Genomic DNA, 72,089 nt, shown 5'->3' on the forward strand with positions numbered 1-72,089 from the left:
TCACCACTGACTTACAAAAGGCAATTTGTTACTCCATGTGCTTGGATGAAAGCACAGATATAAAGTAATCATACTATAGGGTCTCTTGCTTGAGCACAAAGTTGGACTAGAAGGTCCCTTCCAGCTCTATTCTGATTGATATCAGGGGATTATCCTAACGTTTACAATGTTTATAGTATTTTAAGGTGACTGAATGATATGTGTGATACATCAACATTATTTATACACATATGTGTATTTGCCTATTTTTGTGTAGATGATATCTAGATAGATAGATAGATAGATAGATAGATAGATAGATAGATAGATAGATAGATAGATAGATAGATACACAAACAGACAGACAGACAAGACAAACACATTAGAATACAGTGTAAAGGTATATAATAGTATTCCACACACAAAGGACTGAACTGTATCACTAAACTTTTCCAATATTCTATAAAATCCATTTTATCAAAATTTCTCAGCATTTCCTCTCTCCTTGGGTAGGTTATCATGTGCCAAAGCTTCACTGCAATTTTTCTTAAGATAGTTCAATTCACCTTGTTGAGATCCTTTAGTGACTAAAAATCAGAAAAGATTTATGTACATGCTCACAGGCCTTTTCTGGTTGTTGGAACTGCTAGTTCAGCAAGGCAATTTAGCCAGTTGATTGTGAGAAGTGAGGAAAGTTGGCTCACAAAATAGGGCTGAAACTACATTGTGCATGAACCTTCATCAAAATGGAACATCCCTTTGAAGTTCTCAGCTCCCAACAAATGCTACTATGGATCACTAGATGGCAGCACTCGTTTGACCTGGTCTAAAATTGAAAGCTAAACAAGGTTAGTCCTGATTGCACCCTGGATGAGATACATCAGGAATTCTAGGACTGTGAAGATGAAAGAAAAAAAAAGCATACTGCGAGAAGGCAACAGCAAACCACTTTAGTACAGCTGTCAAGAAAATTGCCTGCATGTGTCCATGAAGCTATCAAGAAATCTGTTTGCCTTGAGAGGCACAGTTGCCTTTTTACAACTGTAATAATGTCATGACATTTTTTAAAAACTTCAATCCAGGTTGAAAGGAACTTCCCTTTCTCTCCCACAATTATTAACAATACAACTCCTATCAACATGTGGTTAATAATTGCCAAGTTTAGTGCAACACAGCTTTGCAAGTAAAAAGTATTTTGCAACATTACAGTTATTTGAAATCTTTCTGTTCAGACTTGATTAATAGCTGGTTATGTCCCAAATGTATGAAACAATATCAAGTGTTGCATTACATTGACAATGGATATAATATCTTGTTATAATCTACATGAAAGAGATTTTCTGAGTATAAAATATTGCTGTTCATGCACTTTACCAGACTCTTCTTTTAAATGAGATTAAATTAATCTAGATAGAACATTTTTGCTTTCAAAATCATTTTCCTTCATTCTGTAGGGTGGGCAAAAACAAATCTCTCCTTTTTTAAAATAGTTTTTTTTATTATATAGATTTAAAAAATATTTGGTGAATATTCCTAATAGATCTATGTATTTTAGCTCTTGATACCTTTAATTCAAATAGTTTCTTGTCCAAATTGCTTTATTTTCTAAATAGCACTGGCTAAATACTCAGTTAAAAGTAAAAAGAAAAAGAAAATCTGAAACAAAGGAAATGTGTTCTATATTTTAATTAGAGAACATATCGATGCTTATCCCTTGGAAATTTCAATCAATATTAGTGCATAATATTGTCCATAATATAAAATCAAAGCAATACTGAGAATCCAATATTAAAGTTTCAATGCAGATTCTAAGTAGAACATGTTCAGGTATTAAGATGAATTGAAATTTGCTTTAAAAACATCTTTTTTATTTTCACTGAGTGATAGAAAAGATTAAGATTAATCACAGCTTTTCCCAATTTGATGCTGATCAAATCTGTTTGAGTTATAACTCACAGGATTGTTTCACAAATGAGCTAAATAATATGAATACTTTATCAATTGTAATCCCAACTCTTCTGAACATGCTGCTTTGGATTCTATTTTATGAATTCTACACATTCATGATATCCAATAATAATAATGTTAAAAATAGAGTATGCTAGAGGTTGCCAATGCCAACCTTATATTTATCCATCACCTGCACTAGAAAAGAACTGTATTTAGAAAATATTAGTTACTAGCTATGGTAACATTGCATTTATTGTCAAATTGTTTAGGTATATAGTATAACAAACTGTATTACCCTGGTAGACTATGTATTCTTTTGCAAGAAATATGAGATAGATTTTAACTAGTAGTCTGTATCTAGAGGACCATTACCATCAAAAGACCTGAGATGCTTATCTCCTCTTAACTTCTTAAGAAGGATTTGGAGGAACAAATGGAGTATTTGATTTCTCCCATTTTCATTACATTGATGAATGACTTTTAGTGACAGAAAAGCGCTGGTAATGTATTTGGTGCCAATTTAAAAGTGAATTATTTGAGATGCATATTTCCTAAGTTATTGACAACAAATATTGTATTATTCTCTATTGTCAGATATTGGAATCTGTTAACACAAGAGCAGTACCACTGACATTATACCCCTTTTGTTTCCTAGGCTAATATTTATTTCTGAAGCATTTTGAACTGACCTGAACCAGTTGCTGAATATGCAGCTATTTTCCCCAAAATCAACTGCAGCATCGCTGTTAATATTATCAACTCTCATTTTGAGAAGGACATATGTAAAAGTTGATATTGCTGCAGCTCTACCCTGATGATATCAAAAGTTCTGTTTGATACTAGCAGACTATTAAAAGAGCCAATTTTCATAATAATAATATAACTTAGAATCCACTGGTAGCCTGAAAAACAATGACTGTTACAGAAAAGATAAAAGTTGTTGCTCATAATTACAAGTTGAATAGTCATCATTAAACTATTCTTACAAAGTGACTTATGTTATTATATATGCATGATATCTATATGTTCTCTATTTATGTTATACACAAGTGCATGCCTACTTGGGGGTACTTGCACACAAACACAAAACTTCAAAAAGTTAGCAGAAGAGATGATTCATAATTCCACTTCAATCATATATATATATATATATATATATATATATATATATATATATATATATATACACACATACACATATATATATGAATAATAAGATATATTACTCACTGTGTAACTGTAATATGGAATCAAAATTCATGTTTTGAAGGGGATAAGTGACAGTGATTCTATTACTCAACTGGCAGTGATTTTCTTTAGATCTTAAACTACAGGTTTCATATATTTCCTATTTCCAAAATATTTGAAGTGGGGTTGTGCAGATTTCAGATTCAAAAGAGGAAAAATGATTTTAAGAGTGTGTATGGATACTCATGTAATCCCTTCAACAACTCCTTAAAACTTTCTGTGGATCATATAGCCAGGGTCTGTGCTTTGTTGAGGAAGTTGCCAAAAAAAAAATCTATTTGTGCTTCTAAGTGCCTGTCCCCCTCAATTGTACAAATTAGTCTCATTAATTCCATCTGCAAGCAGAGCTGCACATCTATGAATCTGGGCATTAATGTTAGTGTTTGTGTATATGAATACCCTGCTGAGTGACAATACTATGCTATTCTCTATGGATGAAAAATTGAAGTTATACAAATCAACCTAAACTCAAATATGCTTAACTAATAATATAGTTTCACTATAACTTCTAACTCAGACTTATATTAAATATTTTATGCTTCATCATTCATCCACATCTCAATGCCTGGAAAATTCTAATGTTTCTCATTATATTAATGCTATTGTAAAACTGTGGGTATGAAAGCTGCATTTTAATAACCGTTTGCATATTATCAGAACTGTAATCAAGAAAGAAAAAAGAATTGATCTCTAATTTGTCCAAATCACACCTGTGTGTTATTCTGTTGTATGGCAACATCATTTAAAGATTAAAGATGTATTGTGACATGTAATTAAAGAAACACTTGTTTATTGTATTAACAGTAATGACATTGCTGCATATGGAGAGGAAGAATAAATCTAAATAAATAAATTTTGTAAACAGAAGGTTGAGTTGCAGTTTCTTTGATTCCCCCACTAGAAGGGGATAAAAGCTATACAATATATTGCTATTTGCTAAAACAGCTAGAGTTGATGACTTGGGAGATAATTGTTGGAAAATATTGAGCAACATAACATTAAGGTAAGCTTCTGTATAAGACAGCCTTATTTATATAGTTTTATTATTGTATAGCTGAAAAGAGTCCTATTTGATTGCTGCTTAAAGAGTTTCTTGTAGCAGTCAGCCTACTCTAACTTGATAACTGCCAGAAGACTTGAGCAACTCTTCAGCCAGAAGATTAATTATAGAGAATACTGCATATATCATCTTTTCCCAACCTGGTGTCCACCAATTTGTGGTACTGCAATTCTCTATCACTGGTAATAGCAAAGTCCAGGAGACAGTTCATCAAAAGTGTTGTTTTGAGGAAAGGTAATACAGACTCCCCTGAGCTGGATAGAGTAGTAATCTAACTCAGGGTTAGAAAGGTTTGGGGTAAGGTGTCTTGAATGCCCTAGCTATTCATCAGTATTGCACTAATGCAGCTGCTGTATGTATTTTGTAATTGCAATACTAGTCTTTTTACTGTTGTTCTACTCTGCCCTTGTCTATTCATTTTCCAAAATAGTATCAAGACTCTTTTTTTCTTCTCTTTATTTATATCTATTCAGATTTTTATTCAAAAGTTTTTAATTTTTATATAAAAATAGGTATATACAAAGATGAAAAAGTATTCTTATTATCAGGAAAGATTAAGGGCAACATTTGCTATCTAGTATAAAAATGAGTATATTGTGGAGTGCCAGAAACCTGTCAAAAGTCTACTGCTACAGTTTACTGATTAATCAGGAAAGGACTGAAATCTTGATTGGCTTTATTTGTTGGCTGATTGAAACAGTGAGATAGGAAGTCCTGGACAGATTAATTAATTTGTGCTCAGGAGTCCACAGTTAATCTAAAGGATGCTGTCAGTTTGAGTGATGGCTGTGAAACAGAAGAAGTTTTTTTTTTAAAAAATCACTTTAGTGACACCTTAATGCAAAGCTTGTCTACTAACAAGTAATTTCTCTCCATTCTGTTGAAATAGTATGCCCACCTAGACTATATGTCAATTACTGCTGCATTAAAGAAGATTGTTAATGAGCAGACAGAATATTATGAATGAGTGTTCTGTTGGTGGTAGTCCTAGGCTTTCATAAGAAGCATTCCCAGGTCTGTATTACTTCATCACATGTAAATGTTTTCCTACAATTTAGTTGTTATTTTAAATAACTCCAAAGTTTAAGCAACTAACACACAAACACACACACACACCCCTTGTATGGCTTGTATGGTCCTTGATCCAATATGTGTTGTAATTTCATGGATTATAATCCATTTTCTAAAATAAACTGTAGCCCAATATCTCTGGAAAACATCAGGTAGACAAAAATTCAGATATTTTTGATACTGTGCTAATCTTCCAGTTTTCAACAACTGCCAGAAACTAGTAAATTAACATATGTGGTTTAAATATGGGATAAGAAGGGGAATAGCAAGGAGTCAATAGGGCTATAAAGAAAAAGATATATTCTTTCAGTTAATTACTTCCTGTCTAGTGAAAAGAAGGACTAGGAGTGACTATCATGGGAACAGGTTGCTTCTAAAAGTTATAAATGCTCCTTCAGTGGAGGTTTTTAAGAAGAGATTGGACAGCCATTTGGGGGATTGGACTGTGTCACTACCAACTCTGTTATTCTGTTCTGTTACTCTGTTATTCTTTCTATGATCACATGTATCTATCTCATTGAGGCCAGGGAAAATCTGAAATGGTATGGGATCTCCTGCCATGGATTAGAGGGGGTTGGACTAGAAGAACTTCAAGGTCCTTCCCAACCATATTATTTTCTGTTCTGTGCCTGACTACACCCTTTTCTCTCACCTGTGACACATTCTGCATGTTATGTACTGGGCTCATTAGTAATACCACATGGGTTGCTGGAGCAGCTAATGGCTCTCCAGCAACCCAGACTATAAGTCTCCAGTGCTGTTATTGGCTATCCCTAGGTGGCAATGGTTGCTTCAAACCTATTGGCTGCCACCTAGGGGCTAAACTATATATTGCGGCTAGTTGCAGCCATTTCCCAGTTCTGATTCTGCACGAAATAAACCATGTGTTTTCTTGTACTCATTTACCTCGTCTTCATTCCTGTGCCAAAGAACCCACTACACAACACTGGTGATGAAGGTGGGATCCTGCTTCCCTAAAAAAGAGCTGAAGTCTACTAGGGGAAGGCAGCGCACACCGGAGGGAAAAGGCATTTTCCCCTCCCCTCTCTCAAGGTCGGCTAGCAAGCTATGCTAGTGACCTCGTGCTCAGTGGACTCATTCCCTGAGCCTAGGAAGCAGGATTTGGAAGAAAATGGAGGAACCAGCAAAGACAGAATGCCGAAGGTCAGGAGACTTTGAGAATTCGATGTGAAGCACCTAGAGGAATGGCCATTCTACCTTTGTCACAGGTAGAAAACTACCTTCAGGCAAACCAGATCGTGGAAAAAGGACTGAAGGCCGCAATGCTACTCTGCCTGTGTGGTCCAGCAACCTTTGATTTGGCCGAGTACCTTTTCGCTCCAACACTGATAGAAGCAGTCTCCTACACAGACCTCAAAAAGAAGCTAACTGGACATTTCCAGCCCAAGATGTCTGAAATTGCTTGGTGGTTCAAGTTCGACCAGAGAGTGCAGCAACCTGGCAAATCAGCTTCAGAATTCATACCAGGCCTGAGGCAGACCACACGCCTTTGCAAATTTTCAAACTTAGAAGAGCGACTACAAGACTGGCTCGTCTGCAGCCTACGGGACCAAATGTTTCAGCAGAGACTATTTGCCAGACCAAACATAACGTTTTCAGAAGCACAAGATGAAGTGATGGCCGATGAAGCCACCGGGGGCACAGTTCAAACAGTACAGCCCACCAAAATGACAAAGCATGAAGAAACGGTCCACCATGACGACGCCAAATGCACCGAAGAATCTTCTGAGGAAGAAAAGCCTGAAATCAACAGACTTCAAAAGCAAACCAATGCACAACACCGCAACAGCCAGCAGCGAGAGAACACTTACAAGGCAGTTCTCTTACCTAGATGTAAAGGGTGCGGCGGCAACCATTTTTGCGCCAATTGCAGATTCCGATCAACCATGTGCAGAGCTTGCGGAAGGACAGGCCACATCGCAGTGGTTTGCAGAGTCCACCAGAGAGACCGGCCACCCAAACACCAGTTGGAAGATCCAACTAGGAGAGGTACTGGGGCCCAGGGTCTGGTTAGTGTGGGGTTTTTCAGAAGCTGTAGAAGTGTGTGCCGCACCGGGGCCTGACCCCGTCTCAAACCTAAACTCAGACTCTTGGTAGAGCTACAAGGAGTTCCATGTAAGATGGAATTGGACTCTGGCTCTGCAGTCTCCATTATTTCTTAAGACACTTTTAACTTTGTGTGTAGGCGCAGTAACAATTTGGCCAAACTAAGGCTCTCAGACATAATCCTAACTGACTTCCAAAATGCTCAAGTTAAAGTTAAGGGAGAAGCCACTTTGAGGGTAAAATTTAAGGGGTTTTATGGGCACCTGGATGTCATAGTAATAGGGGGCCAGAGAATGAGTCTCATAGGACTCGATTAGTTTGATGCCTTAGGTATTCAGATTACTGGTATCAACCGGACACAAACTGCAGACCTCGCGTCAGTATGTGAAGACTACACATATGTTTTTGATTCAACCCTAGGAACATACACAGGGCCGCCTATCTCATTTAAGCTAGATCCCAACATAGTTCCAATCAGGGTTAAGTCTCGTAGGGTACACTTTGCCTTAAAACATAAAATTGATTCAGAAATTGATAAGCTTGTAAAACAGGGCATTTTACAGCCTGTTGATGGTGGGGAGTGGGAAGCTCCTATAGTCACTCCACTTAAAGCCAATGGGGAAATTCACATTTGCACTGACTATAAATGCACACTAAATAAAGCCCTCAAGCAACATGCTTACCTGGTCCCAGTGGTCAACCACATTTTAGCCTCCTTGCAAGGGGGTACTATTTTTGCTAAACTTGATTTAGCACAGGCCTATCAGCAATTGCAGGTTGATGAGGCCACAGCTGTGGCTCAGATGATCGTGACTCACAGGGGGTGAGTGTACACTTAAGGGTATTCAGGGCATCTGCCTTATTTTGATGATGTTGTTATTTCAGGGGAATCCCCAGAAATGCTAGCCAGTAGGCTCAGGGCTGTTTTACAGAGGCTTCACAAAGCAGGCCTCAAATTAAAAAAGAGCAAGTGTAGTATTGGGGTTCCTTCAACAGAATTCCTGGGTTTCTGAATTGATGCTAACGGCATTCATCCTCCTGATTCTAAAGTGAAGGCTATTAAAATGGCTCCTAGGCCCAAATCAAAAGGAGAGCTACAAGCATTCATGGGCCTCCTAAACTTCTATCACACATTTCTACCTCATAAGGCTGCACTAGCAGAGCCCCTCCACAGGCTTCTAGATAAGAAAGCTCCATGGAAATGGACTAACTTACATGAAAAAGGTTTCCAGGACTTAAAACCACTATTGTCAGAAAAATCCACTGTAACTCACTACAAAGAGTCTAAACCAGTACGTCTTGCATGCGATGCATCTCCCTATGGGGTGGGGGCAGTTTTAAGTCATGTAGAGCAAAATGGAACACAGGTTCCTATAGCATTTTACTCAAGGACATTGTTGTCTGCTGAGCACAACTATGCTCAGATTGACAAAGAGGCCCTAGCCATCGTTGCTGGAATAAAAAAAAAATTCCATGACTATTTATATGGCAGGGACTTCACGGTCTTTACAGACCACAAACCTCTGTTGGGACTTTTCACAACAGACAAACAAGCCCCCCCACACTTTCTCCAAGAATGCTGAGATGGTCTATTTTTCTATCTGCATACACTTTTAAATTGATTCACAAACTGGGCAAAGAAATGGGCCATGCTGATGGCCTCAGCAGAATACCACTGCCACTAATGGAACCAGATCTAGCTCCAGCTGCTAGAATACTGTCCTTACAGGACCTACCTGAATTCCCCCTCCATGCGGGGGACATTGCTGCTGAAACTGCACAGATAGAACACTTAGTAGAGTATTATCATGGGTATACACGGGCTGGTTGGACAAAAGCCCAGGTTCTGAATTTCAGAACTATTTTGTCAGAAGGCATGAGTTATCTGCCCACAAGGGGTGCATTTTATGGGGAAACAGTCATAATTTTATAGTCATTACATGAATGCCATCCAGGCATTGTCAGAATGAAAGCTTTAGCTAGAAGCTACCTTTGGTGGCCTGGCCTTGATAAGGACATTGAGGCACAATCCATGGTTTTCATACATGCCAGCAATCGAGGCCTGAAATGCCACAGGCTCCAGTTCACAGGTGGGAGGAAATGCACAGTCCCTGGTCTAGGATTCACATAGACTACGCTGGGCCCTTTCAGGGACAGCTCTTCCTTATAGTAGTGGATAGCCACTCCAAATGGCTGGAAGGTGCTGAGAAAACTGTTTGCCACACATGGGCTGCCAGATGTCTTAGTTTCAGACAATGGGGCCCAATTCACTGCTGCTGAATTTCAAGACTTCCTTAGAGCTAATCTTATCAAACATGCAATGTCTGCGCCTTTTCATCCATCTTCTAATGTTCAAGCTGAACGCATGGTGAGGACAATGAAGGAATCACTCAAGCGCATTGTAACAGGTGACTGGCAACACAGATTGGCAGATTTTCTACTCTGCCAGCATTCTACGCCCTGCACTACTACAGGCAAAAGTCCGGCAGAACTACATTGGGGCAGGTGTTTGATCACTAAACTGGACAGGTTGCATCCAGATAGAGTGGCAGCAGAAGCCTCTCAACCTAAACCCCCTAGGGGGCTGCAAATGGGCGATTGGGTTTGGGCCAAGAACTATAGTCATGGGAATCTGTGGGTTCCTGGTCAAATTACCAAGGCATCCGGACCCCTATCTTATGAAGTGGGGTTGGAGGGAGAGCGAGTTTGTCAGATGCCACATTGATCAACTCAGAAAACAGTTTCCAGAACAGCCACTAAGTGAGGACTGTATCATAAGTCCCTCCCAAGGTCCTCAAACCTGCAGCCATGCCAGTTCTCACATGGACTCTCAGGACTTTTTCTTCATAACTGAAGAGGAACCATAGGGAGAAGTGGGGAGTCCTGGAATGCAACATGGATCCCATGAAGGAGCAAGCCAACTGGACTTCAGCAACCGCTGTGCCTACTCTGCTGATCAGTCTGAATCTGGGGTGGGCCAAGCTGGAGAGGCCAGCCAGAGAGGATCTAATCCCCTTGACTCAGGAGCACAAGGGACACAGGTCTACCCAGCCCACTGACTAAGCTGGTAGACCACAAAGTGACTGGAACTCCAAGATGTTCCACGAGGGCACACAAGCCTCCTTCTTATCTTGCTGATTACATTGTAAAATAAAGAGCTATAATATTGTTGCATTGCAGCTTGCCACTGTACTACAGAAACTAGCGTTATGATGTTAACTCTCTGGCGTACTGTCATTGAGGGCATATTCATTCAGGTGCTATGATGTAACTGTCTAGTGTGCTGTCAACGAAGCCTATTCATTCAGACTTTGTTTAATAGCATTGTAACCTATATGGGTTTTTTCTATTACTATTATTTAAGTTTGTTTTGATAATGAGCCTTGATAATTGCATTAAGACTAACTTGTGTTAATATTGTCTGATCTAAGAGGGGAGGGGTGTTATGTACTGGGCTCATTAGTAATACCACGTGGGTTGCTGGAGCAGCTAACGGCTCTCCAGCAACCCAGACTTTAAGTCTCCAGTGCTGCTATTGGCTATCCCTAGGTGGCAATGGTTGCTTCAAACCTATTGGCTGTCACCTAGGGGCTAAACTATATATTGAGGCTAGTTGCAGCCATTTCCCAGTTCTGATTCTGCACGAAATAAACCATGAGTTTCCCTATACTCATTTACCTCGTCTTCATTCCTGGCCAAAGAATCCGCTACACAACACTGCAAGAATCTCTAAGGCCTTCAGAAACAAGAGGGGGGGAGATATTATTAGGATCATGCAAACTTTCAAGGGTTGTTTAGCAAAAATTTTGGGAAAATACTCCCTCAAAGCTGTTTTGTGATGCAACATCTGTAAGTATTCCACAGTATTTAAAAAAAACAAAGAAAGACTTCAGTATATGCACAGCCACTTTGTACAAATCTCTTTGGGATTTTGTAAGTATTGGAGTCTCTGGGTCTTACAAGGACTTAAAGCAATGTTGTTTTGGAAATGCACAGAATTCATTTTTCAAAGTTCGGGTGCTAATAGACAATGAAAACATTTTTATGTGACACAGTGTTTTGTTGAGGCATATCACATCACCTTTTTGCTGCAAAGAAGAGAATTGTAGCTCCTCTGTAACATATATATCTTAGTAGAATTGAATCTAGGTTATTTCATAGTGGCTTAGCACATTTAGCCATTATAATCTATTGCAACCAAAAAACACAAAAATCTCATAATAAATGACTGGTTTGGGCTGGAATTCTGCTCAGACTCCATGAAGCAAAAACTCCATGGAAGACATTGGGGTTTTACAACTGAGTAGATATGAATAAATTAATTAAATAAGTAAAACATGAAAATTTCATACTGTATCTCCATTCCTTCACAAATGTTACATCCATCTTATAGGTTTGCTACAAAAATGGCATACTTAATTAACTTTCTTGATGCTATAGAATACCAGATAAATCAGCAGAAAATTGGTACATGGTCTCACAATTTATGGCAAATGGAACATGGTCAAGTCACAACATTCTCTTGTGAAATAATTAGATGCTGGAAGAAAGTTTACAATGGATCTATTATTGTTTGTAATAAACAGATTTCAAATTATAGATATGCTTTTAAATTACCTCCTTACTATTTTTTAAAATAATGTATATTGTTGCATATGTCCACATGAAAATTATAATCTTGTCTAAGGAGGCACCAATTCTCTATCACTTTCTCATTCTCCCACCTTACCAATTCTTATAAAACATTACAAAATAATTTCTTTATCCAAAAGCTCTGAAGCAGTTATTAAACCAGCTGTTTTCAAAAGTACACAAATCTGCTAAGTTGCAATTGGGTAACTGTTAAATGTTAAAGCAGTGAATGATCAGCATGTAGCAGATGGCCAGGGAATGGGTTAGAAAATGGCAAAGTTAATACCACCAGACTGAGATGTTCATTTATGCTGTGGTATGTGCAGACAGGGTGAATAATGAAGGTTCTGTAATAATTGTGTAAATCCCAACATTATTAAAACTGATTCAGCTGGGGTTTCTTAATATATGGGAAGCACTTGATGTACTTTGAGCAACACCTCCTCTTTTGCTAAAGCTGTTCTCATTAACTCATACTGCTTTATTTGCTATGACCTCAGTGTTCCTGTTTAGTAATGAGTGGAATAAGAATTAGAAATCTGTTTTCTATCCCAAGATTCAGAAAATGAGAAGCATTAAGAGTGAAAAACCCTAAAGATGGTACTGCAATAGCCCTCAAGGGGTAGTGCTTGAACACAAAATGAATTGTTAGAATTAAATCTGCAAAGGAGACATGAAGAAAGTGATCCCAAGGAATGATGTGATGTAACTTTACAATAGCCATGTCATATTGATGGCATCTAGAATGTTTGTGTGGATGAAGCACATAATACATTAAAATAATGTAGATTTTTGCTGAGGAAAAAAATATAATTTGTATCACAATTTTTTAAAAAATAAAATAAGCTGTACTGTTCCACCCTGATGTGTCAGTAATAGTGAAACCTTAAAAGCAAAATTGTTCATGACAATTACAGTTTTATTTTTTTCTTGAGGAAAAGCTAAAGTCTTATTGAAACATATTATTTAATTCAGAAACAAATTTTCAGTGTACTTAATAAGGGAGAGAAAAGCTCACACATCACAATATCATTTTCAATTATGGGGTTGTATTTTTAAAACAGAAACTGCAATTGATCCAATATGCACTGGCACAAGTAATTATGGACACACTTCTGTTCACCCAAGTAACACCTCTCTATAAGGAGCAATTTCAGTGGGACAAGTAATCCTTAGGAGAGAGAGATGTCTGGAGGGTCATAAAACATTTGATTAATCCCTGCTCTGTGGTGGTGGTAATACACATTAAAAGAGAGGGATTTCAATCACAAGCACCATCTTAACTTTTTTCACACACATTCCTAAAGGCAATTATGGCTTAAAGCTAAATCCTAGACTTTAAACAATTACTTCAGAATTGGATCCAAACAAGTCACTGAATTTTATTTCTTTTTAGACCAGAATATCTTTTTTTATGGGAACATTTTCTAATGTGAGGAGTTTGCTACTTTTCCTGATGAAATTAACATCTAGACCAGAACAGAAGTCATTTACTTTCTTAAGCTCCAAAGCTCTACATTATGAAGTTACTAGTTTGGATGCAAAACTTCATAAGATAGTCCCTCAGAACAGAGAATTGTGCTGCAGTCCTCAGCTGTTCACTATTGAAAGCAATACAGTTCCTTCCTTGCACACTTTTTGAATGGGCCTGAGGAAAATTACTACTGACTTCTCTAGCCACTTTTTCTACAATTCTTGGCAGTTTCATTTCCAAATAAGTTATAGTAGATTCTTGGCCACAGGTTGATAAGAAGCTTGCAACTTAATGTAAGAGTAGTGTGTGTTAAATTCACACACATACAAAATGAATGAACTCTATGAACTACAAAAGCAAATTATGTCCCCTCTCCACTATCAAGAGCACAACATGTTTGAAACTATTTTGAACATAGTTATTCACTTCTGTCAGAAAATCCAAACATTTGAAAGACTCCAGTGGCACTTAGACTCTACATTGATTGCTGCATCAGACCTTTCATAGACACTTTTTGAGAAAAGGGGCTAGTTGAAGCTTTTCCATAAATAGTTGATGGCTATGACTTATAGCCCTCTTGCAACACTGCAAAAGGCCCCTCTTTGACTGTATAAACCTTTTGTTGCAGCTGAGTAACCTCTATGTTTGACTCCTGTGTGTAAATAGAAATCTATTCATTTATTCTGTAATTCTCCATAAAAGAACCATCTGTGTGCATCTCAACTGGGAAAGATAAGAAGCTTCTAGGCTACATCTATATTCATCCTCCTTTACTATGTAATTTGAAAGAAAAAAAAGAGCAATACTTCTTGAAAGCAGTCAGCTAGATAGCCATAGAGGTTGGATCTTTGCTTATCTGGTGAAAAAAAATACATACAAGCGAGAGAAATTCAGGCTATTTTATACTCCCAATATGGCTTCAAGGCGATCTTGGGGAGCATGGAAGCAAATAATTGGTTAAAAGCCTCTATTATGGTGCTACAGTCTTTTTATTTCTAAATGTTATATTTTTCATCTCTCAAACATGGAAGGGAGGAAATTTAGATATATTTTCTAGCCATTCAGGATTTTAAAGAAAAACCTAATTAAAGAAATGATTAAACTAGCTGTGTATTAATCAGAAATGATCTCCAAGCACTAAATGAACTCCACGGTGACAAAAATTTACTGTTTCTAGCAACCTAGCCACATAATTTCTAAAAAGAGAAATAATACATATGGAAAAGTCAGAATTCATGGAGATTTCAGGTAGACACAACCCAAACTTAAGAAACAATTATTTTAATCACATGATTATTTTATTTATTTATTTATTTTGGTCTTGTGTTGAAATTAATCAGCCTTTCCCTATGCCATAGGGGACCAGATGGTTTTCAAAGAGTGTAATTTCTTGTGTTGAAATTAATCAGCCTTTCCCTATGCCATAGGGGACCAGATGGTTTTCAAAGAGTGTAATTTCTGGGATTTTAAACAATGCAACCATATTCTGTAATAGAAGGCATTTGATCCTTCATTTGATTTTGGTTCCTAGAAAATCCCTTCTTTAAAAAATTCATGAGAGGATTTGAGTGGTAATTTAAACAGCTGGTCATTTCACTGCTCAGCTTATTTCTTTCTAACAAAATCTACATACATACATAGATTGAGAGAACAACTGAGAAAAGAAAATGGGAAAGAAAGAATTAAATTTTTAATATGGGCCAAGTCCAAATAGCGACTAGACAGTATGAAATTTCATTTCTAAAATGTCTCTTAAATGTTTGTCTGAAATGGTATAGGGTTTCCTGCCTTAGCAGGGGGTTGGACTAGATGACCTCCAAGGTCCCTTCCAACTTATTATTATTATTATTATTATTATTATTATTATTATTATTATTATTATTATTATTATTATTATTTATTATTATTATTATTATTATTATTATTATTATTATTATTATTATTATTATTATTATTTATTTTAATTCCATTTATATCCCGCCCTTCTCCGAAGACTCAGGGCGGCTTACAAGCTTAGCAGTAGCCTTCATTCTATGTATATGCCTGCTTATTAGGGCTTTCACACACACCCCAAGCGGCATTATTACAAAGTCAGCTTATTGCCCCCAACAATCTGGGTCCTCATTTAATAATAATAATAATAATAATAATAATAATAATAATAATAATAATAATTATTATTATTATTATTATTATTATTATTATTATTATTATTATTATTATTATTATTATTATTATGTCAGAAACATGACTGTATCTCAAGATCTCAACCATTACTATGCCATTATTTGCTTCTCTGTTGATACTACAGAAACATTTTTGGTGGAAAAAAGGAAGGAACAATATATTAGAAAATGAATAGTATATTTTTCTCAAAGACTGTGACCTCTTTATCCAGAAGGAAAATATAGATCTTTATGCTAAGTAATATCAATGGTAGATGAGGAAAATGGTAGGTCTTGGAGATGGATCTGAATTTGTTCAAGTATATAACAATTGGAAATCATATTCATTTGATGGTTTTGATCACAAAAAGTATTTCTGTTTCTTTGTTCTTTCTTGCAGCAGAATTGTTGGGATTTGCACAAATGCAGACATGTGATATTATTCCTAAATTACTGAATAATCCAGTGACCAACTGTAGGTGTGAAAGAATTCCTGCCTTTTATTATGTTCATTATGTGATTATTAGAGCTAGTAAAAAGTTTTACATCTCAAAATGGCTTTACAGGTACTTAACTTATTTACTGATTTAAACTTTTTCTGGGTCTACATAATATCCTGAATAATAAAGTTATCCAAATAACAATGGTTTGCATTATACAATCATACATTAAGCCACAAGGAGAAAACAAGGTTATAACTAGGCAAATTCAGAGCTTTTTTCCTCATAGAACGCTCAGAACGGAGTTCTAGCACCTTTTTTGGATGGAACCTTGTAGGGTAGGCAAGGCGGGTTGTATGACATGTGTGAGTTCCGGCACCTTTTTCTTTTACAAAAAAAGCACTGGGCAAATTTATCATTATGCATGATTGCAGGCATCTTTTTTTTATTGAAAAGTTTTAAAATACAATTTTCCTTTAAGAATCCCCCCTTCCCCCTCCCTCCTCCCCCCTCCCTACCTCCCCCCCTCCCCCCCTCCCCCCCCGACTTCCCAGAGCTAAATACAAGGTATATATATAAAAAGCAATCATAAACAATCATATACTAACAATTATAAACTCTAAAATCCATCACTCTCTAGCTTATATAGGATAAAACAAACCTTAATAATATTGAATATCTCTCTAGCTTATATAGGATAAAACAAACCTTAGTAGTATTAAATATATATAAAATAATAATAATAATAATAATAATAATAATAATAATATAGAAAAAGAAACAAAGAAAGAAGACTTATTCAAATATGAAACTTCTTAACCCTATACTTATTCTGGATAAACTCAAGCCATTTTCTCCCTTCCATAATATAACGTTCTTGCAAGTAATCTTTCAAATAGGCCGAAATCTTCGCCATTTCAACCAGATCGGAAACCTTTAAAGTCCACTCTTCTATAGTCGGCAGTTCCTCTTTCCAGTACTAACCTACCAAAAGTCTTACTGCCGAAGCCTTAGCCTTTTTACAAGTCCACCATATATGAAAATATATTGCGTCTTCATCACTGCACCTCCAACTTTTAGGCTAATAATTCAGATACATACTTAACTTTTTAAAATCTAAATACCATCTATAAAACATTTTGTAAAAATTATCTTAAATTTCAAACTTGTGTAAATTTTACATTCCTCACCCAAATCTTTTCCCACCTCCCACTACTTGGCTGTAAGTACGTTGTGAAAGTTCCATAGACTTCTGCTGATCTTGTTCTTTTATCTTTTTTGATCGTTTTAAAGCAGCACGCATCACCCTCTGTTCTCTGGGATCATCCAAAGGTGTTATATCTTGATCTCCTCCAGCCCCATTCTCCTCTGTCTGTCCATCTTCAGCCTCTTGATGTTCTCCTTCTCCAGTTCCCTTTGCAGCTTCCAGAAGTGTTAATGGGGTTGCTTTTAAAATATTATTGTAAAAATCACGTGCTTGCATCACAGTAACCAGACGGTACCTTTTACCTTCATGCATCATCATCAACCCAGCTGGGATCTCCCATCTGAACCTTATATCTCGTTGCTTGAGCTCTTGCACAAGAAATGTAAAATCCTTCCTTCTCCTTAAAATCTTTGGAGGAATTTCTTTTAGAACCAGAACTTCTTGACCAGCAATCACGACTTTAGTATCATAGGCAGCTCGTATAACTTCATCTCTAATTTCCCTTTTTGCAAAATAAACCACCACATCTCTAGGCAACTTTCTCTGTCTAGCAATCCATGAGTTCACACAAAACACTTTATCCATGCCTCCTTTTATTTCAGATGCTGGCTGGTTCAATACCACTTCGAGAGCCTCAGAAACCAGCTGCTTTAGATCTTCCTTAATATTCTCCTTTAAACCTCTGATTCTAATGGCAAACTGCATCTGGAAATATTGAGCAAGACTCGATTCTCTATCCAATTTGTCTCTTAAATCTTCATTCTCCAATACTTTTGCTTCTAATATAGTATTCTTTTGAGTCAAGTCTTCCACTTTTTCCTCCAAAACTTCCACACATTCAGCCACTTTATACACTGAAGACAAAATGTCTGCCTTCATCACACTGAACTTCTGTTCCATTCTCTCCTCCATTCTCTCCTCCAACTTCTTCAATTTCTCCTCCATCTGTGCAAATTTATCACCCATTGCTTCCAAAATTACCTGGGCATGTTTTTCCAAAGCATCTCGTAAGTCCTTCGGTGTCAATACATCAGGAGGATGCAACGCCTGTAATGAAGATTGTTGCACCGGAGAAGTTCCAGCACTCTGAAGAGTTTTAGGGGGAGGTTTAGCCGCCATCTTTTACTTTCAATTGTGACGCACTTTCACTTTAAGTTTAAAAAAACCATTAAGCTCGAGAGTAAAATAAAATAATCCTCTTCACCTTTTCCTCTTGTACCGCTCTGCCTGCTCTTATTGCTCCATAGTCCTTCCTTCAGGCAGGGGTGGTCGCAGACGCCTGGCTCTGCTCCATAAAGTCAGGAGCAGAGGCGCTGGCCAGCTGGGAGCAACCCAGGCTACGGGGGAGTTCGATCCTTCGGCCGCCCAAGCTACAAGCTCAGGCGGCCCCGGAGAACCCGACCCCTACCTGGGGCCTCACCCCCTCCTCTTCTCCCGAGGAGGGGGCTTCAAATTCGCCCGAACAGCTGATCGGCACTGTTTCGGGCGAAAATCACACAGCTGAGCCGCGGGCAGCCCGGGAAGGCTGTCTCCGGCGCCGCGGAGCCACCGGAAGTCGATTGCAGGCATCTTCAACTGAGCTTTTTATGTATGTTCTATGAGTGAGCTAAACAGGAGCACAAGATGGAAGGCTACAGATCTATCAATAAAGAGCTATGAACACAGCAAAATAAGACCAATGGACAATTAAAGGAGAAGACTTTAAAGGGGTACAATTAAGATTGCCATTTTGATTTTTTTTCTTATTTCCCCCAATGGACAACTCTGTAGGAGAGCAATAAAAAAATTTAGACAGACTTTGAGGACTGGATTTAGGGCTTCTGATCACCACAGGAAATCCTGGAAATATGTCCTCAATTTCTTGCCCTTTTTCTGCATTATCCTCTTGCACCCCTCATTCCTTAAATGGCAAGGAGTGGAAAATTCCCTTCTTTGGATTGAAGCCTTCTTTAATTATATGGCTTTTATTTTTTCAAACATTTGCCCATTATTCTTAGCACATGTTAGGGCTAATACTGTTATTAAAGAGAAGGAGTGATTGCAAAAATATGTATAAATTTTATGGGCTTTTTGGTTACTAAAGGCCAATTAAAAACCATTTTGGTTGTGTTAAGAGGAAGATATGTCAACTAAGAAGCTACAAGGTAAATATTTCTATATTCTCCTTAATTCAAGAATTTTACTACCCATAAAGTGAAAGTGTTTTTAAAAATACCCTAGATATTCCCCTTCTAAACAAATATCTTTAGTCTGGATGCTGAATACTGGAATATGATTGCTTGAGGGTCCTTGGTGCTCTCTGAGCTTGTGACTATCATTGGTGATGTTACCTAATTTGGATAATGAAACATCCACAAGAAAATAGCCAAGCTCAGAGAACACTAAGGACCCCTCATTTCAACCCTAAGCTACTTTTTCTTTATTGATATGATTACAAAAACTATCTATAGTCTTCTCATGTTATGTAATGATTGCACTGTTCTAGAGCTAGTAGCCAGCATGGGTTTGTTAAAAACAGATCATGCTAAACCAATCCTATTTCCTTCTTTGATAAAGTGACCAAATTAGTAGATCAGTGAAATGCTGTGGACATGATATACTTAGATTTCAGTAAGGCATTCGACAAAGAAGACCACAATCCACAACTTGGTATGTTAGAAAAAGGTGGAATAGACAACATTACCATCAGATAATGTACAAACTGTGCTCAATGAGTAGTCCTCAATGGTATTACATCCACATGGGGAGAAATAAGCAGTGGGTACCACAAGGCTCTGTCTTAAGCCCAGTATCAATATCTTCATTAATGATTTAGATGAGGGAATAGAAGGGGAACTCATCAAATTTGTGGATGACACTAAACTGGCAGGAATAGCCAACACTCCAGAAGATAAGTTCAGGTTCCAAAAAGATCTTGACAAAGTTGAGCAATGGGCCCTATCCAACAAAATGAGTTTTAATGTGGAGAAAAGCAAAGTTTTACATTTAGGCAGGAAAAATCAAATATATAAGTACAGATTAGATGAGACCTGGCTCAAAAACAGTAACTGAGTCCTAGTGGACGATCACTTGACTATGAGCCAGCAGTGTGCAGCAGCAGCCAAAAAAGCTTACAATCTTGGGTTGTATAAACAGAGACATAGAATCAAGATCATGCAAAGTATTAGAACCACTTTATAAAATCCTAGTGAGATCACACCTGGAATACTGCAACCAATTTTGGTCACCATACTACAAAAAAGATGCTGAGACCTTGGAAAAAGTTCAGAGATGAGCAACTAAAATGACCAGAAGCCTGGAGACTAAAATATATGAAGAATGGGTGCAAGACTTGGGTTTGGCTAGTCTAAAGAAAAGAAGAAATAGAGGAGACATGATAGCAGTAATTCAGTATTTAAAGGGCTGCCACCAAGAAGAGGGGAATCACATTATTCTCCAAAGCAACAAGGGTCAGGACAAGAAATAATGGTTGGAAACTGACCAAAGAGAGAAGCAACCTGGAATTAAGGAGAATGTTCCTAACAGTGAGAACAATTAACCAGTGGAACAAGTTGACTTCAGAAATTATGGTCACTCCATCACTGGAGATTTTTAAGAAGAGACTGGACAGTCATTTGTCTGAGATGGTATAGGTTCTTCTGCTTGAGTGGGGAACTGGACTAGAAGACCTCCAAGGTCCCTTCCAGCTCTATTCTATTCTAACAGCTATAAATCTTTGTGTCTAATATGTGGACATGTTATATTATTTTTGCTGATCAAAGACAAGAAGAAATTTCTAATGAAATTAGAAGAAAAAGTATAGAGAGCACACTGTATGGTGATCTTGCTTAGAAGAAGATACTAGTTTTGAAAGCATCACAATTGGTATGGAGTTCAATTTGACCTTCAAGTAAGACAAAATGTCCATCCAAGAAAAATAGAAATATTTATGATTATATACCACATATTATTATTTTTATCTAAAGCTAGGATAAGAGAATTTAAACTAATTTTCAGGTCCATTATCTTTTTGTAGAAGTTCAATTTTGATTGTTTGTTTCTTATGAGAATACAAAATGTTAGATTTTTTAAAATAGAATCAAAGTAGTATTCAAGAAGATAGAACCTGCAAGGATGCTTGCATCAGTGATAGGTTCAAAGCACATAGCCTCAACTCTCTTCCATTTTTTAAAAGATATAGAGTTATAATTCTTGCATTAAGATTATGCATATGTGTTTATCTACCTATCTGTCATCAATCATATAATGTAGACACACACTTTCTTTATTATTCTATATATGTTATCTTCCCAGAGGAAATATATTACATGAAAGAAAAACATAGATAAAAGCCAAGTTCATATTTCCCAAATTAAGCTGATTCAGACAGTATATTTACAAAAATGAATCCCCTTTCTGATTTTAGGAGATTCCAACAGACTTGCCTTAGGCATCTGTTGCTTAGGGTTCCTTAAGGGTCAGGCAGCCCTGTAATGAAGAGTTTATGTAACTGTTCATCAGAAGTAGGAATCCCATGCATGAAGCCATTATGGTTTCTCAACTTCTGATGATAATTTAAGTACACTATACCATGGTGCTTAAAAATTTCTGATCACTTTTGAATTTTCCATATCTCTGCTTAAATGTGATCTATAATGTGTTCTATTCTCCTCCACACAATTAAAAAAACTAGGTAACTTAAACTAGATAGGTTAAATAAATGAACAAATAAAATGTTTTTGACTCATTTGTTATTGTTATCTAGTTTTAGGACTAGTATGGAAGAGATCAGAAACTTATAAGTACAACTATATCTACACTAGAGTTTGTTTGATAATTGGCACAATATTTTTTCTTGGTGGGGCATTCATTGTTATCCCTTTACAGAAACTTTCTACAAATTATAAGCAAAGATTTACAGTTAAAATGGTTGGTATCACTTTAGGACTATGCCTTGTTTACTTTACTCCAGATTTGATTTTTTTATATAAATGTGAATTTTATTGAATTTATAAATATGAACATGGAATGTGGAACTACTAAGAACTATTAATTATTCACTTCCATTATTTTACTCAATGCAAAAATATAAAATGGGCACTTTTAATACTAGACCTATGTGAAGCAGGAAAATCTGATTTCAATCAGTGATTGGATTTGGAAAATCAATTTTGTTCTGTTTGATGATTTAAATTTATTCATAAAATTGATTTGACTTAATGTGAAATTTTTTAATAAAATCTGATTGATTCCAGTTGTTCAAACTGATTTGGAAACAGCTGTTTTTGTACAGCAGAAAAAGCATCCAAACTTCAATAGATTGGGGGAATCCCATTCTGTTCAACAATTCAAGCTGACAGTTTGATTCAACTGTCTTATTCAATTCAGAAAGTTGATTCAATTCAGGATAAACACCTTTAAATCAAATCACCAAGCTGAATTTTTCACTGCCCTGTTAAGTAGTTTCATGATCCAAGCTAAAACGATAAAAACCTAAAGCTTGGAATGGCAAATATCCAGATACAAATTAACACTCTGAAAAAGGAAATAAAATTAATTGTGCAAACAGATAAATATTAGTAATGCATCCTTCATGAAACAGATTTCTTAAACCACTTTGAATTAAATATACCGCATGCGCAGAATCTTGTAATGCTATTTTTCCTAATCAATATTGTATAATTTTATTTAAAAACACAACTGATCCCAGAGAAAATCTAAATCTAAAATAGGATTAGTTTTTTGTCCTGATTAAAAAAAAATCTCCTACACTTTGTGAAGCCCACAAAAAAAAGAAAAACCACTATACTTTTGGAATAAAGACCACAAATGTAAATAGCTAATTTTCCAATAGACTAGAACAGGGGTGAGCCACCTGAAACACTGAAAGAGCCACTTGGACCTGTTTTCCTCACAAAAGAAAAAACTGGGAGCCACAAAATGTGTGCGTGCATGTGTGTGTGTGCGTGCACGCACGCGTATGCGCAACAGGGGGCTTGATTGAAGCGTGGAGCCTAAGGCGAGACATGCACCAGCCCTGCCTCATCCAGCTCTGGTATGGACGGCTCCACCATCCTGGCTTCTCCTCCCCTCAGAAAAGACTGTTCTCCCCTTGCCCTACGCTCTCCCTCTCTGGGACTGCTCCCCACTCTCAGAAATCACCACGGCGGGAGTGGAAAGAAGCAGGGAAGTGTCTCTCTCCCCAGTCCGCCAAGCAAATAAAAGAAAAGTCCTGTAAAAAGGTTAAAGCATTTTGGATTAAAATTTGGTGGAACATGCAGAAGATATTTAAGAAAAGGATAAAGTTTTGTCCGCAATTGTTTTTACTGGGCATTATTACTGATACTACTGTTGTGGACACTAAGTTGATGTTGAATTTAATCACGGCAGAAAGACTTTTAGTAGGGCAATATTGGAAGAAAGAAGAACTGCTGACTATAGAAGAATGGACTTTAAAAGTTTCCAACCTGGCGGAAATGGCAAAGATCTCAGCGTATTTGAAAGACCATTCGCAACAGAGATATATTGTGGAGTGGAAAAAATGGATTGACTACATCCAGAATAAATATGGGACTAAAAAGTTTCATTTAGCATTTGAATAAGTGCTGATGTGATATTTATATTGCTTGTAGTCATTTTATAAGAGTTAAAGTGCGATAGATTTAATAGTCTATTGTTGTTTGCATATGGTAGATTATGATTGTTTCTACTTTTATACCTTGTATTTAGCTCTGGGAAGTCGGGGAGGGGGGAGGGGGAGGGAGGGAGTTGTTGGGGAGGGTTGGGAAGAGGGGAGGGGGTTGGGAGGGGTTTTGTTTTTTTTTTTATAAATAAAATGTACTGTAAAACTCTTCAATAAAAAAAAAGAAAAGTCGAATGCAGCGGCTGGCAGGCAGGGACTGCGAGGAGCAGCCAGGATTGGAGGAGCAGAAGTCAACACTGCCAAAGAGGAGGAAAGAAAGGAAAAGCGGTGGTCTTTAAATAGTCACACCCACTTTTTCCCCTTTTTTCCTATTTTTTGCAATGACTGGTTTCTTACCTGCGTATAAATTGTCAGCAGCCACCAAGGAAAAGTGGGGATGCTCACAGGATGCCTGTCTATGGGCAAACAGATGGCTGCGTAGATGCTATATGGGGACTGTAGCAGACATCCACATGTGTATGTGTGTAGGTTTGGAAGCCTCCATTTAAGTCTGTGCATGTGCACAGACATAGGCTGACTTAGGAGCAAAAGTGCTGCTGGTAGATCTTGTGGGATTTTTGCATGCAGTTTACTTGTGGGGGGGAGGAGGAGGAAGCACAGAGCAGCCAGTCAGAGCCCAGATTTTTTGCTTATTGAGAGAGAGAGAGAGAGAGAGAGAGAGAAGGAGGGAGGGAAGGAAGAAAGACAAGAAAGGAAGAAGAAAGGCAGGAAGAATATAGGAAGGAAGGAAGGAAGGAAGGAAGGAAGGAAGGAAGGAAGGAAGGAAGGAAGGAAGGAAGGAAGGAAGGAAGGAAGGAAGGAAGGAAGATATAACCTTCAGCAAAGCACTTATGTGAGCAGACACGTGCCCCCACAAGCAGCTCCTCCCTCAGCCTCCCCTAAGCCAAAAACCTCGCCCTGCCTTAATTGCAGGCAAAACCCACCAAAAGCCCAACCAGCCCAAGCAGAAGTGCTGCCTGCTTGCCTTTCCAGGGCACTCCAGCCCAGCTTCTTTCCTCCCCGGACAACCTTTAAAATCAGCCTTTTCTATTTATTTATTTATTTGGGGGGGAATCTGCAAGCATGCCAACTGGGGTGGTGGGTCGGGCTGGAGAAGAGCAGGATCAAGGAGAGTGGCCAGGAGGATGTGCGACCTGCCCACCAGCTGATCCAGGCTGAGCTCCTCGCAAGCAAGCGCACTGGCCGGGTGACGCCGAGGCCACTTTGGAAAGTGAAAGTAAGCATCAGCCAAAGTGGAGCTTCATTTCTCAGCTTGCCCCCACCCCTCAGAGCCAGAAGGTGCCCCTTTGGAGGAGGAGGTGCTGTCACCACCCCCGGCATTCTCTCCTGGGTACTCTCTTTGCACAGCGGAGTGGCCAGGCGCTCGCCCCCTTCTCCTGGTGTCAAGCAATAACATTCAATGTTAGCAGTGTTCACTTGAAAAGTCCATATGTTGGAAACTTGACACCTGGATTACTGCAAGTCCCCGGGCTCCAGTGAGCCTCTTTCCCAGCCAACGATGAAGCAGGTCTGCCTTGTCATGCTGGGCATGCTGGCACCGGCCTTCCTGATCACCAGCATCACCCTCTTGGTGGTCCACACCATGGAGTACCTGGTGGACGGTCAGATCAAGCAGGTGAGAAATGGGTTGCGCATCTTCCGGGCTGCGATCCCTGGCAGGGGCACTTAAGGAACAGTCGCCGTGTCTCCTTTGGGGACAGAAACTTTTCTTCCAGCCTCCCTGACACCCATCCTGTGCCCACATGTGAGAAAACTCCCCATCCGTTCCATGGGGCGCACCTGATCCAGTCCCTGAGCTCTGAACCCTGCTCCCCATGATACCTGCAAATGCATGTCCAGCCTCTGGTTGCAGCCACTCTCTGCAGGGCCCTAACCGCTCTTTGCACTTTTCTCGGTCACCCTTCAGGGTGGCACTTTTCAAAACCAAATTTTTGAATGCAGGCTTTTCTTTTTTAAATTGATGCACCTCTCCAGAAGCGAGAAAGTCCACATGTGACATTTTCATGGCAAAGAGAAGGGTCTCAAAGCAGCTGTTTGTGTGGGAAGTAAATGCATCTGATGCACTTTTAGGACAAGGGTGGGAAAAAGCTGGGATTGGAATTGGCTCAACCAAGTGCCATCTAGTTAGCAGTTCCAATAAAGATCTGTTTACTTTAAAAACAGCGGCAGTGTGGTTAGAGGAGGGGGGCCCAAGGAAGGTACAGCAGATGGGAAAAGGGTCCAATCACCTTTCCAGCAGTCCTCCATCTCTTCCTCCACTGCCACCATGTACAGCCTGAAGAAGAGGTTTTTGGGCAGTCCCACAAACCAAAGAAGTTCAACCAATCAATTCAAACTTTGTGAGGTTTTTTTCCCCATGATAAGTTTGAATTGATTGGTTCAACTTTTTTAGTCCCACTTTTTTTTGGGGGGGGACTGCACATGGCAGAGGAGGACTGGGAGCCGCCGGAGATGGCTGAAAGAGCCACATTCGACTCCAGAGCTGCGGGTTACAGACCTGTGTACTAGAATATATGTGGATTCCTTTGTGCTCTCTGAACTCAACATCAACAGTACTACTGAATGTGGGGAATGTCTAATAACCAACAATAATCAATGCCCAGATAAGTAGGAATTAACACTAGATAAATAATCAAGAAAAACAATATTCTAATCAAAAAGTATCAAGGAGAAAAGCACTTCCCAACCAACAACCAAGGTACTAGATACAAACAGTGTAAATTCCACACCTAGAGCACAGATGATGGTGGTGATGATACCTAGTCAGGGAGTGAAACATCTTCAAGGAAAGAATCAAACTCAGAGAGCACAAAGGACTCCATGTTTCATTCTGGCTGTGCTTGGGTAGTTGGTAGGTAACTGATTCCACTTTAAAATGAAGATAAAGTAGAAAGAATTTTTCTCTTTGTAGATGGGTGGGGAATTCTGGGAGCTGATGTTCATAGACCTTAAAGTTATCAAGGTTGGATACCCTGTTGTAGACAAATGATAAAACTTTATTATTTACTTATTTATTTATTCATCAAATTTATACAGCTGCCCATCTCAGAGAAAGTGACTCTGGTTGGCATGCCACAATCAATAATAATAATAATAATAATAATAATAATAATAATAATAATAATAATAATAATAATAATAATAATAATAATAATTATTATTATTATTATTATTATTATTATTATTATTATTATTATTATTATTATTATTATTATTATTATTATTATTTTATTTGTATACCGCCCTTCTCCCGAAGGACTCAGGGCGGTAAACATGGCAATACATGTTAAAAGACAAGAGTACAAAAATTAAAAGAGATTAAACAAGATGCCCAAAAACTATAACAATAAGTTAATACATAAAAAGCAATAAAACCCAAACCCACCACCCATCAGGCCAGGCCGGCTTGTTCGAACAGGTAGGTCTTTAGATCGCGCCGGAAGGAGCGAAGGTCGGGCGCCATCCGGAGCTCAACTGGAAGATGGTTCCATAAATCCGGTGTGCCCACAGAGAACACCCTCCCCCTGGGGGCCACCAGTCGACATTCTTTGACTGGTGGCACCCTGAGGAGGCCCTCTCTGTGGGAGCGCACTGGGCGGAGGGAAGTTGATGCCGGCCGCAGGTGCTCCCTGAGGTATTCCGGACCCATGCCATGAAGGGCTTTGTAGGTCATTACCAGCACCTTGAATCTCACACGGAAGACAACTGGAAGCCAGTGGAGCTCGCAAAGCAGGGGTGTAACATGGGAGTATCAGGAAACTCCCAACACAACTCTCGCGGCTGCATTCTGTAACCAGTTGGAGCCTCCGAGTTGTCCTCAAGGGCAGCCCCATGTAGAGAGCATTGCAGTAGTCCAAATGAGAGGTCACGAGCACATGAGTGACCGTATGCAAGGCATCCCGGTCTAGATAGGGCCGCAACTGGTGGACCAGGTGAACCTGGGCGAAGCCCCCCCTAGTCACATTTACTATATGGTCTTCTAAAGAAAGCTGTGAATCTAGGAGGACTCCCAAGTTGTGAGCCCTATCTACGGGGGGTAATAACTCACCCCCCATAGAAAGAAATGGAATATTCTGAATATCTCAAGATGCCGGTATGCACAGCCACTCAGTCTTGTCAGGGTTGAGTCGAAGCCTGTTCCTCCCCATCCAGACCCGAACTGCCTCCAGGCAACGGGACATCACGTCGAGGGCATCACTGGGGTGGTTTGGGGTCGAAATGAAAAGCTGATGCACCACCACGCTCTCAACAACCTTAGCAAGAAAGCGAAGGTTGGAGATCGGACGAAAGTTATTTAACACAGCTGGGTCCAAGGCAGGCTTCTTGAGGAGAGGTCTCACCACTGCCTCCTTCAAGACGGCGGGGAAACTACCCTCACTCAAAGATGCAGATATAACTGCCTGGAACCAGCCTCGTGTCCCCTCCTGGGCTGCATAAACCAGCCAGGAAGGGCACGGGTCCAATAAACATGTGGTGGAGCTCAGCCTCCCCATAATCCTGTCCACTTCCTCCAGAGTCACAGGATCAAACTCCTCCCAGATAACATTGACAAGACCACCCGTGTCCTGATCGTCAGACTCTGCCCAGTTGGAGTCCAAACCGGATCGAATCCAAGCGATTTTGTCTGACAGATGTTGACTGAACTCCTCGGCACGTCCCTGCAAGGGTTCCTCCCTCACCTCCTGATTAAGGAGGGAGCGAGTCACCCTAAACAGGGCGGCCGGGCAATTATCTGCAGATGCGATAAGGGTAGCGAAGTGATTAGACCTCACCACCCTTATCGCCGTGAGATAAGACCTAATATAGGTTCTTAGACGCAATCGGTCAGATTCAGGTCGGCTAGATCTCCAACAGCTCTCTAGGCCCCATCTCCGACTCTTCATCTCCCGGAGATTCGTGGAAAACCATGGAGCCCGCTGGGATCTGCACCGGGTCAGGGGCCGCAAGGGTATAACTCGGTCAAGTGCCTCTGTGGCCGTCCTTTCCCAGGCTTCCACTAAGGCATCCGCTGAGCTGTGAGCAGAGGAGGCAGATGGGGACCCCAGTGCTGCCTGGAACCTCTCAGGGTCCATTAAGCGCCTGGGGCAGAACCATCTAGTTGGTTCAACACACCCATGGCGAGGAGCGGCAAGACGGAAGACCAGCCGCAGGAGATGATGATCGGTCCATGACAGGGGCATAACAATTGGAGAGCCCCCACCAAGATCATCTAACCATCTAAAGGGTTTATATTTATCATAAACAATAAACAATAAAAAATGTGTGCATCCATATCTATCTATATCTATTGATATAAATATAGATATAGATATATAGATATGACAATAATGTTGCATCTGAAATTTATAAGGATTTATATCACTATGAACTGAATTGTTAAAGGCTGAAGTCAACACATTGAAAAAATTACATAATACTTTCTTTACCTACTTCATGCAAATATTAATAAAGATTCTTTTACATTTATTTATTTAAGTATTTGGAACTCTTAATTATGATGAACTAGCAGTTTAAAGGAAATAATTATATATCATTAAATTAATCATTATGAGATGGATGTGATAATCACTCATCTATGAGGCGTTTACTGTAAAACACTTTAGAATATTTTCTGTATTTGGTATTCCAAGATCCATTAACCTTCATAGAAAACATGCTCATCGCAGGGAAGTTTTTTTCATTGGGCAAATGGACTTTCTTATTTTTCTTTGAAGACGTTTCACTTCTCATCCAAGAAGCTTCAGCTCTGACTGGATGGTGTGGAATGGAAAGATTTATACTCCTTGCAGACAGCTGCTCATTTGCATTCTTTTAACAAGTCATTAATGTTGCTTGTAGGCTTTTCTGTGTCATCTGAGAGGTGCACCTGAGTGGTGCAAATGTATGTGGAGCCTTCTTAGAACTGTTGAAAGGACCGTATTGTATAATGAAGATAGATGATGTTGTATCCCTCCCCTTCTGTTGAGAGAGGGCTGTTCAATTTTGACATAATGGCCTTTTTGACCCCTCTTTCAAACCAGAGGTCCTCTATGTTCAAAATGTGAACTTTGCTGTCTTCAAGAGAGTGTCCTTTGTCTGTTAAATGCAGATGGACTGCTGAATCTGGTCCTGATGGGTTTGTTTCCCTATACTCATCCATGTCCAGTTTCATTATTTATTATTTATTTATTTTACAAAACTAGACGTGGATGAGACCATTTTTTTCTATGATGTTACTAACCTCTTCATTTGCATTCCAACAACTGAATCTGTCATGGTAGTGAAAAAATGTCTCCTATAAGAAAGCACCCTAGGTGGCAGAACCAACCTCAGCCCACACCATATTTGTACCATGCTGGTCCTCTGCCTGATCACTATCTATTTAAATTTAGTGAAGGTTTCTACAGTCACAAACAAAGTTGTGCCATGGGCTAAGCTGTGTCCCCCATTGTGGCCAATCTCTACATGGAAGAGGTAGAAACCAAAGCCCTAAACTCCTTCACAAGAACTCCACCCACTCACTGGTACAGGTATGTGGGCGATACTTGGGTCAAGATCAGAAAACAGGAATTGGAAGCATTCATCAAAGATATCAATTTGATGGACAAATATAACAATTTCACACATGAAGATGTTAAGAAAAATAGTCTAGCCTTCCTGGACTGTGCTGTATACATTAAGGAAGACAGAAGCCTTAACATTGAAATTTACAGAAAACCGTCACACACAGATCAATATTTACATTTTGATTCACATCACCCACTGGAACAAAATGGGAATTATTAGAACCCTACACCACAGAGATGAAGGCCTGTCTACCAGCAAAGAAGGAAAAGAAAAAGAAACAAAACACATTAAGGACGCCCTCAGAACATGTGGCTATCCCAAGTGGGCCTTCATCAAATCTCAAAAAAGACCCAGCAGAAGGTCCTCCATAACAGACAAAAAAAACAATAAATGAAGCAACATGGTCATTCAATATGTTGCAGGAATATCGGAAAAGCTCAGGAGGATCTTCAGCCAACACAACATATGTGCACACTTCAAACCCAAGGCAGAAACTTGTCCACCCCAAGGATAAAACACCCAGAACAACATGGTATATGCAGTACAAGGCAGTGAGCAATGTGCAGATCTGTACATTGGGGAAACAAAACAACTACCTCATAAACGTATGGTACAACATAGGGCAGGGGTGTCAAACTCAATTTCATTGAGGGCCGCATCAGCATTGCAGTTGCCCTCAGGGGGCCGGGCGGGTATGGCCTGGGTGGGCGTGGCCTACTGGGTGGGCGTGGCTAGAGTGCGTATGGCCTACTGGGTGGACATGGCCAGCTCTACATCGTTCGCATCAAGGGTGCCTATGGGGGCCTGGGCAGGAGTGGGACAGATCTGAGGGTCTCTGGCAGGAGGAGGGTCTCTGGGCCAGGGCCAAGGCAGTGGGGGCCGTTCCCTCACTGTTTCCAGGATGGCTTCGCGGGCCACATGAAACCACTTCACGGGCCGGATCTGGCCCCCGGGCCTTGTGTTTGACATGTCTGACATAGGGGAACAAACCCATCAGGACCAGATTCAGCAGTCCATCTGCATTTAAAAGAGAAAAGACACTCTTTTGAAGACAACAAAGTTCACATTTTGGACAGAGAGGACCACTGGTTTGAAAAAGGGGTCAAAGAGGCCATCTATGTCAAAAATTAACAGCCTTCTCTCAACAGAGGGGGAGGTATATAACATCATCTATCTCCATTCTACAATACAGTCCTTTCAACAATTCCAGGAAGGCTCCACACATATTTGAACCATTGAGGTAACTCTGAGGACAAAGACAAGCCTCCAGGTAGCATTAACAACTTACTAAAAGAATGCAAATGAACAGCTGTCTGCAGGGATATAAATCTTTACATTCCCCACCATCCAGTCAGAGCTGAAGAAGCTTCTTGGGTGAGAAGCAAAGAAAAAAGAAGAAAGTCCAGTTTCCTCATGAAAAAAGCATCTTTGGGATAACTATGATCTGGATGATATTCAAAATGGGTCCTGTAGATACTATACAGAGTTGGAGACATAATGGACCTCACAATAAATCACTGAAATTCTGGATATCATTAATTAATAAATATTAATTAATAAATATTCTAAAATGTAATAAAAATTTCAAAAGTTGAACAAATAATCAGGAATTAAATTTTAAGTCACATTCATTGATTTTAAATGCTTTAAATAATTAGAAAAAAGAAATCAAATATCCTGGTACTAAGAAAAATGTGCCACAGCAGACAAACTTTTCTAAAGAGTCTATCTCTAAAACCAGCATCCAAATAATTGTATTTTTTCATTTGGCACCCTGAGAATTGGAAACAATTTGCAAGGCCTTCAGTCTGGCCCGCAAGATACCTCGTCCTTCCTGTGGACAATTTCTTAACTCCTGTGTTTTTTTCAGATTTTCCATTCCAGGGAAATAATTGCCAATTACTGTTGGCAAAGACGATGCAAAGGTCTTTCCAGACATATATACTTTTATATCCATACAGATAGTCCTCACTTAATGACAAGGATAATTGGGACTGGCAACTGAGCAACAAAGCCATTAAATGAATTATCATGTGATTATAAAGGATTTACGAGTTCATTTCAATTGCAATCATTAAGCAAAGTATCATGTGACTTGCAATTTCACCATTGGCTTCTCCACTGACTCTGCTTCTCAAAGCTGTTAGTGTGCAAATAGTAATCACATGGATTGGGATGCAGAGAGTGTACTACTTGTGAAGTTTTTCAGTGTCATCCAACATTAGAATGACAGTGTAGTCATTAGGTGAGGTCTACCTGTATATATTTTTATATGTATGCACATACACATATATACATATATGCGTTCTTCAAAATAAAAGGTCCACTTTTGTTGCTCTCTTGGTCTTCTTTAGCATCCTTACTAATGTTGCTTTGCACATATAATGTTGCTGGTTTGAAATCCGGCAGAAATATTATTACTAGTTTTCCTTTTTTGCTGTCCTAATTTTACTGGACTTTCTACTAAATAACTGCAAAAAAAAGATGAAACAAAATATTTTTTTTTAAAAAAATAGAGAAGGCAGAAATAGGAAAACAGAATATTGTTTGTGGAAAAGAAGTCATGTCTGAAGTTGCTTCAGTGGTGTGAAAATAAAATGACATCATCCTTTTCTGCCATCTCATAATGGCTGCTGGCTTGAAATAGTGACAGGACAACCTGAATGTATAAAACTTGAGATATTTATTCACTAACAAGGCAAACTGAATAATAAGACAGCTTGGCACAACATCAGTTTGAATAAAAGCAGTGATTTTAAACATTTTATGGTTTTTGTTTTATGTAAACTGTTGAGTAAATGTATTGTTAATAAGTAATTTAAATGTATTGTTAATAAGTAGTTTAAAGTGCTATAACTAAGTAATAAGACTCAAATGACACTCACAATTAGTGTATAATAATTCTAGACACACATTAAGAATAGTCTGCCAAACCTAATAATCTAGGCAGGATGTGCTACTTATTTATCCAGATTGACAGGACTATAGAATGTTTCAAAGGGCTGCTTTAATCTGATGATACTTCAAGCAAAGCACCTCTTCAAAGCCACTTTGCTACTCAACTTGGCTCCTACATCTCAGGAGCCAAGCCGAGCTATTACAAAGTTTTGCTTTGCATCATTACAATAAGCTCTTTGGGCATTACTAGTAACAGAAAGAAACTTTCAGTGTTTGTACAACACACATACAAAAATATTTTCCATTACTGAAGAACAGATATAATTGAAGGAGTCAAACAGTGTGGAACACCATGTTGAGCCGCATAAAGTGCCTTTGCTGCACAAAGTGCTTTTTTGAATGGAATGATTACCAATATCAATAGTACTCAGTCTGTAAGAACTCTGAATCTCTGCAGAAATCTGTAGATCAGGTTAAATTTGGGGACAGAGCAGAATAAGCATGCCTGTTCCTTTGCCCTAAGCAATTCTGAAGGACTGAAGTTAAAGGTTATTTTCTAATAAAATTGTTTTGAAAATAATTTTGATATTAGAGATTCTCCTAGGTTTGGATTTCAGATGCAATATTACATATGGAGATTCAAATACTAATATTACATGCTTATATTCAAATAGTAATTGACATCAAGAAAACAGAGATATGGAATGTGGCCTCCAAACCAATTGAATCATTAGTATTGGTGGAGAAGACCTTAAGAAATTAGAGCAATTCAAGTCCCTCATATGCAGCAATGGTGATAACTTTCTGGATGTCTGTGCCAGTGACAACTCCACCTGGATGAAATAGCACCCAATGACTGGAGTCTTGTGTGATCCTTGGTTGCCCCTATGCCTCAAGTCAAAGATTTACAGAATGTTAATGCACCCAGTCACCCTCTATGGATCAGAGTGCTGGCCAGCAACATTAAAGCATGACCAGGCCATACATGTGATGCAAATATTTATGCTACAATGGATCAAGCAAAAATAAATATAGCACACACAACCTTCATAATAACACAGACAACAATAATAACACAGACAACAATGAAAAATAGCTGTGAAATATTTTAAGCCATTAAATAAGTCATGCATGCAGGTCTTAAAGATAAAGGTAAAGGTTCCCCCACACATGCGTGCTAGTCGTTTTCAACTCTAGGGGCCAGTGCTCATCTCTGTTTCAAAGCCAAAGAGCCAGCGTTTGTCCGAGGACGTCTTTGTGGTCATGTGGCCGGCATGACCGGGATGCCCTGTGCACGGTCACTCATGCGCTCGTGACCTCTCGCCTTGACTACTGTAATGCTCTCTACATGGGGCTTCCCTTGAAGACCACTCGGAGGCTCCAACTGGTACAGAATGCGGCCGCGAGAGTTGTCTTGGGAGTTTCCCGGTACTCCCATGTTACACCTTTGCTCCGCGAGCTGCATTGGTTACCAGTTGTCTTCCGGGTGAGGTTCAAGGTCTTGGTTATGATCTTTAAGTCCCTACATGGCATGGGTCCGGGGTACCTCGGGGACCACCTGCTGCCGGCTTCAACTCCCCTCCGCCCTGTGCGTTCCCACAGAGAGGGCCTCCTCAGGGTGCCTCCGGTCAGGGAATGCCGACTGGCGGCCCCCAGGGGGAGAGCCTTCTCTGTGGGTGCCCCGGCTTTGTGGAACCAACTGCCGGTGGAGCTCCGGACGGCATCGGACCTCCGAACTTTCCGTCGTGGTCTGAAGACCCATTTGTTTGAATTGGCTGGTCTGGCCTGATGGGGGAGCTGGGTTTTAAATTGTCATTTTAGATTGCATTATTGTTTTTTAATTGGGCACTGATTTAATCTTTGTTTTAACTTTTGTATAGTATTGTATTTTTATTTATATGCCCTGTGAACCGCCCTGAGTCCCCAGGGAGAAGGGCGGTATATAAATTAAATAAAACATAAACATAAACAAACATAAACATGACTAGATGCCAAAGGACCTTCAATCCTTTTGCTGTGACCTGAAGACATGGATGTTTCAACAATGGGGCCTGGACTGACTATGGTTTTAAATTTGGTTTTATGGGGTTAAATTACTATGTATCAAACATATCTACTGTTTAATTCTTTTTTAAATTTTGTATTTTCATGTTCTTTTTTAGTTTTTATTGTTGTGAGCCGCCCTGAGTCCTTAGGGAGAAGGGCAGCATATAAATATAATCAATCAATCAATCAAAGATGCACAGAACGCTGTTACCTTCCCACCATAGTGGTTCCTATTTTTCTACTTGCATTTTTACATGCTTTCGAACTGCTAGGTTGGCAGAAGCTGGGACAAGTAACAGGCTCTCACTCTGCTACGTGGCACTCGGGATTCGACCCACCAAACTGCCGATCTTCTGATCGACAAGCTCAGTGTCCTAACCCACCTAGCCACTGTGTCCCTTTAATGCAGGTCTTAGAACTATAGAAATATTGAGTGAAATAAAAGAGAAATAAACAAATAAGAAAAAAGTATGCCTTGAGAATAAAGAAGGTCTGTTCTTATCAATATTAATTTATTAGTTAAATTATAAAATTTCAATTTTATTTCCTATTAAAAATAAATAAAATGAGGAATGTGCAATGAATAGTGCATGTTAAAAGCACTTACATGTGATCCAACAAAATAATTATAGTGTTATTTACTATAATTAATCTTCTATCCTTAGTTCATAGAGATGGAAGAATTAATAAAACTGAGGACATTTTCAAAGGGGGGCAGAATTCATCAAAAGTCAAACAAACTCCTCCTCCAATGCACTTCTATGAAACAAAGTTGTATCTCACTTCAGGTCAGTTTTAGTATCCACTTTACCTGGTTTTATTCAGTAAATGCCCAAAAGTCACAGTCTGTGAAGCCAATCACCTGACTGAAACAGAATGCCTTCTCTGCTGTCAAGCTGTAGTAACTCATCTCGACAAGATTCTACCACTTAGAACAGGAGTGTCAAGCTGCCAGCCCACGGGCTGGATGCATCATGGTGAAACTGCACCAAACCATTGCCAGTAATAATAAAAAAAAGTTGTAATACATAGTGACACATCACGTAACATTGCAAGTTTGACATCCCTGACTTAGAAGAACAAGGCACCTTTGCAAGTTACTATGTCATTGATTTGCATCATCTATGATCAGCACATCACTATGAATTATTAGTAATTATACAAAGGTTACAGGTCCTGGACTACCATCTATAAGTGTTCTTTTGATTGCATCAGGATTTCTTCTTAAGGAATCTTCCAAATTCTTTAATCTTTCTAAGATTAAAAATGATGATTTATAAATAGCTAAAATATGCTAATATACAGCTGTTATCCATTTTTCTTGAATATAAAAATAAATTTATCTTGCATTAAATCACCAGACCTTTAGACTGAATAGTATCTATGGGTATAAATAAACAGGTACCGACCCACATGTACAACTCTGTGAAGAAGTATTTGTGTCATTTTAGATTTTCTGAATTTTTTTCAAAATCTTTGCCAGTGGATGTTATCACACTCTTTATGTGGCTCCTACTGATGTATAAAATGAGTCTAAGTCAGTGTTTTTCAAACCTGTCAACTTTAAGATGTGTAAACTTCCACTCCCAGAATTCCCTAGCCACCATGCTATTGAAGTCTACACATCTTAAAGTTGCCAGATGTCTACTGGTCTAAAGTAAACAAATGACAGAAAAGCTTAATTATTCAACATGCAGTGTACCACCATGAAAAAAAAATCACCCCCTTAGATTCAGCAACTGATAGCATTTGGTTTAGCCGCAATGCACCAAACACTTCCTATTACTAATAATCTTACAGCTATGTAGAAGATTTGATCCATTCTTCCATTTATAATACTAGTAGAATACTCCAAAGTCCTTAGTAATTTGAAACAATTAATTCATGCCAGAAAACTGCTTCTTATACAATTTCTGAGGTTCTCATATATTTTATCCTACATATATTTTCCAATCACATGGCAGAGTAATTGCACAGTTTCTGCTTTTTTATGATAACAAAATGTTGAATAATTTCCACCCTTGCAAAGTATGCATGCTTTTTTGCTTTCCAGAGCTGTCCAGAATCTTTCATTCTGATAAATAGAACATTACTGATATACTTCCATTGAAAATATAACCCCCCTTTTCCCTTTTAAAAATATTTTCATTCTTTCAATTCATGTATATTGAGAAATCAATTGCCCCTTTTTACAGATGATAAATGAGATCATAGTTTAACAATGCAATCCCCTAAATGGGTTTTTGGCAGAGACCCACTGAGCTTATTATTCATTCCATTGTAAGCATAAAATGAATTATTTTTTTCAACAGCAAGGAAAGTATTTCTAAGTGGACAAGGGATTTAATTCTGTACCTCTTGTCCAAGTCTACCACTCAAGCTTGGTAAGGATTTTTTTCAGGGATAAATTTGCATTTAGGAATTGAGAAAGCAGATAACAAATTGGGCTGGAACTAGAATAAGTTTTTTATACTTGGGAATCATTAAAATTGATGGATAGACCTGGTCATAACTAACAGACGTTGCAAAATTATACTGCATATGGATTTTTAAACTGAAGTTCAAAAACACAGCAAACATGGAATTACAGTTCTTATGACATAATTCATTGGTTGTCACATGTTTATCCTAATTGGACTATATCTGCACTAACAATCCATCATTAGCAGTATTATTTACTTCCCTCCCTTGAAGACAATAGCTATTTCATGACAACTAAAGCCATACCAAAATTTCCTTTGCAGTTTTTTTGGGGGAAAGCTTCTTGCAGAGAAGTCTTATTCTTTTCTGCGTTTTCTTAACATACTTGAAAATTTAACTGGAATTTGTCTTAGTAGAAATATTGAGCTTACGCTATGTTGTTTCCTTGGATCTCTAGCCTAAATGTTCATCAGGGTGAATACATTCATTGCATCTTCTGACAGAACCAGGGAAAACCAAAAAGGCTGCTGAATAATGGTAAATGGTATGGTAAATCAAAACATTCATACACACATGTTGGCCCTTTGCAACTAGATAAATGCAGAAATGTCACTTTTGGGTTGAAAAAAATTACTTTTGAAACAAATTTGTAAAACATTTTTTTCTTTCCTTAGTTAATTGTTAGCAAAGCTACTAAATTAACAACATAAAAACTAAATAGAACTCACTCCCATTCAATTAAGACTAAGTTTATTTTTATTGTAAGCCTTCTGAATATATCTTGCAAAGACTGGATATTAGCACTTGTCTTATCATTAGCCAGGTAGAGGCATTGGCCCATTAATACATATAAAAAAGAAATATATAGTATTTCCCACAGAATCCAATCTCTACACATAAGGAACAATTTATGCAACCCCCCCATCTCATGAACTAGGTTTGTTTTCTTGACGTATGATGTATTGTCTAGAATTGAAGAAACATTCATTTGTAGATCTACTTGATATTATTTATATTTGTTAAATATATTTGCCACCCATCTTAAAAAAGGTAAAGGTAAAGGTTCCCCCACACATGAGTGCTAGTGGTTTCCAACTCTAGGGGCCAGCGCTCATCTCCGTTTCAAAGCCGAAGAACCAGCGCTTGTCTGAGGATTTCTCTGTGGTCATTATTTAATTATACTAATATGTTAAATGTATTAAATATATTCCACGTATTTTATATAGAATGGGCAACATAAGCCTCAGCGCTAGTCTTGGAGCAACTGTGTGATATTCAGTTGCTAAAGTAAAAACAACAATAAAACCAGTGTCCAGTTCATTATAAAATCCATTATATATCACATTAAAAGTGTGGCCAATTACTGTACATTCCTATGAAACACCAACTCAATATGAGTTCACTTCCTTTCTTTTTAGATTTATCACTTAGTGGAATTTATCTTAAGTTATCCTAGGGGCCCTATTCTTCCAAGAGAAAAAGAATGTCTTGTGAAATCTTTAGGAGAGATTGTTCAAAGATTCAGAATGACATATATTTGGAAATCAGGAAGAACACATGAAAATATATTATCATATTGAAGGTGCTGAAATAAATTGGGTATGATAATGGGTAATTAAGTAATCATATTCCTCTGACACTTGCTGAACAAAGCTTTATGGCACAATATTAATTTAGGTATGATTAATGGAAATTTCTATTCATAAAAATGCTTAGTAATAGTACTGTATTTCCTGTGCTCAACAATGCCACAGGGGAAGTCAAATTCTGCAAGGCATAGTGTGCTTGTTTGTTTTTATATAATGAAGAATCTGTTTGTATCCATGGCCAAAACTGGGGTGAACAAACTTTTCTGTCAATTCAGAGTTACACATTGGAGCAGAGCTTGTTATATTTATACTTTCTTTATATGGAGGGAAGAGAATTGGAATAAGCATGATTTTAAATAGATAGTGGGATTTTATTCTTGCTGGGTTATTCAAGAAAACAGGTATCATACATAAAATAAACAGGCCTTTACATTTATTTTTGAGATCCCTGATTTCTTAACACTTTATAACAGACAGGAATCCTTCATAAAGTGAATATCCTTGCAAAATATGTGGATTTTCCCATATTGAGCTATTTTTAGATTTTAAATTGTTCCAAGTTAACTTGGTGATGCTCATTCCAAAAAATAAAACCAGATAGGAGTAGGGCAAGCCAAGAATGATTTTTGTTCATTGTAATTGCATAATAAAAGCTCCACAAAGAACTATAAATATGAAATCCAGCCAAAAGTAAGCACATGTAATGTGGAGTTAAACAAAACATTTATATTTCATTAAACATTACATTGAATTTTGGAGAGATGTATTTGTTTAATTAAAATATTTATAGCCCTTCCACTATCTTAAAACTGACAGTAGAAGCAGTTTTCAGTTTAAACTGAAATAATAATAAACTGTATTTTCATTTTTTTAAATGAAATAGCAATAACCAATATTTCATCCTGGATTGAAATTTGTGTATATTTTAAAATCTAAATGGAATCCCTTTTGCAGGAATGTTATTAATATATTATAGAAAAGTATTTTTAATTGGCAGAGTGATGCATCTGTTCATCCTCACAACGTTTCATATATATTGCTGCTATTATTGATCTATTTAATTGTCACTTTCAGTTAGGCAAGTGCCCCTGGGAAAAGCTACTGTTATTCTGATTGTATTAGAGGATGGAATCTAAGAAATGGGGCTTTCCCAAAGATGATGAAGGATGCCTTGGAAGATAAATGACATGAACATGACTTTTTTCCCCAGATGGGTTTATTGTACATATAAAGGTAAAGGTAAAGGTTCCTCCGCACATGTGTGCTAGTCGTTTCCAACTCTAGGGGCCGGTGCTCATCTCCGTTTCAAAGCCGAAGAGCCAGCGCTTGTCCAAGGATGTCTCCGTGGTCATGTGGCCAGCATGACTAGACGCCAAAGGCGCATGGAACGCTGTTACCTTCCCACCATAGTGGTCCCTATTTTTCTACTTGCATATTTACGTGCTTTCGAACTGCTAGGTTGGCAGAAGCTGGGACAAGTAACAGGCGTTCATTCTGCTACGTAGCACTCGGGATTCGACCCGCCAAACTGCCGACCTTCTGATCGACAAGCTCAGTGTCCTAACCCACTGAGCCACTGTGTCGCCTTATTGTACATATGCATACACAAACCCACACTCGCACTCATACAAAAATAATTGTGATCCATTATTCCTTAACTATATCAAGTAAGATAGCAGGAGGCAGACTATATTTAAGCATAGTTAAATATTGACCTCACATTCAGTATGTTGCAAAGAGTATAGTGACCTCTTCATAGCACATAAATGCTTTTAAAATAAACATGAATAAGCAATCTTAGTTGGTGGCTCCTTGATCAGCAGACCTACCATATGAATATATCATGTAATGTTTAATTGTTGTACTATAATCAGAGAGACCAGAGTCAGCCTTGGAAGTTCCCTGTATTGCTTTGGGTCAGTCATTAAGTCTCAACCTAAGTCTCAGTCCAACAGAGCTTTAGCTGAGTGTAGGAGATGAGCAGGCTGAGACCTTCATGTAAAGAACTTAAGCTTACAACCATTTGAACTGTCTGGATCTCCAATTTTTCTGCTGATTGACATTAATCTGAACTACTAGCAGCCAGGAAAAATTTGCAGGAGATAAGAAAAGAAGGAATTCAAGGTGGACATGAAGGGACTCATGACTGATGATGTGTTTGACCCCTCCTTGAGGCTAGCGGGATCATCTTCTACTCTGAGGAATAAACTTGGAGGTGGGAAATAGAAGTGTTCAGTAGATTACCTTCTACTCCTGTAAGCAAGGGGGAATAGATATTGAATAATTCATTGAGTGATTGGGAAAAATTGTATGCCACTATTCAATATGCCAATATTCATTCATCTACTTACTTTTTAATCCCACCTATATTATTTTACCCAAACTGACTCTCCCCATGTGAAGAAAGATAATGTACTGCCACTTAAAGTCCATTTATTTCAAAGTATACAACATCATCTATACCTCATCATGCATATATAACTTTTAATTGTCAGTAACTTGGGTTTTTTGATGGATTGTATTTGTCTCCTTGGCAACCAATTGAACTTCCTCTTCCCCAAAGTTTATGGCATTACAATTGGATCTTTATTTTTGTGGAAACTTAACAAATATAATATTATATTGGCATAGTTAGGGGCTGGCTGAGTTCATTACTAACTTCTATTCAATGCAGAATCTTCTTCATTATCAGCATGAGGCCTGTTTAATCAAGTTTGGACAAAAATGCAAACAGAATGAAAGAGGTAGGGATAAAAGAACTAACCACATAACATGAATGTAATCTTTCTGCATTATATTGAAAATGGCACTGTGTTTCTTCTTTCCTATCATAACAGGCTTTCTTATTTGGCACCAAATGATAGCTGTTTGGCATAATAATAATTGTCAATGTCCTTTGGAGGGAAAGTCATTTTTATTTAGTAAATAGAATGCATGAATAATGAACAATACAAGAAAATTGTAAAATAATTAGCAAGTGGTTCAGAGGTGTTCATTTACAGCTGAGGAAATTAAATATGCAAATACATTATTATCACAGAGGTAGTTAACAGACAAATGAGCGAAAAAAATGGTGCCTTCTAATTCATCATTGTTTAAAAGACACCTGTGAGTTCTGTCTGAAAATGACAACACTGAGAAATGCAGATGGTTGCATTTTCCCTTCAATCAGTCATTTTTTACACGCTAATTAGATTGGGAAAGGGGGAGGAAAGAATCCCCCTCTGTAAGATGGTTTTTGTTGTTTAAACAGTTTAAATATTACAGAAGAGTCAACCAGATAACAGATTGGAATGTTATATATGATATTCCCCTCTGAAGATTTGGGAAACTGCTTAAAATATGCTGTAAGAAAAATAGCGATCATAGTCCTAAACAGAAATCCAGTACCAAGACATTGTTTTATGGTTATTGTTATAATTGTTGTTGCCACCACAGTTTAAGATCTTTCAGATACAGAACACTGGAATGGAAGGATGGATGGATGGATGGATGGATGGATGGATGGATGGATGGATATGGATGACTGTGTAGAGCAAATGTTCAGAGAATATTGTTCCTTTAGGAAGCCAACAGCCAACAGAAGACAATGAGAAGCACACTATGTAAGGTTGCTATTGAATCAATCCTGCCCATGATCACTCATTATGAATAGTTAGGCGAACATTAATATTGACAAGATATGTATTTTTTTTAATTATTTTGCATAGTTTGTTCATGTTGATCACCTGAAAAGAGTTAAGGTGCAGGGATGTCTGCAGAAGAGGTCACCAGTGTTAGGAAGTCACATGTCATTGGAGCTCTCCCCCACTTTTTTTTTAACAAATATTGCATATGCAATGTGCAGCTGCAATCATGTAATGGTAGCTGCCATCTTGATGTTTTTATTCCTCTCTGCAAATGCTCTTTTAAACCATTAGGTAAAGCAGTGATTAAGTAAGCTGGGCCAAAGTCTGCAATGGGAAAAAGAAATGAACCATAGTTTTCTGTCTGAATACAAATGGGGTGATAGCACGTCATCACAAATATAAAAAAGAGAGAGTAAATGGACAAATGAAATTCAGTGTCTAAAGCACCATGCATATGCAGAGAACTATATGGAATAAGACAGTGTCAAAATGCTTCCTTAGATAATTTTCAAATACTGAAATTTTCTTTGAAGTAGAATTGAATTTTGCTATAACTCAGTGTTTTGAAACATTTGCTAAAAGTCTGTTTGCTTTAAAATATTTCTGCTAGCTTGAAGAAAGTGAACTATTACATATAAGTCTATTACCTAGATGCTTCCCATCATTCAACATTATAAATTGAAATTATTGATATTGTATAGGTAGTCTATGATTGTTCACAGTCAAAGACTGGTGGAAACTTAGTAATTCCTAACCAAGGACCTTAGAATTATTATTACAGTGTCTGAGGGTATCAGCAGTTCTAACCAAAGATTTCAAAGTTTTATTTTTGTAAAATTAGGGTGTTCAGGTATGGCAGACTCACAATGTCCAAATACCAAGAAGTCTTTAAGCTACTGCTGCAAAATCATATCATGATTGATATAACAATGCATTTCTTTTTCCATAAGTGTTCAACATATACTGTACTGTGAATCCCAGTATTTTGCCATTTTTATTGCTTTTTCTCAATCCTAGTATTACCCAATATAGTATAGCAATATTAATGAAGAAATTGTTTTCAATCAATGTTATAATAGGCATGTTATGCACAAGAAGTCTATCTATTTAGATTTTAAATTTCCATAAAACCTTAACCCACTCATTTTCCAAAACCTTCTTGACTTGGTAGTATCTGTTGTTCTTGCTACATTCAAATATAAACCTCTGGCAAAGTTTCTAATGAACCATTCTGGCAACTTGATCATTAGTTACAGTCAGCTTGTGAAATCTTACTGCAGCTACTTATCAATTGGTCAATATTTTCATCAATTATTTATTATGGTTGGGTGCACAGTATTATTATTTATCTAGTGCTTTCATATTAATATGCATTATATGCAAATCCTCAATAATTAGCTATTTTAAATGTTGTATTTTTCAAAGATTTCAAAATTGTATGTCAACCTTCTCAAGTACACTACAGGACCAGATGAAACATGACCAGATGAGCTAATGCTATTGTATTGCAAGGTACATTAATAGAATCTTGCAGGTTTGAAAGTACAGATCTTCTACCATTTCCTTTATATCTTGAGAACTAGGCCAGGAAGTCTCTTTCTGAACTTTTCAAGTTCCTTGGAAAATCATCCCTTCTTTCAAAAAATTATACTTGACCCCAAACTCAGTCGGTGCAGTAAAATGTGTTGCTCTACTACAATGTAAACTGAATTGCTACTTCAGTTGTATAAAGAAATAATATTTTGAAGGTGAAAATTACCAACCAATTTTTTTGATTACATATATTTATTATAAGTTGTGCAATAAACACACAACACAAAATACAGTTTTGATTCTAAGTCAGAGGGGGAAAAAACTAAATGTTCCCTTTTCTATAGTGCAGGAAAACAGTTCCCATGTTTTACAACACTGCCTTGTTCTTCTTTTCTTTTTTTACTTGGATAAAATAAACAAAGTGCATAGCAGGTTGTCTTGTAATGAACTGCCTTTGCAATTGCACCAGGACATTCTCTATGCTGCCTGGCCATTTCATTTAAAGGGATTTTTATTAGTGAACACTCACTAGTTATTTAAACCACAGGGGTCTTTTCAGGTAGAGGAACAATTTGAGGACAAAAAATTGAAAGGAACAATTTATTTTTAAATAAACACGTTCCATTTGTATTCATAGATGCAGAGTGCCATTCTATCAACAGTTTTTCTAGGTAGTAAGATGAACATGTCTTCTTATTTTTAAGGAAATTTAAAGAGAACACCAGAAATGTGTTGACTGTAGTTATTTTAAATGTCAATTTAAATTCTGAATGTAATTCTTGCAAAATTTATCCACTGAAATATTATAGTGCTAAAAATATTATAATTTATTTAAATCCTAACTTTAAACAAATAATTTAGAAATAGATTACAAGTGGTTTAAAGGTACCTTAAGTCCCACAAATAAATAAATAAATAAATAAATAAATAAATAAATAAATAAATAAATAAATAAATAAATAAATAAATAAAATAAATAAATAAATAAATAAATAAATAATATTTTGATATGTGATATGAAAAGGATGGGATCTTTATTGGTACACCATTTATTATACAAGGGGAAGAGATTAGATTTATTCTTCCATAGTGCATTTTTTGAAAATGTTTAGATGGTAACACATCCTGTAGAGGAAAATCAGTGCAACTTTATCTGGGAAGAGCTCTGAAAACTCAGACTTTAAAGAATTTAGACTTGTTCTGAGACAATAAGTTGATTCTCATGCATCATTTAAAATTATTGATAATTAATAATCAATTTGATGCTAATAGCAATACCACTTAGACTTCATACTGCTTCATAGTGCTTTAAAGCCCTCTCTAAGCAGTTAGAAATCATATTGCCCCCAACAATCAGGGTCCTTATTACAGAGATAGATAAAGGCTGAAAATATTTTTGGTCTAAACCACAGGTTTATATATTTATTTGTCCCACTCAGAAAGTGTCCATCTTCATCACAGAAAGACTCTATGTGATATACAAGTAAAATATCAAAACATAAACACTGTGTTTAAAAAAATCTATAAAAGACAAATATAATTAACTTTCAGAATTAAAAGGTGGATGTGTGGACTTCAGGGCACTAACCAACCACATAACCGTGTGCTCCTCTCTTAACCCCAAACACAACAGCAAAGCCAGGTCTTTAGTCATTTCTGAAAGGCCAAGAGTGCAGAGACCTATCTCATCTCTGATGTTCTGAAGGATGGGGGCAAAAGCAGACAAGGCTCTCTTCCTGGATCCCACCAGTTGAAATTCAAACCCTTCAAATTTATATATTTGAGTTTTTAAAGTATTTTTAAATGCATGATCAGATCTTACTTTTGGGAGATTTTGTTTCTATGCATTAATCATTTTTAACTTTTATTACAACTAGAGATTCTCAAAGGCTGGTAATGCCTTGGGATTTTTACAAAATTGGAAGTCCCAATATGGTAAGATCAATACATGCTGAGATGGGATTTATTTTACTAAAAGTAAAATTATTAGAGAAAGAAAAAAATATGAATTGATAGGTTAGTATCCCAAAAGAATTAATAGAAAGTTGACATTAAAAAAAGAATCTGGAAGCTGTTTGGAACAGCATGAAAAGAGATTTAGTGTAGTGTAAATTTAGTGTAAAATTAGACTAATGGTAAACTAGTGTAAAATTAAGCTATTGGTAAACTTGGAAAAAGGATGCTTTGTGAAATAATGACATAAAAGAAGTCTGGGTGAGGGGAAATAAAAACTGAATAATTGCTGCAGACATGAGGGTAAGAGAAAGATATTGTATAATGTCAGTAGTGTGATTCAAATATGTGAACAACCAGTTTTCTGTGTGGATGCTGCTTCTGGAAGTCCATTCTGTGCCTGGGCAATAAAAAATTAGCTACCGGTTCTGCCAAAGTGGTGCGAACTGGCTGAATCCCACCCCTGACTAATGTGTATACAGAGAAAAAGAGGGCTACAAAAATATAACCAAGGATATCAAGAAAGAATTAAGTTTAAATAAAAATTAGCAAAGAAAATGAAGAGAATTTTTTATGAAAATTCTAAGAATATTTTAAAAGTGGATGAACTGAAATAAAATTGAAATGAGTGAATGTTGAAAATATTTTGTAATATGGAATAGTTTACAAAATAGAATTTTGCAAACAAGAATAGAATTAAAACAAATGTTGCAACTATTGAGGGTCTAGAATTCACTGATGGACAGGAAAGTCCAAAATGATGAGAGGATGTTGAAAAATTGTGAAACTGCAGATATAGACAGCATTGGGAGTAGGGTCAAATTATGCATATGGATTGCCTGGGCTTTGTAGCTTGTTCAGTACTTGAAAGAAGGCTGAATGACTTGTTCAGCTCTGTCATTCCTAAAAAATTGGAAGAGTGTTGTTGTTTCAACCCTAAAGCACATGTCTTCCTCCTTGAGCTGCCCATGAAAAGAAAAAAATAATCAGTTTAATTTTCAGGAAAAGGTTATGTTCTTTAAAGAACAACATGGAACTTTAAGCTTTAATCCCTGCTTTTGTCTCATATAGTACAAATCTTCAAAATGAACAAAAAGGGTCTTAAAATAACAATTATCTAGGAAGGCTTTGGGGAAAGTGCTAAAGTTCTGGAGGTCACAAAATAGTGAAAGTTAATGCAACTTAACAATCTTCTCTAACTAAGTAGACCCATTTGCATCCTGGAAAGATTTTCATCCCTTCATTTAAAACATAAGCTGGTTCAGACTTGGCTTCAAAACTTTCCTCCTCCCAAGCCCCTCCTCCTCCCCCCCATTTTTTAGATAACTTAACCTGACAAACAATTATTTTAGCTGCTCCCAGCCTATGCTTTGAATAGCAAGTTGGGTAAAGTCATCGTGTCTGAATTGACAACAATTTGGTAGGTGTTCATGCTGGACTGCAATTTACCACATTCTCCCCTTAGTTAATTACTTGCTGCTCTACCTCTCTATCTTTCTGTTTTAGAGAAGTATTGACCAATAGCTTTCCTTCTTATGGGCAAGTCTTATAGATACATGGATATCTGTCTACTTGTATTTCTATCTTTGGCAATAATGCCTACTCTTCCTGTCAGTGTTATGGGATTCTAATCACTATTCTAAACACAAAGAGATAAAATGGACCAGATTTTTGTTTCTGCTTGTGCTATGCAAAATAGCCATGAGAACAAAATCTGGGTGACATTTCTTTTAAGATATGGTTTCATCAAATGTCAAGCTTAATTCCCTTAATTTGCTGATCTTGCAGCAAAATTTGTGTCCAATCACGGGAGCATCTCTTGTGATTATATGCTAATTCCACGTTTACCCTGGAAAAGCATTGGCAGGAACTTTGGTAAAATATACTTGCCATATATTCTCTGTAACTACAGGACATAGACTATTAGGAAAAAAATAGATTAAATCTTTCAATTTCCTTGTGAAACAATTGCCAAGAAATACAGAAATATAATTTTTAAACCTAATCTATTTTATAGGTTGTTCTGATTATAAAAGAGGGAGGATGTGCATAATATTTACAAGCTATACAATAAAATGTAATAAATACATAAATAAACAACAAAGTGAAATATTAATTCAAAATTATATGTATAGTGGTTGACATTAGGTTAAAAAATCTCATAGAAGCATTAAGCCAAAAATTAATTGAAAATGCTATTTACATGATTTAAACTAAAATTTGGAGTATGATTAATGAAAACTTCTTTAAAAGACAGGTATATTGAACATGGTTAAATGTGTATGAATGTGTATGGGTGAAAGAAATATATTCTAATATAGAACATAATATAATATAGAATAACATAATGTAATGTAGAAAAACATTTCACTTTTTCATGATTTATTTAAATAATTACCTGATTATAATTGCAATTTTTTTTGTTATAATCTTTATTATATTTGTATGTGGATAAAAACCTGAGACACAAAGTTAGAGTAATAGGTCCTAATAAGAGATATGGGACTTGGATTCATCCAATTCCTCTTGATGTCAGCCTTTCTCAGTAGCAACACTTGCACAATCTCCATTCATTTCACTGGGACTCACTTAGTTCTATTAGATAAAATATCCATGTATCACATCAAGTACTAAACAGAATGCCAAAGTCAATCAATGCTGAAAAGATTAGAAGCAGAGCAATTTTTCTGCTTCAAAAAATTCTTCTCCACTAAAACTGAAACATGAAATAACACTTAGCCATGACAACTCGGTAATAATTTCTCCTGATGAAGCAATAGGAACATTTTCACACAGTAGAAAATACAATTACCCATGTACAGAATTTATCTAGACCAGCCTTGGGGTAGAAGAATCTGTAAATTTCATTTCAGTCACATTTTCATTATTCCAACTATAACATTCCTTTAGCTCCATTTCCATACCCTGTGTATTTCTCTTAATGCACACAGTTTATAGATACATATTTTGTATGCATATTTATACAAGCAATGTTCTGTAGTGAATGCTTGCATGAATCTTTTATTTTTTGACTATCTTTGTGTAGACTAGTGCCTTCCCAGGAGTATTGGATTATATTATATCCACTCAGACATTCTTATTGATTAACCATGCAACCCGCCCACCCAGATGTTGCACTGCAACATTAAATAATCAATTCCATATGTGGTATAACTTTCTGCAGGAGTCATTGCATGTTCACATGTCTATGATCCATCCCTTGAACTCAGTTCTTTGCCTTCTTGGAGAAAACACTGGTAAGAAATGCAAGCCACAGCAAGAATAAATAAACAAGTATTCATAGTGAATTCTTAAAATCCATCTTAAGACTTTTATACCACTTTATGGGAAATTTTTACTTAAGTACTTTTATAAAGCCAGAAAGCATATTTGTAAATCCACAAGAAAATAGATATTTAACTAGAAGACAATTTATTTAAACCAAATACTTTTTAAAAAAGAAAACAAAATTAGAAGTCATATTCTGAGAAATTGGAAATCTTGGAGAAACAAGCTGGATTTTTCTTTGCTGGTACTACTTAACCTCTCTCACTGAGCTATAGATATATAGAGATATAGAGAAATCTGCCCATTTTTTAAAAAAAATAAAATCTTCTCAAGTTTGTAGACAAAGAAAATAGTAGAATCATTGCATCCAATTTCTCAGAGAGGTGGAAAAATTCTTCAACAAGGCCTGACAGATAAGGCTTATCATTAGTAGTAACAATAGCTCAGCTTAATTCCCTTTTTCACAAGATTTATTTTTCCCTGCTATATTTTGCTATTTCAAGGGGGTTTGTGTTCTGCTTTCTTATATTTTGTTCTGTGCAATTGAGTTAGTGTTCAGTACTAACAACTGCCTGAATAAATCCTTGTAGTTTTCTTGGCAAGATTTTTTGGAAGTAATTTGTCATTGCCTCATTTCTAGGGCTGAGACACAGTGACTGGCCTAAGACTACCAGCTGGATTCATGCCTAAAGCAGAACTAGAATTCACAGTCTCACAGAATTCAAAATCTACATCAAACTGGATCTCATGTGAGGGGAAAAAACTACTTTCCTCCTTCTACATTTGAATCTTTCTTAAACTGGTTATTTTACAGCACTATCTAACATTCTTCCTTAACCTGATTCCCACATTCTTTTACATTTTTAAAAAATGGGCAGCTGGATAGCATTCAAAGCAAGGGAACTCTTGGTACAAATGATCTTCAAACAGGATATAGATAATGTTCTTTTTCATCTCATTTTCCTTTGCTACACCTGATAGGATGGCTTCTGCTATTGTATGAAAAGCAATGCATACTCTGCCCTTTCATCTGTATATTTACGTTGCTATTTTTTTTCCTCTACATTGGCTTGGCTAAAAGAATTACTAGTCTGCAACATACCCTTAAGTGTAAAAGTTGTTTTTATCTGAATATTGCAGAATGGAAATAACATTAGAAAACAAATCTCAGTGCTTACATGTTTTCAAAAGATGAAACAACAGTGAATGTTATAATATATATACTCTATATTATAATTTTATGGAAGATTAAATGCAAACAAAATGAATGAAATGTTATAACAGTGGAAGGCTCTACCCTTTTAAGAGATGGCTTCATCAGAAAGAAGATGGTTTATTAATATTTCAACACCTGTGAAGCATACTTAATAAAAATCTAAGTTTTAATCTCTTTTTATATAAAGAAATATTTGGTGGTACAATAAAAACATTTTAAGTAATAACAGGTTTCAGTGTAAATGCTAGAACACTAACGGGATTTGTAAATTAACTTGCTGAACAGTTTATAGTTCATTTTTTTAAAAAAAGTAGATTAAGAAAATAAGAAAGTAAAGAGGCATGAATCTAACAACTAATTGGAATTCACTGCAGCGTTGGTGATGGGGAACAAATTAGAACAGAAGAGGGTTTTTAGATATGGTCTTTCACTTTATTGAAACCCAAATGTTTATGTCCTACAAATATTCAACATATTACATGAAAATAGAAATAAACCACACTGATTTCTCTTGGATTTTCTTTCAGACATCTGTATTCTGGATTGACAGTCTAATGCTCAAGTAGAGAAGAAGGAAGGAAGGAAGATTTACTTCTGTTATATTATTTCTTGTAAGCAAGTCCATATATAATTCTAGTTGTGGTTCCTTAATATCTTATAGCATTCTAAACTCAATAGATCCCCCCCCAAAAAAGCTATGCACCTTTTCTTAATCTATTTATGAATGTTGCCCCTTAAAGAAGGGTAACATCATGCATAACAATTCCAGTGCACCCTCAAACATCTCCCTTTATGCCTATTAGACTTTTGGGTCACCAGATAATTTTCCACAATTCTCTTAACAAAAATGTTGGAAAATATCAAGATTTAAAGCAGATCATTACTTTCAAATATGATCGATATTTTTAACTATGCTGCTGGACCCCTAGATCAGGGCTTTTCAACCGGTGGTATGTGTACCACCTGTGGTACATTGGAATATGGCAGGTGGTATGTGGCCCTGCCCAGCCCAGCCCAGGATAGCAGGGGAGGGAACAAGCCAAAGCAGCGCAGCACAGGACTTGCCATGAGCAAAGGCCCCAGGATCGGCACTTCTGGCACAGCTGGAAGAGAAAGGAGGAGGAGGGGGTGGAAGCAGGAAGGGATATGAAAGGTGGCAATTTGGGTGGGAGAGGGAAAGAAAAAAAAGACACAGCCTTGAGAGGAGGACAAAAAGTCAGCTGGAGCTACACTAAAAGTATTTATTTATTATTTATTTATTAATTTAATTTATATACTGCCCTTCTCCCGGAGGACTCAGGGTGGTGAACAGGGCAATACATAAAAACTAGATACAAAAATTATAAATTATTAAAACGTAATTAAACAATGCCCATAATAAATTAATACAGATTAAAATTAAAGTTCATTTATAAAAATCCCACCCCGTCCCATCAGGCCAGGCCAGCTTGTTTAAAGAGATGGGTTTTAAGATCGCGCCGGAAGGAGCGGAGATCGGGCGCCATCCGGAGCTCGACCGGAAGATGGTTCCATAAATCCGGTGCACCCACAGAGAACACCCTCCCCCTGGGGGCCACCAGTCAGCATTCTTTGACCGGTGGCACCCTGAGGAGGCCCTCTCTGTGGGAGCGTACTGGGCGGAGGGAAGTTGACGCCGGCTGCAGGTGCTCCCAAAGGTATTCTGGACCCATGCCATGAAGGGCTTTGTAGGTCATTACTAACACCTTGAACCTCACCCGGAAGACAACTGGTAGCCAATGCAGCTCGCAGAGCAAAGGTGTGACATGGGAGTATCGGGAAACTCCCAATACAACTCTCGCGGCTGCATTCTGTACCAGTTGGAGCCTCCGAGTGGTCTTCAAGGGTAGCCCCATGTAGAGACCGTTGCAGTAATCAAGACGAGAGGTCACGAGCGCATGAGTGACCGTACGTAAGGCATCCCGGTCTAGATAGGCCCGCAACTGGCGCACCAGGCGAACCTGGGCGAAGGCCCCCCTAGTCACAGCTACTATATGGTCTTCTAGGGAGAGCTGTGAATCTAGGAGGACTCCCAAGTTGCGAGCCCTATCTACCGGAGGTAATGACTCACCCCCCATAGTGATGGGTGGGATGTCCTGAATATCCCGAGATGCCGGTACGCACAGCCACTCAGTCTTGTCAGGGTTGAGTCGAAGCCTGTTCCTCCCCATCCAGACCCGGACCGCCTCCAGGCATCGGGACATCACGTCGAGGGCATCACTGGGGTGGTTTGGGGTCGAAATGAAAAGTTGGGTATCATCAGCATACTGATGATACCCAACTCCAAAACCACGAATGATCTCACCCAGCGGTTTCATGTAGATGTTGAACAGGAGAGGCGAGAGGACCGACCCCTGAGGGACTCCACAAACGAGAGGCCTCGCGGTCGACCTCTGCCCCCCTGCCAACACCGACTGCGAGCGTCCCAGGAGATAGGAGGAGAACCACTGAAAAACCGTGCCTCCCACTCCCAATCCCCTGAGACGCCGCAGCAGGATACCATGGTCGATGGTATCGAAAGCCGCTGAGAGGTCTAATAGGACTAGGACAGAGGAATATCCCTTGTCCCGAGCCCTCCAGAGATCATTCACCAGCGCGACCAATGCCGTCTCCGTGCTGTACCCGGGCCTGAAGCCCGATTGGTATGGGTCTAGATAATCCGCTTCATCCAGGACCAGAGGGAGCTGATGCGCCACCACACTCTCAACAACCTTCGCAAGAAAGCGAAGGTTGGAGACTGGACGAAAGTTATTCAACACAGCCGGGTCCAAGGCAGGCTTCTTGAGGAGAGGTCTTACCACCGCCCCTTTCAAGGCGGCGGGAAAACTACCCTCACTCAAAGAGGCAGATATAACCGCCTGGAACCAGCCTCGTGTCCCCTCCCTAGCTGCATAAACCAGCCAGGAAGGGCACGGGTCCAATAAACATGTGGTGGAGCTCAGCCTCCCCATAATCCTGTCCACTTCCTCCGGAGTCACAGGATCGAACTCCTCCCAGGTAACATTGACAAGACCGCTCATGTCCTGTTCATCCGATACTGCCCAGTCAGAGTCCAGACTGGTCCGAATCCGAGCGATTTTGTCTGACAGATGTTGACTAAATTCCTCGGCACACCCCTGCAAGGGTTCCCCACTCACCTCCTGATTAAGGAGGGAGCGGGTCACCCTAAACAGGGCGGCCAGGCGATTATCTGCGGACGCGATGAGGGCAGCGAAGTAGTTAGACCTCGCCACCCTCATCGCTGCGAGATAAGACCTAATATGGGTTCTTAGTCGCAATCGGTCGGATTCAGATCGGCTGGACCTCCAAACGCTCTCTAGGCCCCGTCTCCGACGCTTCATCTCCCGGAGCTCCGCAGAGAACCATGGAGCCCATTGGGATCTGCGCCGGGTCAGGGGTCGCAAGGGTACAACTCGGTCAAGTGCCTCCGTGGCCGTCCTTTCCCAGGCTTCCACTAAGGCATCTGCCGAGCTGTGAGCTGAGGAGGCAGGTGGGGACCCCAGTGCTGCCTGGAACCTCTCAGGGTCCATTAAGCGCCTGGGGCGGAACCATCTGGTTGGCTCAACAACCCCATGGTGGGGAGTGGCAAAACGGAAGACCAGCCGCAGGAGATGATGATCGGTCCATGACAGGGGCATAACAATTGGGGAGCCCCCACCAAGATCATCTAACCACCGACCAGATAAGAAAACCAAGTCAAGGGTGTGGCCTCCCTCATGAGTCGGTCCATGAATTACTTGCGTCAGGTCCATGGCCGTCATGGAAGCCATGAACTCCCGAGCTAACTCAGATGCTCCTCCCAGGGATGGTAGATTGAAGTCTCCCAAAACCATAAGTTTGGGAAACTCAATCACCAGCCCTGAGAGGATATCGAGAAGCTCAGGCAGGGCTGCTGCTGCGCGACTAAGCGAAAGGTACACCAGCAGCAAGCCCAACTGCGCCCTAGGACCAAACCTCAATAAGAGAGATTCACACCCGACTATCTGAGGAACGGTAAAATAAGGAGGAGGAGGAGAGGCGAGAGAGGAGAGGATAAAAAACAGGCCGAGTGCGCACATGGGTGGCAGTGACAAAAAGGTAAGAAACACAGCTGGGGAAGGGTCATGGCATGAGAATCCTTCCTTCCCTCCCTCCATGCTCAGTAAGGGACAAGTGGCGGGGGACAGGCTGCCAGCATGGCTGGTGGCTGTGCTGCCAGTGGCCATGGCTTGAAAAGCCGTGTAAATTGCTGGACAAGAGCCACACAGCATTATGAGGGAGGGAGGGAGGGAGGGAGAGGGGAGGGGGAGGAAGGGAGGGAGGGAAGAAAGAGACAAAGACGGAAGGAAGGAAGGAAGGAAAGAAGGAAGGAAGGAAGGAAGGAAGGAAGGAAGGAAGGAAGGAAGGAAGGAAGGAAGGAACAATGAGAGGGAGGGAAGGAAGGAAGGGACAAAGAGGGAAGGAAGGAAGGTACAATGGGAGGGAGGGAGGGAAGGAAGGCACCCACCCCAGTCCCACCCCCCTCCACCAGAGACCCATGGATCCCACCACAGTCCCACCCACACACGCCACAGGTGCCCTGGAACCTGAGTGATGAGCTGGCCATGCCCCTTCCCCAGCCATTGACTTCACTTGTCAAAAAGTTGCCAAAAGGTGATCACATGACTCTGGGTCACTGTGCCAAACATCGGAATGTAAATCGCATGACCCTGGGGGTGCTGCAACAGTGATAAGTGTGGAAAATGGTCATAAGTCACTTTTCCTAGTGCCGTTGTAACTTTGAACAGTTACTAAGCAAATTGTTGTAAGTTGAGGACTACCTGTACTTTATCTTTTTTTTCCTTTTGGGGGGGGTTAATCAAGTTTTTGACACCTTGCTAGACAATTGGTGGTACTTAGATATTGCCTTATCCTAAAAGTGGTACAATGGGTGACAAGGTCGAAAAGCCCTGCCCTAGATACCTTAGAAAAATTCTTAAACAAATACACATGTTGAGTAGCTGAAGCCAAGTACTTAGATTTTTGGAGAAAAACAAAATACCTTAGAAGATAACACTTTTTTTATAGGCAGAAGAGGTTGAGGGATAATAGCACTGCTAGTCTGCCATTTGTCAGATGATGTTCATGATAGGGTATGTCAATCATGGCAAGTGTTTTATGAGAGTATCCATAATAGGTTCTTAGAATTCCAAATAAGGTCATTGGTCAAAAAGGCTAGAGATGCTGACTTATATGAACGATGCAGCTTTTTCTACAATTGTAATAAGAAAGTAGAAAAGCACATGATATTAGCTTCAAGTAGTCTTTTCACAGTGGTGGTATGTGGATAAGTAGACAGTGGACACCATTAGCATTCAATAGAAGTAAAAGCAGCTGTCAAATCTAATTATAATAGGCTATTACATACATAGAAAAGCAGGTGAGGACAAAGTTATTTAAACCCTCCCTTTCATTACTATATCAGTGGTGGGATCCAGCCAGTTCACACTACTTTGGCAGAACTGGTAGTTAACTTTTTGTTGCTCAGGCCCAGAATGGACTTCCAGAAGCAACATCAACACAGAGAACTAGTTGTTCATATATTTGAATCCCACCACTGCACTCTATGTAGGATATAACTGAATGTTTTCACTGCTATTTTATCTCAGTGTCTACTTAGCAGGGTCTGAGATCACCATTTGAGTTAGTGTTCAGAGTCAAATAAAATAAAGTGTGATTCAAAGAGTTGCTGAAATCTTGAAGTGGCTTTTCAACAAAGCAGTTCATGACAATTCTAAGCCATCACTACCTGAACCTACATTTGCTGATTTAAAATGATAACTCAGATCATCATATGTCACTGTAGAAGTAAATATATTCTTTGATTTCCATATGTACATCTCTACCTTTCTCCTCCATTTGTTTGGTCAGGCAGCCATAGATGTGCCAATTTTCTTTTTATTTTTTTAATAAAGAAAGAGGGGTTCTTTCTTTCTTGTTTTAAGCTTGGTTTCTAATCCATATTCTAATATTTTCCAATAGTACATATCAATAACCAAGACAATCCATAACTTGCTTAATTAACCTAGCTTCATGCTGATTGGTAGTTGGACTCTTTCTAAGTCCAGTCTAAAATACAATTACTATGAATATTTATGTATTTTTCCAATTTACATACTATTAAATATTGTGACATCAGCAATAAACAAAAAATACATTAGGCATATCCTAAACGGCATCTAGAATTTTATGGCATACTGTTTAAAAATATGTGGCTCTCTATGTTTGTTAAAGCCACCATTTGCCATTGCTGTTGAAATAGCATTTGTTGATAAATTGTTTTTGAATAATGAAAGGCAACTGATAAGAATGTATGGAAAATAAAGTTGTAAAACTGCATAGTGAAACAGCAATATAGTAAAGTTAGCAACCTCCAGAGTTTTGGACTATAAATTTTTTCATCCCTGCCCTTGTTGATACAGGCATACTGATATTATAATAGGAAGCATCTGGAGGTTTGGGATTTTGGAAAACTGGTCCTAAGGATGTATTGTATTATATATACATAACCAGAATCTGGTGTTTTCAGTTTATCATATTAAAGTTCTATAGAAAGGACAGCAAGGTATAAATTATTTTGTAGTGTTCAACTCTTTTTTAGAAAACAAAATGGAAACATCAAAGTTTCAAAAAAGAAGAATCTAATAAGAAATTTATCCAAGGCAAATGCAAGCTGGAGCAATATATATAAAAGAAAATAATATCAAATAGAGATGATATGTAAGCTAAAATCATCTGGAAAGAAAGGCTGATCAAAGGAAGCAAAAAGAGGTAATGGATATTAAATTAGTTATAACTATGTTTTTGTGGCACATCTGATTATAATGTAATTCTAGGGACCCTCACATCATATCATGAAACAAAGTAGTCCTCTGTGGCTACATCTATATATCACCTTTTCATTTAAACCAAGAATGGAAATGTAAGAGTATTTGAGGAAGACCAGCAAAACTGGCATCTTATTTGAAAATGAGATGTAATGTTATTTACAAAGAATAGTGAACGTAAAACAAATTATCTATTAAAAGATTATGCATGACCTGAGTATGTTTTTTGCTTTGGCTCAGATTTCAAGCTATTCCATGAATCAATTTATCCTCCAGATTCATGTTCAAAAGCAAAACAAACTTCTGAGTTTCTTGTCATTTTTGACATATTGGACTGAGGACACAAAAGTCTCTAATATCTTCAGTTTCTATAAAAAACTAAAATTAAAACAAAACAAAAAGTGAAATTATTATAAATAATAGGTAACTAGTATGTCTCAGTTACAAGCCCTCTTTATAATAAAATTAACGTTTAGAGCATTGCACCTTTTTCTTCATCTTGTGAAACCACTTTGTTTTAAGAAGAAGAGATGAATTTCCTAGTTCTTGTTCTAATAATAGAATAATAATAGAAAACAGAAAAACAGAGTAGGAAGGAACCTTGTTCAAATAGGAGAACTATTGAGAGGGAGACGGAGAGGGAGGGAGAGAGATTCCTGACAAACTAATTCTAGCTGTTGCCAAGAAAACTATATGGGTGTGCCCATGTAGATACAAAGATTGAAGCACAAGTCAAGGTTGTCTTAAGATTGATCTCTAAAGAGGCCACAACTTTGAACAAATTAGGTTGAGAATAGGTTGAGATCATTTCAGACCTCTAATCATTCACTTGACCAGATGTTGATATTCAAGGCCCACCGTGGCAGCCCTCCTACTAGTCATGGTCTACCCCTTGGGGCACACTTTGCCAGCAACAGCCAAGTATGGGTCTGATGCTCCAGATCCATACCTTTTCAGAGCTACTGAAGTTGAACAAGAGTCATCCAGCATTTGAAATACTGTTCCAAGAAACTCACCATAAAGCAATGCCTCTTTGTACATATCATAACCAAGTCAGAAGCTGGACTAGAAAGAATCTTGGCAAATCATCTCATGCAAAATTTGAATAATACTAAGATGTACATCTATCAGACTCACCTGCAATGTTTAAACCTCTGTGTACTGCAAAAGAGTTTAGTTATACTGTTTTAGGATTTTGTGTTCTCAAAAAAATTACACTGAACAAGTAAAATGGCTAGACTTTTTAGCATGCCAATATTACAGAAAAATCTTACCTCTAGTAATCTTTTTAACTTAAGCTGATTTTCAACAAGCTTGAAGATCACATTGTAAGTGAACACTTCAAATGAACCAAGAGATCCCAGTAGGATTGTTATAGTTTCAGTCTAAAGTGTTGTAGATGGAAAGCAACTTTTTCCTCAAAATTGGAACATATTAACTAGGTCCCTTGGTGTGGCTGTTCTTGAGAAATCAATAGTAAATGTTGCACAGGTTGGAGAGTAAATTCTGTTTTCTCTTTTATGAAGAATAACCAAAAAGTAATTATTCTTTATTAAAAAAAACTAAACAGGTCTAAAATGACATAAATCCAACAATTACCATCCCATTTCCCAAGTTAAAATAATAAAATGTTTACAATGATCCTTGATTTATAACATATTTACTATGTTTAGTATGAACCACGGAGCTTCCTCCAAGAAGGTAACAAGGAAAGAAGCAGAACATCCAGATTCAGCCATAGTTTCATTCCACACAGCATTAACCTTGTGAACTCTCAAGCTTCCTCCTTCTGTTATATATTCAAGATGGACAGTGTTTAATATTCATATGTTATGTTCATGTAGGGGTGTGGATCTATACATATGTTGTATATAGTATGTTTAGTTGTGTGTCATGTATATGTTCACTTTGAGAGTGGGCAGCTAAATTATTGTCTAGACTTTTCACTTTAAACATTGTCACTTTTCGGTGGTTTGATGTAGCAGATGGAACAATATTTTGTTCAAATAATGATAAATATATGTGCATCATCAGTTTTGAATAATTTTGTAAAATAGAACCCATTCCAAAAGAGTCATTTAAGACATCAGGCTAAAACCCAAGAGACTGTGAATTTAGGCCTGCCTTAGGCATGAAAGCCATATGGGTGACTTTGGGTCTTACTCACCTTGTACAATCTTACTCACCTTGTTAGCCGTGCAGAAAATAGGAGGAGGAAGGAGTATTATGTTGTTTGTTGGCTTGGATCATAAAATAATAAAAGTATTATAAAATAATAAAGATGAGATAAAAGTCAAATAAATAAATAATAAATTTGTAAACAAAACAAAAAAAATAGAAGGAAGCCAATGTTAGTAATGGGGAAGAAGTACAAAATGGTTAGCAGTTGAAATGGTCTGAATCTGGAGCAACCATAATAATCATCACAGCACCTTTGCTGTCTTCAAGCAAGGCAGAAAAAAGAGATATATTATTTATTTACCTATTTATTTTATTTACCTATTTTAATCTATTTATTTATTACATTTATATGCCATGTAATTATGTTCTAGAGCAGACATGTCAAACACAAGGCCCGGGGGCCGGATCCGGCCCGCGAAGTGGTTTTATGCGGCCCGCAAAGCCATCCTGGAAACAGTGAGGGAACGGCCCCCACTGCCTTGGCCCTGGCCCAGAGACCCTCCTTCTGCCAGAGACCCTCAGATCTGTCCCACTCCTGCCCAGGCCCCCATAGGCACCCTTGATGCGAACGATGTAGAGCTGGCCACGCCCACCCAGTAGGCCGTACACACTCTAGCCACGCCCACCCAGTAGGCCACGCCCACCCGGCCCCCTGAGGGCAACCGCAATGCTGATGCGGCCCTCAGTGAAATTGAGTTTGACACCCCTGTTCTAGAGCAATGTTTTTTGTTTTTTTAAATTTGGAAACTTTAACTATGTTGTTAATGTCTATGGTGTCTACATCTATAAACTATACAAAAGAGACAATCAACCAAAAGAGAAAAACTCCAGCACCTTCCTGCTAGTAATCAGCACTCAGATCAGCATGGATTAACTCCAAGGTCACCTTCAGACCAACAATCAAGTAAGCAAAACCCCAAACAAGAAACTGCCCAGGAACCATTAGTAAGCAGTCCAACCAATCCCTGAGACTGCCTCCACCCAACCAGTCAGGTAACATCCCAAAATATAAACTGACAGCAAACAGCACTCCTTAGTAGCACTGATGACGTTATCTAGCTAGGGTAATGAAATGTCTGCAAGAAAATGAGCAAGTTCAGAGAGCAACAAGGACCCTTCCTTTCAACCCTGAGCTACAAATATTCTCCTTCACACATATACACACATATATACAGTGCATTCAGAAAGTATTCATACACCCTTCACCTTTGTCAATTTTGTTATGCTGCAGCCTGATTCTACAATTGTTGAAATTCATTTTTTATCATTAATCTACACTCAGTAATGATAGTGGAAACCAAATTTTAGAAATGTCTGTAAATTTATTAAAAAACAAAACTAAAATATCTCATTGGCATATATATTCAAACTGTTCACTCAGTACTTTGTTGAAGCACCTTTGGCAGCAGTTATAGCCTCAAGTCTTTTGGATTATGACACAACAAGCTTTGCACACCTGGACTGGGGGATTTTCTGACATTTTGCCTTTCAAATTCTCTCAAGCTCAGTCAGGTTGGATGGCGACCATTGGTGGACAGCCATTTTCAGGTTCCTCCAAAGATGTTCAATAGAGTTCAATTCAGGGTTCTGGCTGGGCCATTTTAGGATATTCACAGAGTTGTCTCTAAATCACTATGTTGTCATTGTCTTGTTGGAAAGTGAGCCTTCGACCTTGTCTGAGGTCCTGAGCACCGTGAAACAGGTTTTCATTGAAGATATACCTGTACTTTGCTCCATTCAGATTTCCCTCAACCCTGACCAGCATCTCAGCTCCTGCTGCTGAAAAACACCCCCACAGCATGATATTGCCACTACCATTCTTTCCTGTTGGGATGATATTGGGCAGATGACGAGTAGTGCCTGGTTCCCTCCAGATATAACATTTAGAATTGATGCCAAACAGCTCAATCTTGGTTTAATCAGACCAAGAATCTGGTTCCTCACAGTCTGAGAGTCTTTTGGGTTCCTTTTTGCAAACTCTAAGCAGACTTCCTCTGCCATAAAGCCCATCTCCATACATATCTCTGGAGCTCAGTCAGAGTGACCATCTCTTAGTAAGGCCCTTCTCTCCCAATTGACCAGGCAACCAGCTCTTGGAAGAGTCCTGGTTGTGCCAAACTTCTTCCATTTGAAAATAATCCTGTCTCTGAGATGTGTAAGCAGCTCCTTTGACTCATAGCTTTTGCTCTGGTGCATATGCATTGTCAGCTGTGTGGCCTTCTATAGAGAGGTTTGTGCCTTTCCAAATCATGTCCAATCAATTTAATTTACCACAGGTGGACTTGAATCAAGGTGTAAAAACTTGTCAGCAACAAGCAGGAGAACTGGGAGGCATCTGAGCTAACTTTCAAGTGTTGCAAAGAGTCTGAGTACTTATGAGAATGTGATATTTCAGTTTTCCCTTCTTTTTAATAAATTTACAGACATTTCTAAACTTCTATTTTCACTTTGTCGTTATAGGGTACTGAGTGTAGATTAATGAGAAAAAAACTGATAAGTGAAGAGGTCTGAATACTTTCTGAATACAATATATATATATATATATATATATATATATATATATATATATATATATATATATATATATATATATATATATATATATACATACATACATACATACATACACATTTACATATACATGCACACATACATATATTGAAAGTTTGTGCATGTTGAGATAATCGTATTGCCTGTTCTTGTGCAATTTTGGGGTGCTGGTAAGAAATATTTGTTGTTAGGATTATATCAATATTAGTTTGCAATGAGAATGAAAATCTCATTATAAAATAAAGTATTATGTGGAGTAAATATAACTTTGCTGCTTTCCAAAAGAACAGAGAAGGATTATATGTATTTGAGTTTATGATTTATTTCTTAATATTCATTTCAATTTACTGTGGCTTGCAATGAATATTTTGCTTCCATTTTCATTACTTCTTGATTTGTTATCTGGCACTTGTAGCTAAGTTTGATCCTCCCCTACCCTTCCTCTTCTTCCCTTTTCTATTATGTGTACAAAATAGTTAAACCTTGATATGTAGTGGGTAGTCTGGTTCTATTATATTTCATCTAATATTAAATTATTTGATTTTCTGTTTGGTCAACTTCATCACCACAACTCAAAGGCATTTTTATTTGTTTTTTTTCCCCTTTGGGGATCTAACTTTCACAATCATATGATATTTTAGAAAATAGCATGGCCTCAACAACACATATCTTTCTTTTCAGAGTGATGTCTCCATACTTCAACATTTGGTGTAGGTAAATTATAACTTTTCTTCCAAGTAATAAATGTCCAAGAATAAATAATGAGATGGTGTTAGACTTCCGGAGAAAAAAGGAGGAACCTGCCCCACTTTACATCGGGGAGGACTGTGTAGAGAAAGTTTCCTCCTTTAAATTTCCGGGAGTCTACCTCTGTGAAGATCTGACCTGGAAAGTTAACACAACTCAGGTGGCTAGAAAGGCCCAACAGAGGCTTCACTTTCTTAGGATCTTGCGGAAGAACAGGGTAGAACAACAGCTAATGACCCTCTTTTACCGGTCTACCATAGAGAGTGTCCTCTCGTATGGTATTGTGGTTTGGTATGCTGATCTGACAGCCGCGGATAGGAAAGTATTACAGAGGGTAGTGAGCACAGCACAAGACATTGTGGGCTGTTCCCTGACACCACTGGATGACATCGCCAGGGCTCGTTGCCTTGGAAGAGTGAGGAAGATTCTCAGGAATGACTCACACCCTGGATGGTATCTCTTTACTCTCCTACCATCTGGTAGGAGATATAGGAATATAGCCAGCCATACCAACAGGCTGAAAAATAGCTTTTATCCTTGGGCTGTTAGGCTTTTAAATGGGACATAATCTTATGCAGAATTGACTTGGGAGGCCGGTGTGTGGTGTAGTTGGTTCACATAGTGTGGTGGGATGGAGGGTTTGTTGTCACTGTGTGTTGGGGGGAGAGAGCACAGGGGGAGGCTCAGCTAATCTCAATGTACACATGTTGTACTTTGACAATAAAGGTTTATTAATGAAGGATTCAGTAACCATGCCTGCCAATTGTTGGGCCTATACTATGTTGGGTGGGAGGGAGGGAGGACGGGAGAGAGAAAGAGAGACCAGCTCCAACTCTGCACTCTTATCTTCTTTTTTGTAGGTCTTCCTTCTTTCCAGTGAGTAAAATGATATCATCAATGTATCAGAACTAGTTGATGTCTAGCAGATTTAATTACAATTTCTTTATCTTATGTGAATATAACCAATAGTTTTAATGATCCTTGATATAAGTTAAGTAGTTAGGATAACATCATAGTACCTTGGATACTTCTTTGCTAGTTCTGAATCATTTAATTTCTATTCATTTTCTATTCAAATGCATTTATTATAATTGTCTGTGCAATCAGCTAGATGTTTAGCCTGTACTTGGCATTTCTGTCCACCAACTGAAGCTTTCCCAAGGACTTCAATTAGTCAGGTGTTGTTTGATGGAGTTACAGGCATCATTTCAGGATGTAAGCTATTTCTAGTAAAGCTGTCTTTTGCAATTGACTGATGTTGACTTTGTCAATGCTGATGGCATTTAAGTGGTGCTCCAGTTGCTTTAGCATTATATCCACGGCATCTATTATTACTTATAATATCTCTGTTTTCTTTTACCATAGTCACTTTAATTTTATTTGCAAATCTTTATATTTTGTGATTTTCTCCAGTTCTTTCTCCCTATTTTCCTATCTTCAGGAGAACATTAACTATCCAGACTTTTTTTTAATCTTTCTTATTAACAATTGTCAAGCCTGGAAAAACCTTTTAACAATGAGATAATTAAAGCAATGTTAAGATGTTGGTGTAGAAGTGGTAAAAATACATGGAAACTGACTGTGACCTTTGGCCAATTGGTCTCAGCCCTCCCTGATGGATGGTCTATGAAAACAAAAGGGAAAGGAATTCTGTATATGCTATCTTCAGCTCCTCAATGAAAGGTGCAATATAATTAAATATAGCATGCAGCTAACCCCCCACCACCTTCGAATTTTCTGCAGGGCAAATAAAATACAGAATGTATGAGAGACTTGCTCTCTCCCACTAAAAACTGCACTTTACTTGTCCTATTCAACATTCTCCTGGGAGTCTTCATTGCTATTCCCTTAACACTATTTAAATGCTATTTCCCAATGATTGCTATTTTCCCCTTCATTGTCATTTCCCATTTACTGTTACTTTCTTCATTGAGTGCTTTGTGAATGTCATGTTTTCATTACTATTCCCTCAACACTGCTTATTGTTTCAAATGCAATTTCCCCAACAATAGTTACTCTCATTGCCATTTCCTGCTGATGTTCCAGTGTGTTATTCTACAGGAAAATTCCTTTCTCTAATGAATGTGTGGTTGTCATACCTGAGTTCTATATTTGCTCTGAAACGTGCCTTTCACATACCTTTTAGTTAAAAGGTTTTGCCTCAATAAGAAGCCTTAGTGATGCAATGGTTAAAATGCAGTTGTCGAGCCCTTTGGGCTCGACATACTGACCGGGAGAGGGATTCAGCCGCAGCCCGCAGCCCTCAGCAACAGCCGCAGCCACGCCCGACAGCTGATCAGCGGCCGATGGAGACCCCGGCCGCCCATGCTGGGCCCGTATCTTTTCGATCAGCTGCTCGGTGGCCGTCAAAGACTCCGGGCGTCCTGCAGACCCGAGCTGATCAGCGGGCGAGCGGCCACGCAACGCCGAGAGCCCAGCCGTGCCCACACTCACCAGCTGTCCGGCAGGCGAGCAGCCGCGCGACGCCAAGAGCCCAGCCGCGCCCACGCCCTCCAGCTGTCTGGGGGGGTGCCTATCACCCATGTCACAAAGCTCGTGCGGCTGTATATGGGGGAGCACTGGGAACGATTGCGGTTCATCGTGGTGCCCTCCATGATGGAGGAGGTGATTCTGGGGCTAACGTGGCTGGACAGGTGGGGCCTGATTATTTGGTGGGAGGGGGGTTGTCGACACCTGCGCTTAGGGATTGGGCCACAGCCCCCTGATCATGAGCGGCCAGGCACGTCTGGCCCGCCAGGGAAGCCGGAGGAGAGTTGCAGGGCTGGGGCAGAGGTACACGTGCCACCAGAGTACACCGAATACCTCGAGGCTTTCAGTGAGCAAGAATGCAATCTCCTGCCTCCCCATCGACCGACGGACTGCGCGATTTAGCTGGAGCCGGGGGTCAAACTTCCTAAGCCCCGGATGTATGCCATGACCCCGCGGGAGATGACAGAACTCCGGAGTTACATCGACAAGAATCTTGCACGGGGGTTCATACAACCAGCTCGTTCGCGGATGGCAGCACCAGTTCTTTTTAGGGAGAAGAAAGACGGGGGGCTGCATCTTTGTGTGGACTACCGGGGGGTCAACACAGTGTGTGTTGAACATTTGTATCCACTGCCCTTGATGAAAGACATGTTGTCCCACCTGGCTAAGGGGAGGGTGTTTACCCGCTTGGACTTACGCGAAGCCTATTATCGGGTGCGTATCAAGAGAGGAGACGAGTGGAAAACGGCGTTTAACTGCCCATTGGGCAGCTACCAATTCCGTGTAATACCATTCGGACTCCAGGGGCCCCCCGCCGTGTTCATGCAACTAATAAATCAAGTTTTGCATGAACATTTATATAGGGGGTGCTCGTGTATCTTGACGACATCCTTATATATACGGAGACATTGGACCAGCATGTTGCCCTTGTACGCCAAGTTCTGCGGAAACTCCTAGAGGCATGGTTGTATGTGAAATTATCAAAATGTTAATTTCACGCGTCTCGACTGGACTACTTGGGCTATCGGGTCTCGGCGGCCAGGATTGCAATGGATCCAAAGAAAGTGGAGGCTATATTGCAGTGGCAAGCTCCGGGGACCAGACGACAGCTACAGAGCTTCCTGGGGTTTGCCAATTTTTACCGCCAATTCATACCATCTTTTGCTGCAGTAGCTCTTCCATTAACAGACTTGCTAAAAACCAAGAAGTTAGCGGTGAAACCACGGCCAGGGTTGCGTGTAACGTGGACCATAGAATGCCAACGGGCCTTCGAGACCTTGAAAGGTTTGTTCACCCAAGAGCCCATACTTTTGCATCCCAACCCAGCAGCGCCATACGTTGTGCAAGCAGATGCTAGCGACGTGGCAGTCGGAGCTGTTCTATTGCAACACAACAGCAAAGGCTCATTGCAACCTTGTGCTTATGCGTCCAAAAAGCTATCGACCACCGAACGTGCCTGGGCTATCTGGGAAAAGGAGGCCTATGCCGTTCGGTGGGCATTGGAGACGTGGCGGCATCTCCTAGAGGGGGCAGAAAAGCCCTTCAAAGTATGGACGGACCACAGGAACTTAGAAGCCCTACAAACCCCACGTACGTTGGCCCCTAAGCACGTGCGGTGGGCCCTGTATTTCAGGCGGTTCAGGTTTACCCTGAAATACGTTCCAGGGGGAAGAATTTCCTGGCGGACGCCCTCTCGCGGCTTCCGCAGTATGACAACCAGCGGGAGGAGGTGGTGCAAGCTCTTATCCCTCCTCTCGGCCCAGAGATGGTGCGGGCTGTACAGAACAAGGGTGTGGATGACCTTGTACAGCGGCTGAAAAAAGCTCTGGTAGGAGATGGCTGGCTACAGCAGCACCCGCGGCTCCTAACCAAACGGGATGACCTGGCCTGGTATGGGAGTAAGATGTATGTGTCGCAAACCCTGCGAGAGACTGTGCTTTATAGGTGTCATGATGCCAAGCAGGCCGGGCACCTTGGGTTCCTGAAAACCCTGCACCTAGCTAGACGTCAGTTCTGGTGGCCCGGGATGAGGCGGCAGATCAAAGATTATGTCCAGCGTTGCCGCACGTGTGCTATGGCCAAACCCCAGCCCGGGAAGCCAGCGGGGCTTTTACAGACAGTGGCGGACCCTAACCGGCCATGGCAGGACATCGGGATGGATTTCATCGTGGACCTACCAGAGAGCCGGGGGTACACTGTTATCTGGACCGTGGTTGACCTGTTTTCTAAACAGGCCCATTTTGTCCCATTGAGGGGCTTGCCCTCGGCCCAGCGTCTGGCCTGGCTATTCATTACCCACGTGTACCACTTACACGGGGCGCCTAGACGCATTATCTCGGACCGAGGAGTGCAGTTTACCGCCAGGTTTTGGCGTGAATTCCTCCAGTTCATCGGGTCATCCCAGGGGTTAAGTTCGGGGTACCATCCCTGCACGAACGGTGCTGCTGAACAGGCCAACGCGGCAGTGGAGCAATACCTACGCAGTTATGTCTCGTACCAGCAGGCAGATTGGGCTGACCTACTGGCGTTTGCAGAAATTGCCCACAACAACGCGGTGCACAGTAGCACTGGTCTCCCACCGTACACAGTGGTGTCTGGCTACGACTTCCCTCCTGTTCCTGAGTGCGACCAGGGATCGGCATCCCCTTGTCAACCCCAGGAGTGGATGCTACAAATCAGAAAGGCATGGGCAGCAACCAAGGAGGCACTGAACAAGCAAGCCAGTATCGTAAAGGCCCAAGCAGACAAGAAGCGCCAACCGTTCTACACCCCAGGGGTTGGGGACTGGGTGTACTTATCTACAAAATACTTGAGGTTACAAATACCTAGCAAGAAGCTGGGCCCTAAGTATATAGGCCCCTTCCAGGTCACCCACATCATCAACCCGGTCATGGTGCGCCTTCGGCTGCCTAAATTCCTGGGCAAAGTGCATCCCGTGTTCCACAGCAGCTTGCTAAAACCAGCCCCTGTTCCTGTCCGGGGGGAGCCAGTAGGGCCGGGGCCCGTGGGTGATGGACAATATGAGGTACAAGAGGTTCTAGACTCCAGGATGCGGAGAGGGCGACTGCAATACCTGGTGCTGTGGAAAGGATACCCGATTACTGAGGCATCCTGGGTGGCGGAATCAAACGTTCAGGCCCCTAGATTGGTTAAGGCGTTCCACCAGAAGCACCCTGGTAAACCCTCGGGAGGGGGTCGAGGGGAAACTGCTGCTCTCCTTAGTGCTTGTATGACTTCTATGTCTTGCCTTCCAGGAGGAGCCTTGGTAGGAGGGGCCGACTGTCGAGCCCTTTGGGCTCGACATACTGACCGGGAGAGGGATTCAGCCGCAGCCCGCAGCCCTCAGCAACAGCCGCAGCCACGCCCGACTGCTGATCAGCGGCTGATGGAGACCCCGGCCGCCCATGCTGGGCCCGTATCTTTTCGATCAGCTGCTCGGCGGCTGTCAAAGACTCCGGGCGTCCCACAGACCCCAGCTGATCGGCGGGCGAGCGGCCACGCAACGCCGAGAGCCCAGCCGCGCCCACACACACCAGCTGTCCGGAGGGCGAGCAGCTGCACGACGCCGAGAGCCCAGCCGCGCCCACACCCTCCAGCTGTCCGGCGGGTGAGCGCCGGACCCGCGGCCGTGCTGCAAGCTGAGAGGCGGCTGAGGGCGGTCGTGAGCAGCTGCAGGGAGGCTATGCTGGGGCAGCCAGCCGGGAGGCGGTCCGCGCCGGCACAGTCAGCTGACAGGCGGGCAGAAACTGTTACCGGGGCCCATATCGTTCAAGCAGCTGAGAGGCAGCCAGGGATGCCCTCTGACAGTCGAGCAGCTCGGTCAGCTGAGCGACGGCCCAGAACAGCTACGGACGCCCGCGGAAGCAGCACAACACTTTCTGGGGCTGACGACGGCCTGGCGGTTGTGGCTATGGGCGATGGTCTTACGGACCCGGTGGCTGTTACTGCGGGCACGCCGGCAGCGACGCGGGGTGCTGAACAGCTGTGCCCGGACCTTGGGGGCTGCCAGGGGGTCATGGGTGTGGCGCGGGGAGATGCAGTGGTGGCGGGGAGCACGCTCAGGATGTTAGGAGGGGGGTGGGCTTGTACTTACCTTCACGCTGGGAAGCACGGTGCCAGTGGAGGGAGCTGGGCATGGGTTGAAGGAGTAGGGGGGTGGAGTATTTACGCAGGCCAGGCGGATGCTGGTCTGCATGGGGGAGGGGTGGGGCCTAGGGGTGGGGCTGCTACCTAGTTACAGGTATGGAATAAAAGGTGCGTTGAGGGCGTGTGGCTCTCAACGCTGACTTTGTTATTGCTTGGAGATCCTGCTATTAAAGGTACTCTCGCAGTCATCCGTACTTCGTCGTGGTTTTTCCTGTGTGCTTGTTTTTCCCGGCGAAGACGAGGATATGACAGCAGTATTGTAAAGTTGATTCTGTCTACTGCCAGAAGTTTGATCCTGACCAGCTCAAGGTTACATCCTTCTGAGATCAGTAAAATGGGGACCCAGATTGTTGGTGGAATCAGCATATGCTGATTCTGTAAACTCCTTAGAGAGTGCTGTAAAGCATTATGTAGCGATATATAGGTCTAAGTGCTGTTGCTATTGCTATAAAATGTGCATGTTACAAGCAATACACATTAAAATAGTTTTTCAATTAAAATAAAAAATAGATGTAAAAAATCATTCCAAAATGCTTGTTAACTATTTAGATTACCTTGCTAGGCCCCAAACATGGGACAAATCTTATTTCCTGTTTCAGCCTATCTTGAAGGCCATCGAACAGGCAGTAGTCACACCCGTGACAGCTCATATATTTGTGTAAATTGCTCCCTTAATTCTTTGTTAGCAATTTACACACACACACACACACACACACACACACACATATAATTCTGAAAATTTTCAATATAAAAGTAAAAATCACATGCAAGTCATGCAAAACAATTTCCATTTTAACTTAAATGTTCCCTAAATTCTTGAATCTTAAAGAAAATCTAAGCTAAAAGAATGACAATGTTAGAAACACAATCAAAACTGAATTCTAAATAATCTGAAGGTTTCTTTACTGAAGAAGACTTTATTTGGGTTTAATATTCCAGTTTCAAATAAGCTAAATTCAGATTTTTAATCATGGTTTAGGCCTATTGACATGAATGGAAATGACTAACATCCCCAAATTTTTATTTAAGTATATATAGAAGGCCTTTCTAGGATAGAGCCTTCTCAAAGTGATGGACATGGAAAAATATCTCCATTCCACAAAATTATTTTTCTATCTTCATCAAAATCTTACTTATTTTATAGTATGAGAAATCCAAGCATGTAGAGAAAGAAATGGGAAAGCCAGTTAGGTGTAATGACAAAGGTGCTGGTCTAGTTTCTCCTTAGGCATGAAAGCTGGCTAAGTGACTTTGGGCTAGTTATTCTCTCTCAGCCCAACTCTCCTCAAAGGGCTATTGTGGTATAAATGGGAAAAATTATGTATGTTCACTGCCTTGAATTACTTATGAAGTAATAAAGGCAGAATAACACACAAACAAACAAACAAATTATACAATGTTATAAAGCTTTGCAAGTTGGGGTCTGCATTAAACTAACGTCACTACATGATGCTGCAAAAATGTATATGTAATCTGTTAGTCTTTATTACCTAAGTAATAATCACAAGCAGATATTCATGCATTAGGCTATTACAATTTGAATAATATACAACTCTAAAATAATACATGACTGTTCTTTCTAGAGATGCTTTCTTCTATCCGCTGAGTGATATTTTCCTTTCTTGGGTAATTACAAAGATATCCATTTCCTTCCTCAGGCTTGTTCATATATACAGATTACATCTTTGCAATATAAAATAGTTGCAAATCTGTTCACATAAGCTGATAAATCTAGTCTTTGGATGTTTTGCAAGACTGGAGGTAAGACAGTGCAGGCAGAATACAGACTATGTATATTGTTGAAGATAGGCAAGTTCCCTAAAAATAAAATAGAAGTTTTAGAAGGGCAATCTTTCTGGGCTGGGTTATTTATGGCTGTGGCGTCTTAGACAGTACTCTCCTGACACTGTTAAATATCACTACTTTACACCCTTGCAGCAACCCTTCCACCTTCATGGCAAGACTCATGTCTAAATTAGGTAACCATAATTCCAAAATTAATTTCATTCTGTGCCGAC

The sequence above is a fragment of the Vipera ursinii genome (genome assembly GCF_947247035.1).
Source record: "Vipera ursinii genome assembly, chromosome: Z".
Taxonomy (NCBI): Eukaryota; Metazoa; Chordata; class Lepidosauria; order Squamata; family Viperidae; genus Vipera; species Vipera ursinii.